Below are 72089 nucleotides of genomic sequence, written 5' to 3'. Positions count from 1 at the left end.
ATCAGATTAAACCATTTTTTGTGTTGTCCCTTTCCCCTGACACATACAGTAAGAACACTAAAGATGGGTTTGATAAAAACAAAAACACACAAAACATTGTGATGAAAACAAAGTACTAGGCTATAGCAGATTGCAAGAGCACAGATTTCAGTTAGCATAAAGCCACAAAAACAAAAGAGGATGATAGAGCTAGTTGGTTATATCCCCCAACACCTGTAGCGGCATTAGGAGGATAGTAACTCCGCTGCAGTTCCACAGCCGGTGAGACTGCCTGCTGCCCTTTGTCCAGCACTTGAAGCCCAAGCCAGTTCTGTCATCAGGGGAAAGGTTCTGTTGCCTCTGGGAGAGTAATGGGAAAATATCTGTACTGTACATCATATCAAAATGCACAAGAAGACACACAATGTTTTAGGGTAATCACATGGTGAAAATAGTATCTATTGTTCTTACCCAAGTCCTTGACAAGACTAGGTTCATTAGTTTGGAGAGCTGTGTAGAAGGCTGATTTAATTGGTAGCCCTCCTGAGCGTACAACCTGAAACAGCTTCCTCATTTTTTTCTCATTGGTCTTGGCTGCATAGATATTGGAATACGTTTCATCTTGGATCATTTTCTTTCCCAGTAGGTCATCTGCTATAGCCATCACCATTGTGACTCTCTTGATTAGTGCACTCATGTGCTTATCCACAAACTCAGCATCTGGGATTTCAGTTGAAAGAGACACTTAGTACATTGTACAGAAGAAAGCATCAACTCGTATAGTAATGGTTGCAGAAAATATTTAATTAGAACAAACACAGCCTATAGCAAGGATGGCTTTTACCTGCAAGAACATCCTTCACACTTCTCTTTTTTTTCTTTATCTTCTCATCATTCCTGTTGTTTCGAAGAGGAACCTGTTGGTGGGAATCACACAGCCTTCCATCAACAAATTGAGACCTGTGTAGTTCTGTTAGTGGATTCTACAACCATTTAAGAGGTGAAACAGAAACAAGATATATCACAAACATCATTTTATATACACTCTGGAGAAAATGCCAAAGAATTGTGAAAAGTGCAAAAATAACCATCAACCTCATTTTAATCTCACAGTGTCATTTGATTTGAAACTTTTCTTCAATTAATGTACAGGTAACTGTCAAAATAATGGAAACACAAAGTATATTAAAAGCAGGAGCATCCACACAGGCGTGGTTCCTGAGTTTATGAAGCAATGAACATCCCATCATGCCTAGGGTCATGTATAAAATGCTGGGCAGGCCATTATTTTTGGCTACCATAGCTATGTGTAAGGACAGACGCCGGGGACAAGAAGCAGGTACAGGGAGTGAACATTTAATGAATAACGGACATGAAACAGAACAGGAACAGAATACGGAGGGCATCTGGACAGGGGAAACTACAACAATGCTGATAAAGGGAACACACCAGGAAGCAGACAGAAATAGGGAAGTCAATCAACAAATGAAAGGAGTCTAGGTGAGTCCAATGATGCGCTGCTGCGCGTGATGGTGACTGGTGATGAAGCGCAGGTGCGCGTAACGATGGTGACAGGTGTGCGTAATGAAGGCAGTCTGGCACCCTCGAACGCCAGAGAGGGAGAGTGGGAGCAGGCGTGACAGCTAGGATGACGATGCACCCATACATAGCGCACTAGTGGTCACTGAATGGTTTGATGAGCATGAAAACAATGTAAACCTAATGCCACGGCCGTTTCAGTCACCAGATCTCAACACAATTGAACACTTATGGGAAATTCTGGAGCAGCGCCTGAGTCACCGTTTTCTACCACCATCAACAACATGGAATTACTTGTGTGAAAATGGTGTCGGATTCCACCAATAGAGTTCCAGACACTTGTAGAATCTATGCCAAGCTGTTCTGGCTCGTGGTCGGCCAACGTCCTATTAAGACACTTTATGTTGGTGTTAACTTTATTTTGGCAGTTACCTGCTCAGATGTCGTTTCCTTCCCCGAGCTGTGTTCTGGAACACTACAATGATAAAAATAAAAATAAAGTTATATAAGTCATTTCACTCAGAATAAATACAAAATATAAGACCAGCACAAACAAAAGCATTTGTTGATATGTGTCTGGAAGCTAATTGTAAAGGCAAATCATTCAGACTCTTTATAGAGGACATAGAGGACAACACAGACAAACAAAAAAAGACATAATCAGAATGGTATAAATGCCACTGTCTAGTCACTTCACATCATCACTGAAAAACCAAAATATTATAGTTTACTTGGACCTTTGACAGCTTATGTCAAAATGCAGTCTGTATTTCGGAAGATCCGTGTTATAGCGCGATTTAAAAGTAAAGACAATTTCACAAAACTAGCTTTAAAACTGCAACATTTTCTCTCATCCTCATGGCAAACTTTGTAGAATAGCAGGGAATTAGTTCAGGGATTCTTCAAAGTCGGGACAATACGTTTTGGTGGGGCCTCCCGAGTGGCGTCACTACAGACTCGGGTTCAATCCCGGGCTGTATCACAACCGTCCGTGATCGGGAGTCCAATAGGGCAGCGCACAATTGGCCCATCGTAGTCCGGGTTTGGCTGGGGGACTTTACTTGGCTCATCTCACTCTTGTGGTGGACCGGGCGCCTGCAGGCTGACCTCAGTCGTCAGTTGAACAGTGTTTCCTCCGACACATTGGTGTGGCTGGCTTCCAGGTAAAGCGGACGGGTGTTAAGAAGCACGGTTTCGCGGGTCATGTTTTAGAGGACGCATGACTCGACCTTCGCCTTCTGAGCATTTGGGGAGTTGCATCGATGAGACAAGATCAAAATTGGGGGTTACAAATTACAATTAAAAAATCATTTTAATAAATCTCGTTTTGGGCCATTTTATAAAGACAATATTTGTTTTTTGAATTTTTTTAATACTTTAAATATGATTCATTTCTGTATCATCTCAATGCCCTCAAATTCCCTTTACCAGAGCAAAGTATTCCAATTTCAAATTTTTTTAAATTTTTTTTTTAACTGTCAATAATGGATATTAGCTCAAAATGATTGTCATTTTGTGCAATAGCACTCTGTGACTAAATAATATTTATCTCAAAACTTTGAATCCTAAATGATATGTCCGTCAAATTGGTCTAAAATCCTAAATTAATCTGGAATGAGCTATACTATACAATGTAAACTATACAATAAGGACCCCTTATTCATGTCCTCATTACATGTACCACAACAAGACCATTCATGGTCTGTAAATTTCTCTACTTTTGATAGATTTAAACAAACAATATTGGAATCACCACGGTCACAACCATAAACTGTCAACTCCATATTCCTGATAAATTCATATTCTATTTTAATCTTGGTTTTAAAATTGTACATTTACTTAGATTTTACAGTCATAAAGCAACATAGGAAAAACAACGTGTAAATTGTTGCTATGTTTACCACATGAATGAAAAAGAAAAACATATATTTTTTCTAAATCCGTGAAACATCAACTCCATCAGATTTTTGTCTAACGTTAACTCCGTCAGAGTGCTGAAAGATCTGATAGAATGGTGAATTTCAAATGAATCCTTTTCCATATTTCACAATTGTTTGTATTGAATTTGTATTTTTAGAGGAAAAAATATGTTTTGGGTACATGTTGTGAACTCCGTCAGTGATGGCTAACCCCCTTCAGATCAGACTTTTTATAGATTTTGAAAACATATTGTAGTCACTGTTCTGCAACATGTATTTGCTGTTCTAAACCTAAGGGTTAATGTTTGCTTTATAAAGGCTGTTTTATGTTCTCAATCTAGAAAAACTAATTAGCCCTGGAGCTACAAAACCAAACAAAAATAATTTTGGAGATTTGTATTACATATGATTAATGATCTGACTGCTGACAAAAGCAGCAGGATGAATTCTGAAGGGTTTAGGTCTATATTATCTGCTCAGAATTAGTCAAATGTTTAAACTCATTGGAGGGTGCTTCACAATGCAGATGGACAATGACCTGAAGCATACTGCGAAAGCAACCCAATACTTTTTAAGGCAAAGAAATGCAGTGTTCTGCAATGGCCAAGTCAATCACCTGACCGGAATCCAATTGAGCATACATTTCACTTGCTGAAGGCAAAACGCCCCAAGAACAAGCAGGAACTGAAGACAGCTGCAGTAAAGGCCTAGCAGAGCATCACCAGGGAAGAAACCCAGCATCTGGTGATGTCTATGGGTTCCAGACTTCAGGCAGTCATTGAATACGCTGATTCGGTGTGCGAGTTCATTAGAACGTGCGTTGAAGATGTCGTTCCCATAGCAACGATTAAAACATTCCCCAACCAGAAACCGTGGATTGATGGCAGCATTCGTGTGGAACTGAAGGCGCGAACCACTGCTTTTAATCAGGGCAAGGTGTCTGGTAACATGACTGAATACAAACAGTGCAGCTATTCCCTCCGCAAGGCTATCAAACAAGCTAAGCGCCAGTACAGAGACAAAGTAGAATCTCAATTCAACGGCTCAGACACAAGAGGCATGTGGCAGGGTCTACAGTCAATCACGGACTACAGGAAGAAACCCAGCCCAGTCACGGACCAGGATGTCTTGCTCCCAGGCAGACTAAACAACTTTTTTGCCCGCTTTGAGGACAATACAGTGCCACTGACACGGCCTGCAACGAAAACATGCGGTCTCTCCTTCACTGCAGCCGAAGTGAGTAAGATATTTAAACGTGTTAACCCTCGCAAGGCTGCAGGCCCAGACGGCATCCCCAGCCGCGCCCTCAGAGCATGCGCAGACCAGCTGGCCGGTGTGTTTACGGACATATTCAACCAATCCCTATACCAGTCTGCTGTTCCCACATGCTTCAAGAGGGCCACCATTGTTCCTGTTCCCAAGAAAGCTAAGGTAACTGAGCTAAACGACTACCGCCCCGTAGCACTCACATCCGTCATCATGAAGTGCTTTGAGAGACTAGTCAAGGACCATATCACCTCCACCCTACCTGACACCCTTGACCCACTCCAATTTGCTTACCGCCCAAATAGGTCCACAGACGATGCAATCTCAACCACACTGCACACTGCCCTAACCCATCTGGACAAGAGGAATACCTATGTGAGAATGCTGTTCATCGACTACAGCTCGGCATTCAACACCATAGTACCCTCCAAGCTCGTCATCAAGCTCGAGACCCTGGGTCTCGACCCCGCCCTGTGCAACTGGGTACTGGACTTCCTGACGGGCCGCCCCCAGGTGGTGAGGGTAGGCAACAACATCTCCTCCCCGCTGATCCTCAACACTGGGGCCCCACAAGGGTGCGTTCTGAGCCCTCTCCTGTACTCCCTGTTCACCCACGACTGCGTGGCCACGCACGCCTCCAACTCAATCATCAAGTTTGCGGACGACACAACAGTGGTAGGCTTGATTACCAACAACGACGAGACGGCCTACAGGGAGGAGGTGAGGGCCCTCGGAGTGTGGTGTCAGGAAAATAACCTCACACTCAACGTCAACAAAACTAAGGAGATGATTGTGGACTTCAGGAAACAGCAGAGGGAACACCCCCCCATCCACATCGATGGAACAGTAGTGGAGAGGGTAGCAAGTTTTAAGTTCCTCGGCATACACATCACAGACAAACTGAATTGGTCCACTCACACAGACAGCATCGTGAAGAAGGCGCAGCAGCGCCTCTTCAACCTCAGGAGGCTGAAGAAATTCGGCTTGTCACCAAAAGCACTCACAAACTTCTACAGATGCACAATCGAGAGCATCCTGGCGGGCTGTATCACCGCCTGGTATGGCAACTGCACCGCCCTCAACCGTAAGGCTCTCCAGAGGGTAGTGAGGTCTGCACAACGCATCACCGGGGGCAAACTACCTGCCCTCCAGGACACCTACACCACCCGATGCTACAGGAAGGCCATAAAGATCATCAAGGACATCAACCACCCGAGCCACTGCCTGTTCACCCCGCTGTCATCCAGAAGGCGAGGTCAGTACAGGTGCATCAAAGCTGGGACCGAGAGACTGAAAAACAGCTTCTATCTCAAGGCCATCAGACTGTTAAACAGCCACCACTAACATTGAGTAGCTACTGCCAACACACTGTCAATGCCACTGACTCTACTCCAGCCACTTTAATCATGGGAATTGATGGGAAATGATGTAAATATATCACTAGCCACTTTAAACAATGCTACCTTATATAATGTTACTTACCCTACATTATTCATCTCATATGCATACGTAGATACTGTACTCTATATCATCGACTGCATCCTTATGTAATACATGTATCACTAGCCACTTTAACTATGCCACTTGGTTTACATACTCATCTCATATGTATATACTGTACTCGATATCATCTACTGTATCTTGCCTATGCTGCTCTGTACCATCACTCATTCATATATCCTTATGTACATATTCTTTATCCCCTTACACTGTGTATAAGACAGTCGTTTTTTTTGGAATTGTTAGTTAGATTACTTGTTCGTTATTACTGCATTGTCGGAACTAGAAGCACAAGCATTTCGCTACACTCGCATTAACATCTGCTAACCATGTGTATGTGACAAATAAATTTGATTTGATTTGATTTGATTTGACTGCAAAGGATTTGCAACCAAGTATTAATACTCACAATTGAATTTATGATTATGTTAGTTTGTCCAATTACTTTTGAGCTCCTAAAATTGGGGTGACCACATATAAAAAGTGCTGTAATTCCTACACCGTTCACCCGATTTGGATGTAAATACCCTCAAAGCTGAAAGTCTGCACTTTCAGCTCATCTTGATTGTTTCTTTTCAAATTCATTGTGGTGGCAAACATTTTTTCTTTTTATCTTTCTTATCTCTCAGATATAGGACAGACACTTCAAAACAAACTATCTGAATGATTTGATGCCATTCCTTTCTCTCCGTTTCAGCCATCATCATGAGCCGTCCTCCCAGCAGCCTCCACTGGTATGAATATGTTATTAAATGTAAGTCTAAATTCAAGTTTTCATACTTACAGTGATCCTAACATTCCAAATCAATTAGCTAAATTATCCTTGGTATGACCTTCTTAAAACTATTCCATATGTTAGCTTAGTAAAAACCCAGCCCCGGACCCTTAGTTCTTAGGGGTTTTTAACTTCTTTGGGATAGGGGGTGGTATTAATCGTGCCCGATTAAGTTCCTAGGGCTTCCACTAGATGTCAACAGTCTTTAGATAGAGTTTCAGGCTGGTTTTTGGAAAAATGAGGGAGAAGAAGTTGTTTTTCTAAGGGTTCCCATTTTGGCTGTAGTGTTTCCATGCGCATGGCCGAGATAAACAAAAAGAACGCGCTATCTCCAGTAAAGACAATAACGATTCTCCGTCTTAAATGTAATTGTTTATTTGGGTATTAGGGTACCTAAGGATTGATTATAAACGTTGATTGACTTGTTTGGATAAGTTTATTGGTAACGTTTGGGATTCATGTTGTATACATTTTGACCGATGGAAACCGAGTGGATTACCAACAACTTTTTTTTTAATGGAAATAAAAAATACATTTACAGAAGGACCATTTGTAATGTAACTGAGACCATTTGGAGTGCCAACAGAAGAAGCTCTTCAAAGGTAAGGCATGAATTATATCTTTATTTCGGACTTTTGTGTCGCCACCTGCCTGATTGATTGCTATGAATTTGTGTGCTGGGCGCTGTCCTCAGATAATCGGATGGTTTCCTTTCGCCGTAAAGCCTTTTTGAAATCCGACACCGCGGCTGGATTAACAAGAAGTTAAGCTTTATTTTGACATATTGCATGTGTATTTTCAAGATTGTTAAATATTTACAATTCTGTAGTTTGAATTTGGCTCCCTGCACTTTCACTGGATGTTGGTCAGGTGGGACGCTACCGTCGCACCCATCCTAGAGAAGTTTTAAAGCGCGGCTCATCAGTGCTACGGATTGAACCTACTTTGTTTAAAACTTTCAAATGTATGGTTTTATGTGGAGCAGTGAGTCTTTACCTTTTCTCATCTTCAACATCTGTGATAGGTTTACCCGTCATTTTTTCATGGGCGCTCTTCACTATCTCATAGTGCTCAGACATATCTGCAACAAAGAAAATACATTACTTTTGGGGGATTTGTGTTGTTTTAGTTTTTCTAATCTTACCCTAACACTTACTTTAACCACTCAGTAACATGACTTCCCTTCCTTTACTACTACTGGTATGGCATTGACATTTGGCATTGTAATTTCCATTTGCAGCTGGAAATTGTACATGTATAACCTGGAATGTTACATTATATATGTATTTGAACCATACAGACAGCATCCAATCCAAAATGTGATGGAAACAAGTGTATTTGATTTACCTGGGAGAGGAAGCTCATTGTGGAGTGACTGCTTCATAGCTTCCTTTAGTTTAGACCTTATTTCCTGCACAATGTGTTCCTACAGGAAGTAAAAAGGAGATGTAATGAACATTTTGTAATGTATGTAATTTAACCGCTGATCACATACACCTACACACTTGCTAAACCAAACCATGTAACAAATTCCATTAGTAGTGTGTTTTCATTCAAATAATTGTGCTTTCTCTGAGACAATCCCTATTTTGGCATGTTCTACGTCATGTTTGTCTGACATCTAGGAAGTTTTTAAGGGAGGGTTCACCCAAATGACAAAATTACATATTGGTATCCTTACCTTGTAAGCAGTCAAGGTATGACAGCAATCCATGCATTTGTTTAAATTACCACTCGCCACTGTTTCAATGCTAAAGTATTTTGCATTCGTGGCACGATGTTAGTCAATGGTACCAATATTAGCGTTTTCGGTCTTCCTGTCCAAATCATCCTAAAGTATCTAAAAATTGATTGTGTAACTTAATGAAGTTACTTATAGATGATTCAGACTTCAAGTGTGCAAATTTACATTTGTCCCTCAGTTTTAAAGGGAAACTGGATGCAAAAACTATAGAAAACGGCCTATGTGAAACATTTATTACAGTGCCAAAATTTATTAAAAAGTGTACGTAGGATATAAAGTCAGTACATTCCAATACAGAGTTTTGTGAGATTTGTGTAACTGAGGTCATCACAATTTTCACGACTTCTGCCGATGTCGGCTCCTCTCCTTGTTCGGGTGGCGATCGACGTCACCGGCTTTCTAGCCATTGCCGCTCCATTTTTCATATGTCCATTTGTCTTGTCTTGTTCCCTACACACCTGGTTTTCATTTCCCCAATCAATCTACTTAAAATAAAAGTGTGCCTGTTTACATTACTCTGCTCTCATGCACCTGACTTCGCCTCTAGTACACCCCTTGACAGAATTACACAACTCTATGGAGTCAGCAGGAGCATGTACCCCGGTTAGAGGAGTCGAGGAGCGCGTCCAGGAACATTCGGCCATGTTACAACATCTTGGTGCCATGATGGATCGCGTTGTCCAGACCATGGACCGCTGGGAGTGACAGGAAGTTTCTCGACCAGCACAACCGGTGTTGTCTCCACCCGTCCCATCCGTAGAGAATTCCAGTGGGAGAATACAACTAGACCACTACCTCTTCACTGCACCCAGCTCCCTCGGGAAGGGAGAGAGTGGCCGACCTCGTCTCCTGTCTCACAGGAATAGCGCTGGAGTGGGCAAACGCCGTGTGGAGAGAAGGAGACACGGCGTCAGACCACTTCGAGGAGTTTACCCGTCACTTCCGGGCCGTCTTCGACCATCCACCCGAGGGCAGAGCGGTGGGGGAAAGGCTCTTCCATTTGAGGCAGGGGACGAGGAGCGACAGGGCTTCGCCCTGGAATTCCGGACCTTGGCCGCTGGAGCAGGCTGGAATGACAGGGCCCTCATCGACCACTATAGATGCAGACTACGAGAGGACGTCCGACTTGAGCTGGCCTGCAGGGATGCCACCATTTCCTTTGACCAACTGGTGGATTTGTCCATCCGGTTGGATAACCTGCTGGTCACCTGTGGATGTCCAGAGGGGGCTCTGTCGGTTCCATCTTCCAGCACCCCCGCTCCGGTGCCCATGGTGTTAGGAGGGGCTGCTCATAGGGAGACGAAGTTCCCACAAGAAAAATGTTCTATGTGCTATATGTCCAGCTACAGTAATTCTATCTCTCTGTTACTGTCTACATTTGGCTAATATTCTGTTTCATCTTGTGTTTCAGAGTGGGCAGTTAGACTATGACTACAGCCCAAACTTCCACCCCACATTTCAGGTGTTTTTGGACTGCATGTCGGGTGCGGAGAACATCAGACTGAGTCTTTTAGACAGAGGAAGTAACGACCAAAGAGTGTGGGAGTGTCTAATTCCAACAGGTTAGATCAAGTGCCAGTTTGTTATGAATTTGTACACCCCTCACCCCTACTTGTTTAAACTGTATTCAACACACTGTACACCCCTCACCCCAACTTATTTAAACTGTATTCAACACACTGTACACCCCTCACCCCAACTTATTAAACGGTATTCAACACACTGTACACCCCTCACCCCAACTTATTTAAACTGTATTCAACACACTGTACACCCCTCACCCCCTACTTATTTAAACTGTATACAACACACTGTACACCCCTCACCCCCTACTTATTTAAACTGTATACAACACACTGTACACCCCTCACCCCAACTTACTTAAACTGTATTCAACACACTGTACACCCCTCACCCCCTACTTATTTAAACTGTATACAACACACTGTACACCCCTCACCCCCTACTTATTTAAACTGTATACAACACACTGTACACCCCTCACCACCTACACATTTCAACTGTATATAACACACTGTACACCCCTCACCCCCTACTTATTTAAACTGTAATCAACACACGGTACACCCCTCACCCCCTACTTATTTAAACTGTATACAACACACTGTACACCCCTCACCCCCTACTTATTTAAACTGTATACAACACACTGTACACCCCTCACCACCTACACATTTCAACTGTATTCAACACACAGGATAAAATAAATGTGATTTGATTTTCTTCTACACGACTTCAGATTTTGAACCACCTCAAGTCAATCCGATCAACCCTAATCATGGTAGGGTTTTGTTTTCTTTCTCTTTGTCTATGACTATATGCTGATGTGGAATGTGTTTGAGTCTTGTCTTGCACAAAATGATGTACATCATCAAGTGATCAGTCTTGTTAAGAGAGACACATTCAGGTCATTGAATATGTTTTGTTGTATTTAGTGGCTTGTTTTGTAGAACACATTTGTTCTTATGGGTTTTAGTTAATTATGGCTCTAATAATATAACCATTTTCTGACATGAATCTCAGGTGCTGAGCCTGAACTGAACCAGCTCTCGGGGGAAGCGTTTGTGGATAAGCATATGGCTGATCTCATTCAGAGGGTCAAGATGGTGCTGCATGTAGCAGATGACCTGCTTGTGGAGGAGATGATCCCAGATTAATTGCATTCAAGACTCCTTATGGCTGGGACCAGTCAGGAACAAATGAGACTAATGTCAGATGCTTTACAAGCAGGAGGAACAAGAGTGAAATCTGCTTTCTACAAAGCTCTCCTTAACCATGAACCTCGTCTTGTCCAGGACCTGGGTAAGATCAAACTCCTCTGATCCCCTGTAGCTCAGTTGGTAGAACATGGTGATTGAAATGCCAGGATAATGGGTTCACTTCCCATGACCACCCATATGTAGAAATATATGCAGAAATATATATAGTCCCTTTGGATAAAAGCATCTGATGAATGTCATATAATTTATTATTATTGCTCTCCCAATATGAGTAGCTGAACCATGGAGGGACATTAGAACGGCCCCTGTAACTTGCAAAGTTTCCCAGAACCTTCATATTTCAAATAGACGGCCCTCACTTAGGGCTTGGACAGACCTGAACTATTCCTCTGTCCATCAGATATTCAACTCATTTCATCGTGTTGTCGATATTGCAGCATTGTGTGCATTGCATTCCCCCCATTATTTTGTTTTGCATTAATAATCACTGCCCTCTTACAGACATCATACAGTATATTTAAAGATCAGTTTCCAGATAATTCCTGCTATAATATTGGAAGGTATTTTTGCAGAGTCCAGTGCAGTTTTGTGGACAGAGCGTGTATTCAGTGTGTATTCTCAGTGTGTATTCAGTGTGTATTCTCAGTGTGTATTCTCATAGTGTGTATTCTCATAGTGTGTATTCTCATAGTGTGTATTCTCATAGTGTGTATTCTCATAGTGTGTATTCTCAGTGTGTATTCTCATAGTGTGTATTCTCATAGTGTGTATTCTCATAGTGTGTATTCTCATAGTGTGTATTCTCATAGTGTGTATTCTCAGTGTGTATTCAGTGTGTATTCAGTGTGTATTCTCATAGTGTGTATTCTCATAGTGTGTATTCTCATAGTGTGTATTCTCAGTGTGTATTCAGTGTGTATTCTCATAGTGTGTATTCTCATAGTGTGTATTCTCATAGTGTGTATTCTCATAGTGTGTATTCTCATAGTGTGTATTCTCATAGTGTGTATTCTCAGTGTGTATTCAGTGTGTATTCTCATAGTGTGTATTCTCATAGTGTGTATTCTCATAGTGTGTATTCTCATAGTGTGTATTCTCATAGTGTGTATTCTCAGTGTGTATTCAGTGTGTATTCTCATAGTGTGTATTCTCATAGTGTGTATTCTCATAGTGTGTATTCTCATAGTGTGTATTCTCATAGTGTGTATTCTCATAGTGTGTATTCTCATAGTGTGTATTCTCAGTGTGTATTCAGTGTGTATTCTCATAGTGTGTATTCTCATAGTGTGTATTCTCATAGTGTGTATTCTCATAGTGTGTATTCTCATAGTGTGTATTCTCAGTGTGTATTCAGTGTGTATTCAGTGTGTATTCTCATAGTGTGTATTCTTATGTATTTTGATGGGAAGTATGTACATTATTTTTCATTAATTCAAAGGATTGATGAGGTTTTGTTTATGCTTATTGATTAATCCATTTATACATGCTTTTATGCAGAAATAATAGCTGGATGTGTTTCTTTCCAATTGACCATTTAACTCAAATGTGTCAATGTGATGTTGTTATAACCTAATAGTTACATTTAGTCATTTTGTAATTGGTTGATTATTGTTATGTCCATTGTGGGGGAAAGAGGATGTTTGAAAATCATGTCCTGTTATGGGTTCATTTCTCAATAAATAATGACTATAAATAGTTATGGTGTGGCGATTCCCTTCACATGAAACAACATGGTGTGGTGTTTAGGGTGAGGGGCGTTAATAATTGTACTCACAAAATAACTACTATATGATCAATACCAATGTTCAACATGATTAGAATTCATCTTCAAATTCCAAATATCATGGGTCTTATTACAATAAATACATCATGCTAAATGTATATTATCAGGGTGTAACACGGCCATACTACACCACCCCAGGTTTAAACAGGAGCATAAGGAGCTCTGCCTACCATTATACACAGGCTCTAACAATCCAGGTTGAGCTGACAAATGTGGAAATGAGCAACCCATCACCAGGTAACAGTACAGTATCTATTTTCTCTGTTCTTTAGAGTTAGAAAAAGACAAGGCCCACTCAACATGTAGATTAATGAACCAGATGGACAAACATCACCCAACGTTCATCATCAACAGGACAGTATATACTTACAACTAGAAAGTACAGGAGAAAGTCAGGGGGAAACTGGGCATCAAACTATAAATTATTCTTCAAAAACTGGGTCAAACTTAGATGTCAAATCAAAACCAGTAGCTCTATTTCCTCATCTGTTCCTTCCTCTGGGCGGCCACACCCAGGTCTCATCACACCTGATATTGATGAACCTCATCAGCCAATGAGCATGGAAAATAGTGCCAAGGGCTTTGTCAACCATTGTAACGGTTCTCTTGTGGTGAAGGAGAGTCGGACCAAAATGCAGCGTGTAGATTTCGATCCATGTTTAATAAACAAACGTAAAACATTATTTGGCCTGACCAAATAAATGAAGATAAACACAAAATACTTCGCCAGGGCGTGACAACCATGTTACAAATGCACAAAACAAAGCCTTTTTTGTATGTAATAACACTCACATTTCAAAGAGAAAGCAGCAACACCACACAACTACAAAATCAACCTACAGGAGGCCATATGTATAATGTTGCTGGAACCTACTGCTTTTAAAAACAGGTTTATATGAATTCAAGTCATGGTTTTCAGATGGTTGACCTTGTGGTTAGTGTTGGCTGAGCTGGTTCAGAAAAGGCTTGAGGTCCACACAGTGTACCTGAAGCTGATAGGTTACTTTGGTTTCCATTTCATGTTTTCTCACATCGACCAATAGATAATCTAGGTCTCGCTCATTCAAAAGAATGCTGCTAAAGTGGGGCCATGTATTTTGTTTCTGGTGTCCTTTGACAGCTCTTTGGTCTTGGCCATAGTGGAGTTTGGAGTGTGACTGTTTGAGGTTGTGGACAGGTGACTTTTACACTGATAACAAGTTCAAACAGTTAACATTAATACAGGAAACGAGTGGAGGACAGAGGATCCTCTTAAAGAAGAAGTTACAGGTCTGTGAGAGCCAGAAATCTTGCTTGTTTGTAGGTGACCAAATACTTATTTTCCACCATAATTTGCAAATAAATTCATTAAAAATCCTACAATGTGATTTTCTGGATTTTTTTTCTCATTTTGTCTGTCATAGTTAAAGTGTACCTATGATGAAAATTACAGGCCTCTCTCATCTTTTTAAGTGGGAGAACTTGCACAATTGGTGGCTGACTAAATACTTTTTTGCCCCACTGTATTTGGCTAAGGTGTAATGTTAACTACCGACTTCAACTGTATAAAGAAGCAAAAAATACGAGAGAAAACATAAAACAAGAATTATTTGTCCTGTCTGTCCCATCTCCCCTTCTCAGTAGATGTGACCCATTCCTATTCCTCCTCCCTCCCACACCACCTTTGTCTCCCCACCTCCCTCCCTCCCCCGCACGGGCTTGTGTTGTGGACATATATGTGTGTAAAACAAAACATCATGGATAACTCATCTTATGTTTGTAAAATTGTTTGTGGGACCAAGGCACACATGAATAGAATAGAATCATAGAATATTAAATCAGCCTGCATACATCAATATTCGATACAGATATTATAAAAAATACAATTGATACATTCAAACATGATTACATTACGTTACCTCATAAGCTTTTGACCTTTCGTCTGCTCTATTGAATGGATCTAATGTTGTTTCCATAAAATAATGTGTTACCTAAAACCTTTCTGTCCTAAATCAGAAACACATTGTGGAGGAGCTGGAGTGTGAACTACAAGAATCCATGAGCCAGTCACTCAAGACCCCTGACAGCTTGCTCGTCCCAGGTAAAGGGAAGAGACCATTGTGGTATATACAGCAAGGGGGGAAAGTATTTGATCCCTGCTGATTTTGTACGTTTGCCCACTGACAAAGAAATGATCCGTCTATAATTTTAATGGAGGTTTATTTGAACAGTGAGAGACACAATAACAACAACAACATCCAGAAAAACGCAGGTCAAAAAATTGATTTGCATTTTAATGAGGGAAATAAGTATTTGACCCCTCTCAATCAGAAAGATTTCTGGCTCCCAGGTGTCTTTTACACAGGTAACAAGCTGAGATTTGGAGTGCTCATAATCTCATTTTGTTACCTGTATAAAAGACACCTGTCCACAGAAGCAATCAATCAATCAGATTCCAAACTCTCCACCATGGCCAAGACCAGAGAGCTCTCCAAGGATGTCCGGGACAAGATTGTAGACCTACACAAGGCTGGAATGGGCTACAAGACCATCGCCAAGCAGCTTGGTGAGAAGGTGACAACAGTTGGTGCGATTAGGAAGAGTATCATTGGTAATATCATTGGTAATTTGGAAATAAATACATCAAGCACAGGCTGTAAACAGGACAAAATTACAAAATGTTTTGTATTCAATACACAAATTGCTAATTAAATTAATCAAAGCCAGTCAAAAACAACACCAGAAATCTGTCAATGCTACAAAAGGCCATGTATGGTGGTGTAGTGCTGCTTTAGCAGATACATAGTTACGCCAGTTATTAATATACAAATCCCCCTAGCAACTGACTCAGGGTCAGTATCCAACTCTTTCACATAATGACACCTTAGTGTATGCTGTATCCCACCCAGGATTGCCCTAGGTCAGATACATCAGCCCCTAGGTGGGGTGCATCAGCCCCTAGGTGGGGTACATCAGCCCCTAGGTGGGGTACATCAGCCCCTAGGTGGGATACATCAGCCCCTAGGTGGGGTACATCAGCTCCTAGGTGGGATACATCAGCCTCTAGGTGGGATACATCAGCCCCTAGGTGGGGTACATCAGCCCCTAGGTGGGATACATCAGCCTCTAGGTGGGATACATCAGCCCCTAGGTGGGATACATCAGCCCCTAGGTGGGATACATCAGCCCCTAGGTGGGATACATCAGCCTCTAGGTGGGGTACATCAGCCCCTAGGTGGGATACATCAGCCCCTAGGTGGGGTACATCAGCCCCTAGGTGTGATACATCAGCCCCTAGGTGGGGTACATCAGCCCCTAGGTGGGGTACATCAGCTCCTAGGAGGGGTACATCAGCCCCTAGGTGGGGTACATCAGCTCCTAGGAGGGGTGCATCAGCCCCTAGGTGGGGTACATCAGCCCCTAGGTGGGATACATCAGCCCCTAGGTGGGGTACATCAGCCCCTAGGTGGGGTACATCAGCCCCTAGGTCGGATACATCAGCCCCTAGGTGGGGTACATCAGCCCCTAGGTCAGATACATCCGCCCCTAGGTGGGATACATCAGCCCCTAGGTGGGGTACATCAGCCCCTAGGTGGGGTACATCAGCCCCTAGGTGTGATACATCAGCAGCCCCTAGGTAGGGTACATCAGCCCCTAGGTGGGATACATCAGCAGCCCCTAGGTGGGGTACATCAGCCCCTAGGTGGGGTACATCAGCCCCTAGGAGGGATACATCAGCCTCTAGGTGGGATACATCAGCAGCCCCTAGGTGGGGTACATCAGCCTCTAGGTGGGATACATCAGCCCCTAGGTGGGATACATCAGCCCCTAGGTGGGATACATCAGCCCCTAGGTGGGGTACATCAACCCCTAGGTGGGGTACATCAACCCCTTGGTCGGATACATCAGCCCCTAGGTGGGATACATCAGCCCCTAGGTGGGGAAAGAAGACTTCCCTGGCTAATGCTCTTGTAAGTACCACAAGCTCTCCTCTCACTTTGTACCACGTGGGACTGTGCATCAGCCAGGCTACAAGAAGACTGCTTTGAGAAAAGGATGTTATAGTTACTGCACACTGGTGAGTTACATTGGTCTTCATTTTCAATGTTTTCTCTGTAAATCCTCTCATAGACACTGTCAGATTTCAGATATTCCAGGTATCTCAGTCATGTTTGTTTGTGAAACGCAGCTCCATTTCTGTATGGGATATTCTAAATACTCTCCAGAGACATAGGTTTGTCTCTCAGCTACAGCTCAAACATGCCGGATAAACAAACCATCTAGAACCAAAGCATGTTTCTCTTGGTACAGTGTAAAATAAGACAATAGTACATTCAACTGTACATTTTCTTTCATTTGGCTGTGACGTTTTGCAGCAAAACACATTGATATTTTCAAATTGCACACATCACACACAAACCAATTTGAAATGTTCCAGACTTCACACAGAGCTGAGAGTTCAGCACCATGTATTATAGGGACAGGGCCCTTTAACAAAAACGATATATGAAATAAATACTCTCTGTTTAAAATACCTTTTTTTACATGGCAACTATCTGTGACTACCAGCAGAGGGAGATGGCTACTATAGCAAGGGTTAAAGCTAGGTAATCACACAATGATCTCTATTTCTGAGGTGTTTCTGTGTCTGGAAAGGCCGCCAGTGTGTTTAACAGTTCACAAACCTCTCATTGTCTTACGTCAGATAACGCCACGGCTATGTTGACGACTATGTTGAGGTTATTACAACCGGCCGTGATTGGGAGTCCCAAAGGGCGGCTCACAATTGCCCCAGCCTCGTCCGGGTTTGGCCGTGGTAGGCCGTCGTTGTAAATAAGGATTTGTTCTAACTTGGCCAGCGTCGTCCGGGTTTGGCCGGGGTAGGCCGTCGTTGTAAATAAGGATTTGTTCTAACTTGGCCAGCGTCGTCCGGGTTTGGCCGGGGTAGGCCGTCGTTGTAAATAAGGATTTGTTCTAACTTGGCCAGCTTCGTCCTGGTTTGGCCGGGGTAGGCCGTCGTTGTAAATAAGGATTTGTTCTAACTTGGCCAGCGTCGTCCGGGTTTGGCCGGGGTAGGCCGTCGTTGTAAATAAGGATTTGTTCTAACTTGCCTGGTTAAATAAAGATGACATTTTTTTTACATAAAAAAATGAGAGGAGGAATGCCGCCACCTGTCAGAAGACAATCCAGACCTCTAACTAATGGAATCTACTTCCTTTACTTTTGTAATGCTTCTTTATGAGTCCTTCTCCCTACTACATATCCACTACTGAAGGCCTCTAACTAATGGAATCTACTTCCTTTACTTTTGTAATGCTTCTTTATGAGTCCTTCTCCCTACTACATATCCACTACTGAAGGCCTCTAACTAATGGAATCTACTTCCTTTACTTTTGTAATGCTTCTTTATGAGTCCTTCTCCCTACTACATATCCACTACAGAAGGCCTCTAACTAATGGAATCTACTTCCTTTACTTTTGTAATACTTCTTTATGAGTCCTTCTCCCTACTACATATCCACTACAGAAGGCCTCTAACTAATGGAATCTACTTCCTTTACTTTTGTAATGCTTCTTTATGAGTCCTTCTCCCTACTACATATCCACTACTGAAGGCCTCTAACTAATGCTTCTTTATGAGTCCTTCTCCCTACTACATATCCACTACTGAAGGCCTCTAACTAATGCTTCTTTATGAGTCCTTCTCCCTACTACATATCCACTACTGAAGGCCTCTAACTAATGCTTCTTTATGAGTCCTTCTCCCTACTACATATCCACTACTGAAGGCCTCTAACTAATGCTTCTTTATGAGTCCTTCTCCCTACTACATATCCACTACTGAAGGCCTCTAGCTACAAAGTCTTTGCAAGTTAAGCAGCAAATATACCTATCTAGCAGCATTAATGCATGAATTATCTTGGCACAAGAGTGCACAGCAGCATTCACACCTAAGGGATACATGAACTGTTTATAAGTTTGTAATAGTAGAAAATCTATGTAACTATAGTAACAATACATTTGGTAGGGTGTTCGCTGGGCAGAGAGCACTGGACTGAACCTTCAGAGGGAGGTTAGAGGGAGGGCAGAGGGAGGTTAGAGGGAGGTCAGAGGGAGGTTAGAGAGACTAGTAGCATTGGTGGTGGTCGAACCATAGTGGAACATGGGGCCGATAGAAGGCTCAGAGGTCAAGGGTCAGGGAGTGAGGGGTCATAGAGGGACTGAGGGAGGAATCAGTTAGCCCAGGGAGTTATGCTTCTTCAGGCTGTCTGAGCGCCTCACTCTGTCCTCCGGGGTATTTCTGTACCAGCTCCTGACAGACAGACTTAGATTGACAGACAGAGAGAGGGGAGAGATGGGGTGATTTTTATTCATTATAAATTATAGTTGTATTTTTTTATTTTGTATGCATTAAGGAATTAAAGAAGAAGGGCAGAGAAATAAAGGGAGGGGGAGAAGTAGAGAAATGTTGGAGACTGTACTCACCCCTGTCGGTTTAGCTGACCTGGGACAGAGGCATTCTGACCCTGACTTGTCTTCAGGATCCTGAGAGTGATGAGGTGAGAAATACAGAAAGGGCAGATAGATAGTGTACCACTGACCTGTACTGACACCGAAAACACTTTCCCCTATCTGGAGGATAACTGTTTCATATGTAGTTTTTTTTTTATATAGAAAGAAAGTAAGAGATGTGAAGTATAGGAGACAGTAAGAGATGTGAAGTATAGGAGACAGTAAGAGATGTGAAGTATAGGAGACAGTAAGAGATGTGAAGTATAGGAGACAGTAAGAGATGTGAAGTATAGGAGACAGTAAGAGATGTGAAGTATAGGAGACAGTAAGAGATGTGAAGTATAGGAGACAGTAAGAGATGTGAATTATAGGAGACAGTAAGAGATGTGAAGTATAGGAGACAGTAAGAGATGTGAAGTATAGGAGACAGTAAGAGATGTGAATTATAGGAGACAGTAAGAGATGTGAAGTATAGGAGACAGTAAGAGATGTGAAGTATAGGAGACAGTAAGAGATGTGAAGTATAGGAGACAGTAAGAGATGTGAAGTATAGGAGACAGTAAGAGATGTGAAGTATAGGAGACAGTAAGAGATGTGAAGTATAGGAGACAGTAAGAGATGTGAAGTATAGGAGACAGTAAGACAGAGTGCCTTGCGAAAGTATTCGGCCCCCTTTGCGACCTTTTGCCACATTTCAGGCTTCAAACATAAAGATATAAAACGGTATTTTTTTGTGAAGAATCAACAACAAGTGGGACACAATCATGAAGTGGAACGACATTTATTGGATATTTCTAACTTTTTTAACAAATCAAAAACTGAAAAATTGGGCGTGCAAAATTATTCAGCCCCCTTAAGTTAATACTTTGTAGCGCCACCTTTTGCTGCGATTACACCTGTAAGTCGCTTGGGGTATGTCTCTATCAGTTTTGCACATCGAGAGACTGAATTTTTTCCCCATTCCTCCTTGCAAAACAGCTCGAGCTCAGTGAGGTTGGATGGAGAGCATTTGTGAACAGCAGTTTTCAGTTCTTTCCATAGATTCTCGATTGGATTCAGGTCTGGACTTTGACTTGGCCATTCTAACACCTGGATATGTTTATTTTTGAACCATTCCATTGTAGATTTTGCTTTATGTTTTGGATCATTGTCTTGTTGGAAGACAAATCTCCATCCCAGTCTCAGGTCTTTTGCAGACTCCATCAGGTTTTCTACCAGAATGGTCCTGTATTTGGCTCTATCCATCTTCCCATCAATTTGAACCATCTTCCCTGTCCCTGCTGAAGAAAAGCAGGCCCAAACCATGATGCTGCCACCACCATGTTTGACAGTGGGGATGGTGGGTTCAGGGTGATGAGCTGTGTTGCTTTTACGCCAAACATAACGTTTTGCATTGTTGCCAAAAAGTTCAATTTTGGTTTCATCTGACCAGAGCACCTTCTTCCACATGTTTGGTGTGTCTCCCAGGTGGCTTGTGGCAAACTTTAAACAACACTTTTTATGGATATCTTTAAGAAATGGCTTTCTTCTTGCCACTCTTCCATAAAGGCCAGATTTGTGCAATATACGACTGATTGTTGTCCTATGGACAGAGTCTCCCACCTCAGCTGTAGATCTCTGCAGTTCATCCAGAGTGATCATGGGCCTCTTGGCTGCATCTCTGATCAGTCTTCTCCTTGTATGAGCTGAAAGTTTAGAGGGACGGCCAGGTCTTGGTAGATTTGCAGTGGTCTGATACTCCTTCCATTTCAATATTATCGCTTGCACAGTGCTCCTTGGGATGTTTAAAGCTTGGGAAATCTTTTTGTATCCAAATCCGGCTTTAAACTTCTTCACAACAGTATCTCGGACCTGCCTGGTGTGTTCCTTGTTCTTCATGATGCTCTCTGCGCTTTTAACGGACCTCTGAGACTATCACAGTGCAGGTGCATTTATACGGAGACTTGATTACACACATGTGGATTGTATTTATCATCATTAGTCATTTAGGTCAACATTGGATCATTCAGAGATCCTCACTGAACTTCTGGAGAGAGTTTGCTGCACTGAAAGTAAAGGGGCTGAATAATTTTGCACGCCCAATTTTTCAGTTTTTGATTTGTTAAAAAAGTTTGAAATATCCAATAAATGTCGTTCCACTTCATGATTGTGTCCCACTTGTTGTTGATTCTACACAAAAAAATACAGTTTTATATCTTTATGTTTGAAGCCTGAAATGTGGCAAAAGGTCGCAAAGTTCAAGGGGGCCAAATACTTTCGCAAGGCACTGTATGTGAAGTATAGGTGACAGTAAGAGATGTGAAATATAAGAGACAGTAAGAGTTGTGAAGTATAGGAGACAGTAAAGAGATGTGAAGTATAGGAGACAGTAAGAGATGTGACATATAGGAGACAGTAAGATATGTGAAGTATAGGAGACAGTAAGAGATGTGACGTATAGGAGACAGTAAGATATGTGATGTATAGGAGACAGTAAGAGTTGTGAAGTATAGGAGACAGTCAGAGATATGAAGTATAGGAGACAATAAGAGACGTGAAGTATAGGAGACAGTAAGTATGTGCAGTCAGTAGGGGGCAGCACTGTTCTGTACCTGTTAGTGGGAGGGCTCTTTGGCTTCTTCTGTACTTTCCTGGCTTGTCCTGGAGACTCACCCACCCTGAGAGAACAGAACCATACACATCAGAATAATTATGCTTTTATCTCAATAATGTCAGCCAAATAAATATATTTGTGATATGTTATCATAGTCTGATCTCCTGGTACAAATCTGAATAAGGCATCTGGTTTGATTACAGATCCATCATCTAACCAGTCCCACAGGACTCAACCCCCTCACCTCTTCTTCCTGTCCAGTGACCTCTGTGTGGCAGCAGACAGCACTCTGTCATTAGGACTCCTGGCTTTCTCCTATCGACCACACACAACAGACACACACACACACAGCCAGCAGATTGTCAGATACAGTTACACATCAGAATCATCAACAGTATGTTTTAGGCCAGGGTCTGTATGTTTTAGGTCAGGGTCAGTAAGTTTTAGGCCAGGGTCAGTATGTTTTAGGCCAGGGTCAGTAAGTTTTAGGCCAGGGTCAGTATGTTTTAGGCCAGGGTCAGTAAGTTTTTAGCCAGGGTTAGTATGTTTTAGGCCAGGGTCAGTATGTTTTAGGCCAGGGTCAGTATGTATTAGGCCAGGGTCAGTAAGTATTAGGCCAGGGTCAGTAAGTTTTAGGCCAGGGTAATAACATGTTTTTAGCCAGGGTTAGTATGTTTTTAGCCAGGGTTAGTATGTTTTAGGCCAGGGTTAGTATGTTTTAGGCCAGGGTTAGTATGTGTTTAGCCAGGGTCAGTATGTTTTAGGCCAGGGTCAGTATGTTTTAGGCCAGGGTCAGTATGTTTTAGGCCAGGGTCAGTATGTTTTAGGCCAGAGTAAACATGTTTTTAGCCAGGGTCAATATGTTTTAGGCCAGGGTCAGTACGTATTAGGCCAGGGTCAGTAAGTATTAGGCCAGGGTAAGTAAGTATTAGGCCAGGGTAAGTAAGTATTAGGCCAGGGTCAGTTTGTTTTAGGCTAGGGTCGGTATGTATTAGGCCAGGGTCAGTAAGTATTAGGCCAGGGTCAGTAAGTATTAGGCCATGGTCAGTAAGTATTAGGCCAGGGTCAGTAAGTATTAGGCCAGGGTCAGTATGTATTAGACCAGGGTCAGTAAGTATTAGGCCAGGGTCAGTAAGTATTAGGCCAGGGTCAGTAAGTATTAGGCCAGGGTCAGTATGTATTAGGCCAGGGTCAGTATGTATTAGGCCAGGGTCAGTATGTATTAGGCCAGGGTCAGTAAGTATTAGGCCAGGGACAGTAAGTATTAGGCCAGGGTCAGACAGAGATTGTGTTACAGATGAATCAAGGTTTTTCCATGCAGCTCATATGTTGACGGACAACAGAGAGGAAGGAGCGTCTTTTGCGTATGTTTTTATCCATCAAAAGTTTAACTAATCTCTACTTTTGATGAAATTAATGATGAAATCATTCAAATGAACGATTGATAAAATCGGACGTTTTCATTTTAAGATTTTGAGAAATGTTTATTGTTTAAAGAAATTATGAAAGAGATTGGTGTGTTTCTTCGCTATCTAATCATGGCATTTAATGACAGACGTGTTATTTGTTTGAAATCTCACTGGATGGTTTCATTTCAGAGACAAATAATAATGTGGGTTTTTTTCAAAACACTATTTGGGGTGGCAGGTAGCCTAGTGGTTAGAGACAGGTAGCCTAGTGGTTAGAGACAGGTAGCCTAGTGGTTAGAGACAGGTAGCCTAGTTGTTAGAGACAGGTAGCCTAGTGGTTAGAGACAGGTAGCCTATTGGTTAGAGACAGGTAGCCTAGTGGTTAGAGGCAGGTAGCCTAGTGGTTAGAGACAGGTAGCCTAGTGGTTAGAGACAGGTAGCCTATTGGTTAGAGGCAGGTAGCCTAGTGGTTAGAGACAGGTAGCCTAGTGGTTAGAGGCAGGTAGCCTAGTGGTTAGAGGCAGGTAGCCTAGTGGTTAGAGACAGGTAGCCTAGTGGTTAGAGACAGGTAGCCTAGTGGTTAGAGACAGGTAGCCTAGTGGTTAGAGACAGGTAGCCTAGTGGTTAGAGACAGGTAGCCTAGTGGTTAGAGACAGGTAGCCTAGTGGTTAGAGACAGGTAGCCTAGTGGTTAGAGACAGGTAGCCTAGTGGTTAGAGACAGGTAGCCTATTGGTTAGAGACAGGTAGCCTAGTGGTTAGAGACAGGTAGCCTAGTGGTTAGAGATAGGTAGCCTAGTGGTTAGAGACAGGTAGCCTAGTGGTTAGAGACAGGTAGTCTATTGGTTAGAGACAGGTAGCCTAGTGGTTAGAGACAGGTAGCCTAGTGGTTAGAGACAGGTAGTCTAGTGGTTAGAGACAGGTAGCCTAGTGGTTAGAGACAGGTAGCCTAGTGGTTAGAGACAGGTAGCCTAGTGGTTAGAGACAGGTAGCCTAGTGGTTAGAGACAGGTAGCCTAGTGGTTAGAGACAGGTAGCCTAGTGGTTAGAGACAGGTAGCCTAGTGGTTAGAAACAGGTAGCCTAGTGGTTAGAGACAGGTAGCCTAGTGGTTAGAGACAGGTAGCCTAGTGGTTAGAGACATGTAGCCTAGTGGTTAGAGACATGTAGCCTAGTGGTTAGAGACAGGTAGCCTAGTGGTTAGAGACAGGTAGCCTATTGGTTAGAGACAGGTAGCCTAGTGTTAGAGACAGGTAGCCTAGTGGTTAGAGATAGGTAGCCTAGTGGTTAGAGACAGGTAGCCTAGTGGTTAGAGACATGTAGCCTAGTGGTTAGAGACATGTAGCCTAGTGGTTAGAGACAGGTAGCCTAGTGGTTAGAGACAGGTAGCCTATTGGTTAGAGACAGGTAGCCTAGTGTTAGAGACAGGTAGCCTAGTGGTTAGAGATAGGTAGCCTAGTGGTTAGAGACAGGTAGCCTAGTGGTTAGAGACAGGTAGTCTATTGGTTAGAGACAGGTAGCCTAGTGGTTAGAGACAGGTAGCCTAGTGGTTAGAGACAGGTAGCCTAGTGGTTAGAGACAGGTAGCCTAGTGGTTAGAGACAGGTATCCTATTGGTTAGAGACAGGTAGCCTAGTGGATAGAGACAGGTAGCCTAGTGGTTAGAGACAGGTAGCCTAGTGGTTTGAGACAGGTAGCCTAGTGGTTAGAGACAGGTAGCCTAGTGGTTAGAGACAGGTAGCCTAGTGGTTAGAGACAGGTAGCCTAGTGGTTAGAGACAGGTAGCCTAGTGGTTAGAGACAGGTAGCCTAGTGGTTAGAGACAGGTAGCCTAGTGGTTAGAGACAGGTAGCCTAGTGGTTAGAGACAGGTAACCTAGTGGTTAGAGACATGTAGCCTAGTGGTTAGAGACAGGTAGTCTAGTGGTTAGAGACATGTAGCCTAGTGGTTAGAGACATGTAGCCTAGTGGTTAGAGACATGTAGCCTAGTGGTTAGAGGCAGGTAGCCTAGTGGTTATAAAGGCACGTAGCCTAGTGGTTAGAGGCAGGTAGCCTAGTGGTTAGAGCGTTGGACTAGTAACCGAAAGGTTGCTAGATCGAATCCCTGAGCTGACAAGGTAAAATCTGTCATTCTGCCCCTGAACAAGGCAGTTAACCCGCTGTTCCTAGGCCGTCATTGTAAATAAGAATTTGTTCTTAAATTACTTGCCTGGTTAAATAAAAGAATATCTGCCTTACTCTCAGATAATGAATACTGCTAGATTATACACAACCAAATGTAACAAATATTATTTTTTTTATAAAGAACTGTACCAGTGATACATTTGTGACATCCAAATTTAAAAACATTTATGAGATCTGTATGTAAAGCATTTACATTTGACATTTTCGTCATTTAGCAGATGCTCTTATCCAGAGTGACTTACAGTTAGTGCCTTCATCTTAAGATAGCTAGTCACAGTCAAATATACAGTATACGAACATTGCATTCCAGTTAAACAATTAAACATGGATATATAGTGTATAGTATTAGCACACTTAAAATATATGAATTAAAAATTGTGAAGGTAACTAAAAGTTATCATTTGTGGTGAAAAAACACAAATGTGAAAAATTGTGGATATAGCGTTTTGGAAATAAACTTAATTTGTCTCCAAGCTGCGGCCTTAGGGTCAAGCTAGGCTCTGCTTTAAAAAGTTAAATCATGTTTTATCTAAGGTCACTTTTCTAAGGGACTTTACACTTGTTTTTGTGATTTATTACTGTGAGAGTGACAAAGTTAAGTCCTTCTGTTATGATTGGCCTATTTGTGTGACTGACAGTTAAAAGTCCCGCTCAGTGTGTTGTGGTTGGTCCAAGTCTGTGATTGAAAGGTGAAATGTCCAGTCAGGTTACCATTTCTCGTAGCTTCTTCTCTGTGCGGACCTCTCTGTCCAGCTGCAGCAGAGCCAGCCTCTCCTCCAGGGGCATCTCAAAGAAGATGTCATGGATGTCATATCGAGCCGCACGCAACTGAAGGAGGGGACACACATACAATATAATCAATACTCGTAGTCATCCGGTTCCACTTTCTGTGTGTGTGTGTGTGTGTGTGTGTGTGTGTGTTTGTCTCTCTCTCTCTCTGAGTGTTACCTGTGCCCTGACTCTCTCCTGCAGAGACAGGTCCTGTGCTGAGATGGATCCTCTCTTCTGTGGAGCTTCAGTCTGGAACGAGCAGATGAACTCTTGTGTGTCCTAAAACCATACCATTGAAATGATTAATTAATAAAGGTGATCGTCTTTAAATCAGTCAAAGTCCAATATGACTGTGTTTCAGTTCCATTATGATTCAGTTTCTATTCCCCTACATACCTACACTGTATAGTAGTATATACATCTACACTGTGTATACGTGTGTGTTTCTGTGTGCAGATATAAGAGTGCTCTCACCTGAATGGTCTGTCGCAGCTGTTTCACCTTCTCTGTCTGGAGCAGTCTGCGGGTGAGGAACCCACAACTGATGGCTCCCAGACGACACAGCGCCCTCTGCTGTTCAACTGTCACAACCTGAGTGAGGACCAGTAGCATAGTACAGGACTAGACACATGGAAATCAACTTACACTCAGTCAAGAGAAGATTGTTTTATCATACAATATATTTAATATAATACAATGAAACACACATATACATCGAACATGATTCTGGAAATGGAGACACAAGAGGTAGCACCAACAGTTGGAAACCACACACATATACTGTATGTAGAAGCACACGCATGCACACAAACACACAAGCACCTGACTGAGCCTTCCTCGGGGCTTGCTGGCCCCCCAGGTGGGCCCCCACAGGTAGACAGGAGGCTGCATGGAGGGAGAGGGAGCACTAGAGCTCAGTGGAGAGGAGAAACCTGGAGAGAGGGAGGGGAAAGAAACCTTTTACACATTACATTCACACAGAAACTGGTAAATAGGCAATAAACAACTCACGTTACCAAGATGGCTTTACATTTCTAAGACCTACAGGGGAACCATTGTTGTAGTATATACATTTATTGTGTCAACAGTTAGGTCTGTATTTTATCGATGAATTTGCACATAAAAAATCAAATACATTATGAAGATGAGAATTAAAAGACAAAAGAAATGTACAAGTTGAGGAGAGGTAAAAAACAAACACCCTAAGGGTTTTGTAAAGCACCTCCCTATTTCAAATAGTAATAGAAAAAATAGTTATATTTCCCCATGCTTCAACCCAATGACATCTACCTAGGTAATGGTTTGTGTGTGTGAGTTATTCTTCCATGCCACTGTCCACCTACCCATGCTGTGTACACTGTGTCTAGGTGACCTATCAGTAGCACTCAGGGTGGGGCTAAGGCCAGGACAGGAAGGGCTGAGTCCACCATCCCCATTCAGGAGCCGGCCACACCCCTGCTCTCTCAGCCTCTTCCCCTTCTCATCCAGCTCCTAATAAAGACACAGAGAAACACACACACACACACACACACACACACACACACACACACACACACACACACACACACACACACACACACACACACACACACACACACACACACACACACACACACACACACACACACACACACACACACACACACACACACACACACACACACAGGAGCGTTGTCCCGTGACGGATGTGTAGTAGTGAGGATTGAACAGTCACTTCTCTACAGCAGCCAAACAAAACACTTTGAGATATTCAAACTTATGGACCTTAAAGCCACATTCTGGGATTCAAAAACACTTGTTTTGGTATACAGCTGAGGGGTGGGGCTAGGGACATGTAACCCCTCTCAAATTCATACTACACAGAGCTCTAGATGCAAGGACTGACAGACCATGACATCCATGAAACAGCTTCCCAAATCCCAGACTGTAGCTTTAAAGTTAAATTATCTGTGTGACATTCTGTCTGCAAACACTATACTGTATATAATATCACAAACTAGAAAGGAATGCTGATAGTTGTGGAAGAATAGTGACAAATGTGGCTTTTGATACATTGAGCAGGGTCAACATGCTATGGTTCCATGTCCTGACCTGACAAAGGCGCTGTTGTTCTCTCTTCTGTTCAGCCATGAGAAGAGACATCTGCAGGGCATGCTCCTCCTCCAGACGCCTCTGCATCTCCTCCAGAGCACTCACACGTCGCTGGGTCTCCTCTGAAACACACACACAACAAAAAAAGAAAAGACACATAAACGCACGGCCGGTCGTACACATACAAGTGCACATACCACACACAGACACACATGCATGAACGCACACACACACACAATTATTTTCAATGATTGCACGAAAAGTAGTGGACTTTACATTCAAGAGAAATTAATCACAGAGTACTCAGTACAGACTGAGTTTTCTTCATAACACTCTCTTATATCATACACACTACGTTACAACGATCTCTCTCTCTCACCTGTCTTACTGTCCTGCTCCTCTAAGGAAGAGCTGGGTGTGATCCGTCCATCATGGGGCCCCTGAGGCCCCTCAGGATCCAGCCTCATCTGGCAAGGAGAGAGGTCAGGGGTCAAGGGTCTCACGTGGGGCCTTAGCAGCATTGCCGAGGGGTTCTCCACCTCATAGGACTGATTCAGGGGGACCGCGGGGCTCCTACGGCTTGGGGCCAAACGAGGCACTCCCCCCATGAAGCGCGGGAGCCTCTCCTGGCTGTGGTCCATGCCAGGTCCTGAGGCAGAATGGGAGGAGTGGAGCTGGCTGTCTAGGGTGTGGCAGCGCCGGCGAAACCCGGAGCTGATGATGTCATGATGCCCATGTGAACCAGTTCCGGAGGTACTGACTGGGCTGCAGCTCTTCTCCTGGACCGGGCTGGTGCCACACTGGCTGCCACGACAACTACTACCGTCACTGACGCCTGACCCCCGTTCCGGTGACCTCATCACCCCTGTCGCCATGACAACAGTGCTCTCCTGGTGCCTCCCCACTAGCCCTCTGGGGATGAGGTCGGCCGAGCCAATGGGGAAGGAGATCAGGATGTTACCAGTGGACACTGGACGTGGTCGGCGGTGGTGGGGGCGGGGACTCATGCTGGGTTCAGGGCTGGGCAGGAGGGTGTAAGGGTCGGGGAGGCCAGATGAGAGGCAGCTAACCCGAGAGTCATACGGGTCACACACAGCCTGGTACTGGGCTTGCGCTTGGGCAGGATACTGACTCTGGTGCTGGATGTGGGCCTGGGTCTGAGGTGGATTTAGCGGACTGTGGCGCAGGCTGTACCCCTGTTCAGGTTTCATCTCTCCCAGAGGACTGCGGCTCTCGTTCTCCTTGTCAGAGAGGCTCTCCGCAGACGGGGTGGTGGAAGTGACCCTGCCGATGACCTTTGACCCCCTCTGGGCCTGCTCTCTCTCCACATACTCCCTCGACCTCCTCAGAAGGCTCTGGAAACTCACATCCTGACCGCCCCCTATCTCCTCCTCTCCCCTCCTCATCTCCTCCTCTACCTCCCACCTCTCCTCCTCTACCTGCTTCTCTCTCTCCTCTTCCCTGTACCCATTCAGGACTATGGGGGACTCAGGTGGAGGGGTGGTGGGCCGATCCGTAATGTGTAGCCCAACCACACCACCGCCCCTGGGTAGCCCAGGGGAGTCTGTCACCAGGGTGTAGCCAATCACTGTCTCAGGTTTTGGGGAAAGGCAATATGGCAGAGTTGGTAGATCCATTTTACCCTCCATCTCTGGTACTTTGTCCACCTGTAGTAAGAGAGGCAGAGAGAAGAGGGGAATTAACACAAATAATCAGATATGGGCTGCGTCCAAAAAAGCACCCTTTTCCCTTTATAAAAAGCACCCTTTTCCCTTTATAACAAGCACCCTTTTCCCTTTATAACAAGCACCCTTTCCCTTTATAACAAGCACCCTTTTCCCTTTATAACAAGCACCCTTTTCCCTTTATAACAAGCACCCTTTTCCCTTTATAACAAGCACCCTTTTCCCTTTATAACAAGCACCCTTTTCTCTTTACAACAAGCACCCTTTTCCCTTTATAACAAGCACCCTTTTCCCTTTATAACAAGCACCCTTCCCTTTATAACAAGCACCCTTTTCCCTTTATAACAAGCACCCTTCCCTTTATAACAAGCACCCTTTTCCCTTTATAACAAGCACCCTTCCCTTTATAACAAGCACCCTTTTCCCTTTATAACAAGCACCCTTTTCCCTTTATAACAAGCACCCTTCCCTTTATAACAAGCACCCTTTTCCCTTTATAACAAGCACCCTTTATAACAAGCACCCTTTATAACAAGCACCCTTCTCCCTTTATAACAAGCACCCTTTTCCCTTTATAACAAGCACCCTTTTCTCTTTACAACAAGCACCCTTTTCTCTTTACAACAAGCACCCTTTATAACAAGCACCCTTCTCCCTTTATAACAAGCACCCTTTATAACAAGCACCCTTTATAACAAGCACCCTTCTCCCTTTATAAAAAGCACCCTTCTCCCTTTATAACAAGCACCCTTTATAACAAGCACCCTTTTCCCTTTATAACAAGCACCCTTCTCCCTTTATAAAAAGCACCCTTCTCCCTTTATAACTACCCAAGAAGACTCAAGGCTGTAATCGCTGCCAAAGGTGCTTCAACAAAGTACTGAGTAAAGGGTCTGAATACTTATGTAAATGTGATTTGCAAACATTACCCCAAAACTATTTCTGCTTTGTCATTATGGGGTATTATGTGTAGATTGATGTCGGGAAAATCAATTTAATCCATTTTAGAATAAAGCTGTAACGGAACAAAATGTGGAAAAAGTCAAGAGGTCTGAATACTTTCCGAATGTACTGTATGTGTATATTATGTGTGTGTGAGCAAATCAGTGAGTGTTTGTATGTGTGTTGGAGTATCAGTGAGTGTTTGTATGTGTGTTGGAGTATCAGTGAGTGTTTGTATGTGTGTTGGAGTATCAGTGAGTGTTTGTATGTGTGTTGGAGTATCAGTGAGTGTTTGTATGTGTGTTGGAGTATCAGTGAGTGTTTGTATGTGTGTTGGAGTATCAGTGAGTGTTTGTATGTGTGTTGGAGTATCAGTGAGTGTTTGTATGTGTGTTGGAGTATCAGTGAGTGTTTGTATGTGTGTTGGAGTATCAGTGTGTGTAGTGTGTAGGGCCCTGTGAGTGTGTAGGGCCCTGTGAGTGTGTAGGGCCCTGTGAGTGTGTAGGGCCCTGTGAGTGTGTAGGGCCCTGTGAGTATGTAGGGCCCTGTGAGTGTGTAGGGCCCTGTGAGAGTGTAGGGCCCTGTGAGAGTGTAGGGCCCTGTGAGTGTATAGGGCCCTGTGAGTGTGTAGGGCCCTGTGAGTGTGTAGGGCCCTGTGAGTGTGTAGGGCCCTGTGAGAGTGTAGGGCCCTGTGAGAGTGTAGGGCCCTGTGAGAGTGTAGGGCCCTGTGAGTGTGTAGGGCCCTGTGAGTGTGTAGGGCCCTGTGAGTGTGTAGGGCCCTGTGAGTGTGTAGGGCCCTGTGAGTGTGTAGGGCCCTGTGAGAGTGTAGGGCCCTGTGAGTGTGTAGGGCCCTGTGAGTGTGTAGGGCCCTGTGAGTGTGTAGGGCCCTGTGAGTGTGTAGGGCCCTGTGAGAGTGTAGGGCCCTGTGAGAGTGTAGGGCCCTGTGAGAGTGTAGGGCCCTGTGAGAGTGTAGGGCCCTGTGAGTGTGTAGGGCCCTGTGAGTGTGTAGGGCCCTGTGAGTGTGTAGGGCCCTGTGAGTGTGTAGGGCCCTGTGAGTGTGTAGGGCCCTGTGAGAGTGTAGGGCCCTGTGAGTGTGTAGGGCCCTGTGAGTGTGTAGGGCCCTGTGAGTGTGTAGGGCCCTGTGAGTGTGTAGGGCCCTGTGAGTGTGCATAGTCAGTGCAAAAATAAGAATAAAATACAAAGGTCAACTCAGATAGTCCGTGTAGCCATTTTGTTAGATAGTGTATTTTGTTGTTCAGAAACCTGTTGGTGTCAGACTTGATGCACCAGTACCGCTTGCCATGCGGAAGCAGAGAGAACAGTCTATTGCAGGGTTCCCCTAGCTGGTGGTTTACTTGGCCCCCAAAATTTCTGAGCAAAAAAAATTGTTTGTTGAATTTTCATTGTTGGAGATTTTTTTTTAACTGTAAAAACACAAGGAAATCAGCTCCAAGTGATTTTAATATGGGAAATCTGTTCCCACAACCATCCAGCTAATCTAGTTGATGATCCTTGGTCTACGGCTTGGGTGGTTGGAGTCTTTGGGAAATGGTTGTCTGAGACTGACCTGAGCACTGTCCAGGATGTCCTGAACCCTGGCCAGCAGGCTGCTGCTGCGTAGTGCCTGTCTGTCCACCTCCAGCTGGGCAGCCCTCTGTCTGTACTGGGACATCTCGCTGCGCTGCTCCACACTCAGCTGAGGATGGATCACAATAAACACACACAGTCAGAGAGACACACACACAAACAAGAATACATACATAGTCAGATAAAGACAAACACAGATAGGCGCGCATGTACCAACACACATTCTCGCCTGGGTCTCTCGGAATCCATGTGACAATGTTTATATTACACTTAGCACATTTTTTTCTATCTAGAACCTTAAAGGGTTCTTCGACTGTCCCTATATGTTACATCTGCTCCTGCCACGCCCTATACTTCTCAGCCTGTGTCTCCCTAACCTGCCACCTCTTCCTCTCTGTGTGTGTGTGTGATTGTGTGGTCGGAGACAGGTGTGCTGGAGGCAGACCAGAACCCCACCAGCTGCAACCCATTCCATATTCAAGACCTCTACAAATATTCATGCCTGCCACTTTCACTTACCTGCCACCGTTTTCCTCTCCGCTACAGTTCTGCACGCTCTGACTCTGGCCCCTGTCTCCAGTCCCGCGTCTTGTCAATCCTGCTACTCTGTCCTGGACCCCCCCCCCCCCCCACTCCACTGCATCCTTGGATTCCTCTCCGGAACCGCTTACCCAGTCCCAACTCCCCTCGCTCCAGCCTCAGCCGCCGCACCTGGCTTCCTGCAACCCACCCGAGCTTCCCCTGGCCTGCACCCCATGTTCCCCGTTTGTTCAAATAAATACCTTGGTTACCTCATCCCAGTCTCCTCGTCTGAGTCTGCTCTTGGGTTCACCCGTTCCACTCCGCGTGACACTATAGGATAACCATTTGAAGAACATTTTGGGTTCCATGTAGAACCCCCAAAAGGATTCTACCTGGAACCAAAAAGGTCTCCTATGGGGACAGCTGAAGAACCCTTTTGCAACCCTTTTTTTCTAAGAGTGTAGGATACTTCTTCCTTAGAACACAACAGTCAAGTTCTGGAATGTGGCACAGAGCCAGAGTAGGCCTAATGACCTTCCCTCTAATCAGCTCTCAAATCTCTCTCTCTCTCTCTCCAATTCAATGGGCTTTATTGGCATGGGAAACGTATGTTTACATTGCCAAATTAAGTTAAATAAACAATAAAAATGAACAGTCAACATTACACTCAACAAAAGCTCCAAAGGAATAGAGACATTTCAAATGTTATATTATGTCTATATACAGTGTTATAACGATGTTCAAATAGTTAAAGTACATAAGTGAAAATAAATAAACATAAATATGAGTTGTATTTACAATGGTGTTTGTTCTTCACTGGTTGCCCATTTCTTGTGGCAACAGGTCACAAATCTTGCTGCGGTGATGTATTTTACCTAATAGATATGGGAGTTTATCCAAATTTGATTTATTTTCAAATTCTTTGTGGGTCTGTGTAATCTGAGGGAAGTATGTGTCTCTATGGTCATACATTTGGCAGGAGGAATGCAGCTCAGTTTCCACCTCATCTCCTGCACACGTACGCACAGATGCACACACACAAACCCACAAGGCATGCACAAACACACACCCCTCTCTATCCCCACTCTCACAAACAGCTCCTCCCAGTAAACTTAATCAGGCAGCAGTAAGACAACATGGATCAGACAACACCCCCACCCCGGTGGGGACAAGTAACATTTCTTAGGGGACATAATGATGCTCTCCTCTCCCTGCCAAAGAGGGATACTTTTTCCAATAAAACTAAGTTCATGAAGTGGTCATACATTGATTCAGACTGATGCTAATATTGAGTTTTATTGGTAAGATGTGTGTGTCATATCCAGTGATGACTAAAAGGGCAATCTGTAGTTGCATCAATTTTTGGACTTAAATTAATTTTTATGTACCTATTGTTTCTTGAAGAATATAACTTATGAGTTTAGTTCAACTATAGCACCCCATCAGAACCCCACAAATAAGCTTGTAAACAAAGTAAATGTAAACAAACACTATATAGCCTCAAAACATGGTTAAAACTACACTTTTTATATCATGGATGGTCAGCCTTGTCTGTCTATGAATTTGAGAGTGGGTACATTTCTCAAGCCCCATCCCCATATTTGGACCAAAACAGGGACAGGGAATATGGTTTGAACCATTGATTGCCCTTCAATACTCTGGGATTTAACTAAATAAACAATGACGTGTTTTTTATGGTGACTCTTTCTCTAAGACATGTGAATTACAAAATGTTTAAGCCAGATATTTGTTGTGTGTGTGTGGGCATAATGGTGTGTGTCCACTCAATGCCCATTGCTCACAATGCTACATTATAAACCAAAGGATCATTGCATTTGGTTACCATGCAACTTGATAGTTACAAAACCGCAGACAGGAGAATACCCACACATACACAAACTCTCCTGGGGAACCATGTTGTTGTCATGGGAGAAAGCAAAGTCAACCCCATCACAACAAACTACGCTCACTGGGCTGAATCCTAATTGGATATAAGTATGCTTAACTTAACTCAAACATTTGTGCACCTTTTATGCGGAAGGTTGGAATTACATGCATGGATAATATCTATGATTAGGATTTAGCCCACAATATATACAATGTACTTAAGGGATAATCAACAAGGGGCATGAGTCCTATGGAAAACAACGAACGACGTGGAAGGTGTGTTCCACGACACACTAGTGGAGTGGGACTAACCTTCCAAGGAGTGACATTATTGTTCTTAGAACGCATAGCACCTTGATAATGATCCCTTTTATCCCAAGGCTATAAAATAACACATTTGCCGCTTGAAATGTATTCATTTGCTGGTACAAATGGGTTCAACATTCACTGAAGTAGATAGCAAGTTTACTAGACAGCTACCGTAGTTGCTTTGGTAACCAAGCAAACAGCCTTGCTAGTTTAGCTAACCAAACCATCAGTCCTAGCTTGATGTTATGAACATCGAAATCAACAATGCCAATAATGATTGAAATTTCAAAGAGCTTGTAAGAACTGAAGGCATTGAATTCTACCGTGCTGATATACTGTTCTTTATAGGGAGATAATGCACGCTCTAGAATGCCTTTCAAGGAGTTTTCAACAATGCCATGGTATACATCTACAGTACATCCAATGCTGGGGAGGAATTGGAAAGAAGACACTGTAATATCCTGGAATTCACAAACAGAAAAACACATTTGAACATGTTAAAACTTTGATACAACTTTGATTTCACTTTGATACAACTCCATTCCCACCCCTGACCTTATGTTATATCTATATCTATACAGCTCTCCGCACCTCCTGCCCTTTCCCCCAGACTATGTCCTTACCAAGGGGGAGAGCACAGCCCTTCCATGGAAGTGGATGAAGGAGAGAGCTTCCACAGGACCAGTTGGCTCACAACCTGTCTGTTGGCCTTGGCTCTTCCCCTGGCTCTCCGTCTGCAGTCTGGCCAGGCTCCGCAGACAGAAGTCCTCGTAACTCTCCATGTCCTTGTTTGGGCTCCAGCCTCTCAAAACTGCTGCTTACAACAGAGACAGTCAGAAGAACAGTCATGGAGCGGTACAGTAGCCAACGAGAGAGACACAGTCAGAAGAACAGTCATGGAGCGGTACAGTAGCCAACGAGAGAGACACAGTCAGAAGAACAGTCATGGAGCGGTACAGTAGCCAATGAGAGAGACACAGTCAGAAGAACAGTCATGGAGCGGTACAGTAGCCAACGAGAGAGACACAGTCAGAAGAACAGTCATGGAGCGGTACAGTAGCCAACGAGAGAGACACAGTCAGAAGAACAGTCATGGAGCGGTACAGTAGCCAATGAGAGAGACACAGTCAGAAGAACAGTCATGGAGCGGTACAGTAGCCAACGAGAGAGACACAGTCAGAAGAACAGTCATTGAGCGGTACAGTAGCCAACGAGAGAGACACAGTCAGAAGAACAGTCATAGAGCGGTACAGTATCAACGAGAGAGACACAGTCAGAAGAACAGTCATGGAGCGGTACAGTAGCAACGAGAGAGACACAGTCAGAAGAACAGTCATAGAGTGGTACAGTAGCAACGAGAGAGACACAGTCAGAAGAACAGTCATGGAGCGGTACAGTAGCAACGAGAGAGACACAGTCAGAAGAACAGTCATGAAGCTGTACAGTAGCCAACGAGAGAGACACAGTCAGAAGAACAGTCATGAAGCTGTACAGTAGCCAACGAGAGAGACACAGTCAGAAGAACAGTCATGAAGCAGTACAGTAGCCAATGAGAGAGACACAGTCAGAAGAACAGTCATTGAGCGGTACAGTAGCCAACGAGAGAGACACAGTCAGAAGAACAGTCATGAAGCTGTACAGTAGCCAACGAGAGAGACACAGTCAGAAGAACAGTCATTGAGCGGTACAGTAGCCAACGAGAGAGACACAGTCAGAAGAACAGTCATGGAGCGGTACAGTAGCCAACGAGAGAGACACAGTCAGAAGAACAGTCATAGAGCGGTACAGTAGCCAACGACGGAGGGTATTTGACAAGACACTGGAGCCAGGTGATCAAGCCTGTAGGCTAAATGTCTACACAACAAGAAGCTCTGCAGTGTGTGTGAACCATGAAGGCCTGAGGTTAGGCACTATCTGCTGTCAAGCTATGAACAACTGGAAGAGCCAGACAAACAAACACAAGGAGGGCTCTGTCTTTAGTCACTGTATATCTCACACAATCATCACATTCCACTCATGCTATTCTATTCTGAGAGGCATGATGAAGAATCATGTTTCTGATCAATGTGATTGCTTTTAAGGGAATGCTTGTCAGCAAAGACAATGAAGGTGCACAGGCACACAAGCACACACATACACAATATTTTATTTAAACCTGTAGTTAACCCACATTGATTGAGAATTAATGAGATCCCCGTTATCAAATAATTAAGCAGCCGGATTGAATGCCCCGCTGACCCAATATCTCGACCAGAATAAATATGGTCAGATAATTACCGCAACACCCGTTCCATTTTCCTGATAATGTGGTTATTTCATGGATGAATAGATTTAATGAAAAGTCACCTGGGTCAGTGTGTGAATATCCTGTCTTATTATTGGTTCCCCCAGAGTAGGTAAATAACAGCCACGGCTAGTGGAAGACACAGTAGCACTGTACGGTGTTATAGTCCACTCATTAACGTTACATGGCATGATACAAATTACAGTCAAGCGCATCTAGACTACACTTTGATACATTATAGCAGAATAGTCTGGCTGGCAAACAGTGCATCCTCAATACATTTTGCGGCATGGTAATAGTATTTGACTCGTGAAGCAAGCCATGCTTCTACAGCTGTGCCCAGCAGTGGCTGACTGACAGCGGGTTTTGTCCGTGCCCATCCCTCTCCTCTTACCCTGATTTTCTAGCGTGACATCCACAACCAATGGCTCCGTGTATCTCTTTTCTTCCCCTAAATACAAAGTTGAAGACAAATGAATATCTCCTGGCGTCGTTTGTCTTATGGTTTCTGTTGCTTATAGAATTTCAGAATCGTGAATTTCTCTTTTCTGTTTCAGGTTTGCCTCAAATGGTCCTCATCACATCGACCTCTTCCGGTCGCAACAGCGCCTCCTAGCAACATAATTTAGGCCCAGTTCCATTTCTAACCCCAGCACCTTCATTTGCCCTAGCCTCAGCCTCCAATGTTGAAAGGCGTAATGTGATTTTAATAAGAAGCAATATGATGATGGCGCCACCAGGCCTAAATTGAGCCCAAATAGGAAATCCTGTCATATCCTTTTTGCAATAGACACCAAAGGGGGAGATCATAAATAGGCATTTGGGACGGAAATGGAACATCATCATTTTATTTTTTACATTTTATTTAAAAATATATTTTAAATTAACAAATATCACCAAACAAAAGAGGAATAGTCACATGAAAACAAGCATACAAACAAACTATTTACGTTGCCAGGAATCCTAAACAAACAAATCATATTAATTAATAATACACGTTTTTAAATGCCTTTAAAAAAAATATATGTAAGTAGTGCCATATTGTTTAAACTCATTTATAAAGTGAAAAAAGTTCGGTTTTTGAATTAGACCATTTGCATTTGTGAATATGAAATGTACCTACTATTATTAGCAGTTGAATTAAATATACTACATCTTTATTTATGTCAGAATTTCTGAAATAAATCATTATTCAGTCATCATAATGATCTCTTGAATCTGTAAAAGTATTACATGACTCACATTCAAATTGAGTGATTTGACAATGTAATTTACAAATGAAAGCAAATTTGAAATAGTGTATAATGCATAATCAATAATATCCAATTCAAATTCATATATTTCAATCCAACTGTGTTATTTCTTAGCTTATTCAGATATGGATTTTGTATGAGACAGAGAGAAACGCAATATGGATGTTTCTGGAAAAGGGCAGATGGCTGAACACTTGATTCCATTAAGATAATAGTTGTCACATCCTTTATCACTATATTGCATTAGTGGGTGAACCTACAAATTATTGCATTGTCAGTTCAGTATGGCAGAAATTACAATAACATAAAACAACATGATATTGAGAAATATCTTTATTCTAAGAGAATTTTGGAGATTAAATTAACAGAGTTGGTACAGTTGAACATAGTTACATTAAAATGTGTTCAGTGGGGATTTTAGCATCTAAATCTTGGTACACAGCACCACTGACTAGCTTCTCAATAACATCCCGTCTGGACTCTGCTGTGTCTTTCTTCTGCTCTCAATTTCTGGAAGAAGAAAAAAAGAGCATGTATCAATGATTCTAATAACTCTATTTCTATATCTGAGGATCAAGCAAATGCCTTCTGTTGTCACACTGTGGTTAAATGTAGCAAGAGTGTAGCAACAGTGCCTGGTCTGATGCTGTTCAATGTAGCAAGAGAGCAACAGCAATGCCTTCCATGACTGTCTACTAGCCCTCTTGAACACACTTCATGTGAATGAAAACAGGCATATCAATCCTACCTTGGGCTGTAAGTCAAGCAACTCTCACAATAGGTATCTGCAGAAAGAGAGCACAGATACATAAGAGCCATATACAGTCCAGTACTAGATGTTAGTAGGTAATCATTTTTAAAAACAAATTCAGCAAATGGACTTGTCAGAAGACACATTTTTAACAAAGGTGTGTAGACTACTTACAGTGATCCACATCGTCAGGCTGTACAGCAAGCAACTCAAACAAACACAAAGTGCAACAAGTTCCTCATACTGTGTAGCAAATTGTCTATAATCCTGTCAAAAGTGATCCTATCTTATACAAGAGTGTGATAGTTGTACTCACACAACCTATGTTCTAGTCATGTGACCTCAGGTCGGTAACAAGAAACAATAGGATCAGCATCACCAACATTCCTCATATGACATGTGGGCTGCCCTACATATTTTATCTCATAGTAGGCTAGAAAGTTTCCTCCACAAATCTTTCCATTGTCATATAACACAAATGGATTCACAAAACACAATTATTTACTCCGTAGAACTGGTTATCTAGCCTACCTCTTCAAGGGATGATGTGATGATCGTTTTTTTTTTTGCTGTCATAGGATAGGATACAGTGCACTCTCTACTACTGGTCTAAATGATATCACAGTATGCCTATATTGGCCAGTTTAAAATGAGTACGATTTTATATTAAGGTACTCTTTATAAACAGTGTATAACGGATATGTAATTGGGTTATACGTTACAGGTAGTTAATTAGTGTATAGATAACAATCTATGTATAAAAAACGTATTGTTATTTACAACAACAAAAAAACTGTGTTGAAAGAGACGAAAAAGATATGCTTAAACCGTCCAGCAGGCAGCGCTACAGCTCTGACTGCACGCTGCTTCCTACATCTACTATATATGGGCATTTCTACCTAAAAAGGATTGTGATTTGAAACGCGGTTAATTATTGCTCTCCTCCATGTGATGTCAGTTTGAGCAGCGGAAAATATGACTGTGCCAGGCAAACCGAACGTTAGCTACTTTTTAGGCAGGCTTGCCATGCACTGACTTGGTAGCAACATTTTACTTCCTTGAACTGATTTTGGTGGATAACTGAACAGCCAGACAGACCGTCGTTCATCTTCACAACAACCTGTGGATTTGACAACCAGCGTCGAGTGTAAGTTACAGTAAACGTGAACTGTTTTAGAAATAGTCCCACATTCAGACTAGTGGTGTCTACTACCAGTAACTTGTTATATGGGACGCGCGAAATGTATGCATAAGTGTTGGATTATACGTGCAACTAGTGATGTACTTAGAAAACAGAAAAGTAACGTTAGAATACGAGAAGGTATGACGTAAGCTAGCTAGCTACTTAGCTAGCACATCAAGGCTGCACGACAAACCACCACCATGGTTGCATGCACTTGATTTCTTTCTCCTGATTTCGTAATTATTGACCAGTGCACCAATTATCTAAACTGGAACGGTGTGTGCATCATTGACGTTTATATTGACAGGGTAGCTAACTACAATATGTTTTTCTCATCTAAAGCTGAACTAGATTTACTTTGAATCCAAAATCTCGCGGTAGCCCTGCCTACTGCGTCACCTGTTTTCTTCTTTGTGTTTTTTGGGCGGATCGCAACCAACTAACAGATGCATATACTGCCAGCTACTGTACTGGAGTGTGAGGCCGGTCACTACCAGGCTATACCACGATGTTCTCTTATTAATAACTAACCCATAATTTTGAACAAAAACTACTCTTTCAGTCGGATTTAAATGTCTATTCAGAGCCCAGCTCAGGAACCTCTTAATTCAGTATTCCTTGTAACATTTCTGCTGTAAAGTCCTGGAGATCCAGAAATATATTTCCCCCCTTCACAATGATGTCTAACTTCTTAGATTTCTTTGTTGATTTTTAAAATTAGTTTGAGTAGTGCAATGTCACTTGTGCTATATACGCATCAAAGTCCACCTTCCATTAGTGTCTCGGGATCCTTCTCCTGCATGACATTCACTGCAGTCTGTGGGACATCCACTACCATCTCATATCTCTTCACTCCTTCAGCTATTTTCACTGCCTCCACATAGGAAATCTGCTGGATAGCCCTGATCCTGCTACTGCGACCTCCTTCATCCTTGCAGGGCACTCTGGGAACTCAGGAATGTGATTCCCATCACAATTACAGCAACATGCTTCATCTGACTCTTCAACATATGTATTCCTTCGACAAACACTTGCCACACGTCAACTTTTTACAATTGTAACACTGCAGCGGCTTCTGTACATGCAATCTCACCGCATATCTCACATACCCAAGTTTTACATGCGTTGGGAGAACCACTTCATCAAAAGACAGTAAAAATTATAGGCTTTGCTCCTTCTTTCCGTCCATCATTCGATTCAAGTGACGTGCGTCAACCACTCCTGTCATGTTATCCCTAAACCCCACTGCCTCTATGTCCAACGAGACACCAGAGAGGACACCCTTTGCTCCCCCTGTCAATCTTCCAAAGCCCTGTGATTGGTTCAAATGGATTGGGTGAGAGGGTACATCACCATGTAATACACTCTCACAGACAGTAGGTGGTGCAGTAGTCCTATGAAGTGGGAGGAGAATGATGCTGGACCACTTTTTTGGCATAGAGATGCAGACTTGGCTGCATGCAATGTGCCACTGCCCTGTTGCATATATCCTGTTTTATTGGTCCCATGAGACTATTTTCTAAATCTTGATCCAAAAGGTTCCATGGGGGCCAAATTAATTATTGATGAGGCTCAACTTCTCAGCTGATCCTGATTTGATATTTGGGTTGTAATCTGCTCTGTAAACAGGCCACCAGTGAAAAGCCCTTATTTGAAATATGATCTAAATTTAAAAGCAGTACTGTAACTGATTTTGCTGTATGTATGAATTCACTTGCATTGGTTAAGATTTGAGTTTAGCCCAACATTAATGTTTTTGACCAGAGAGAAAATACCACTCTGTCCTGTGGTCATCATTTACATGAATAGTGATCTCTCAGCTGTAGGAGTTCTGTCCTGGAGAGGTGATGGGGAAACAGCTGTTGATGGATCATGAATATGTATCTGAATGAGTAGATTGTGTTGTGTAAATGATACATTGAATGTGCAGTAGTAGTAGTTTCCCAGATTGCATTATACTGTCCAGTTATAGATTATTTCTAGTTTTGTATAAGAGCCCTAGACATATAGGTAATGAGCTCTTTAGTCCTGTGACAAAAACAGTGATTTATTTTTTGTTGTATTCTGTACCTCCAGTATTTGTACTCAGTGATTTTGATTGATTTGATACAAAATCATATTCAGTGTTACGCTATAGTTTATCAGTATATCTATTATACTTGGATCACTACTCCCAGTTCAACTCTCATCCGATGGGAGAAGTTACAGTAGTGGTGGGATGCAGCAATTTCATTTTACTCCAATAGATTCAGTGTGCGCCATAAACTGACAATAGCGGGTCTGGGAGTGGGAGGAACATCTCTGCTGCGATCCTTCTTGCTTTGTTACGTCTGGGAAGCCATTTTGGAATTCTGCTTGTAGTGCCTGATAATTACGTACACATACACACTGTCAACTTGCAAACTTTTGTGTATGTTCACGGATAAATATTATTTTGTTATCTGGGTTAGGATCATCGAACGCACCATACCTGGAATAGACGCCTCGACATGCGGTGTGAAGTTAACGCATCTTGCAAGACAGAAATGTGTGGATCTTTTTCAACTGGATTACGCTCATAAGAATAACAGATGGGCTCTTATCTGACGGGCAAGTAGAAGTTACACGCGATATTATTGGAATTATGTTTTACCTTCCGTTTTTTTAGTAGTCATAAAATGTCATTTAATATAAATTAACGCGCATTTATTTCCCAGTTTGTAGTGCTCTGGCTCCTTTCTCCGGAATTCTGTTTTGACAGCGAACAGAACCTCGGGCCTGTTTCATTATTTCACATGTTAACTGCGACCTTAGGCTCAAACGTTTGCTTTATATTACCCTCAGTATCCGCGCAATGAGAGCCCACGTTTGATATGTATGTTATAAACGCAACGTTAATGTCAGTGCATGGACGGGTGTCTGCGTTGTTTAAAAATTGCCTTCTAAAATTAGCATTAGGCAATACGAGACTCACGGAGTTTGAGTCACTTGGACATGCATTCATATTTGTAATTTGGGCATTTTCTGCTCCAATTGCACACATTGAAATGGAAGTACAAATTTTGACATATCCAAAACCCGACGTGCAGAATCAACAATTCGATATATTTTTTTTTACCTAGCTCGTCACCTACTGTTTTGTTGAAAAGAAGATCGTTTTACAGCATGTTGTGAAAGTGGCAATTTTAAAAATGTTTCTATAGAGCTCCACAGTGGAGGTGTCATAATACCGATAAAACCTAGTGGTTAAACAGGGAAATGGTGCCAATCGTTTTTCCACCATTCATTTTTCCATTGGGGATTATAGAATCACTTAAGGGCTGTAGCTGTGTTCGAATACCCATACTGTATACTTAATGAGTATATACTACGTACTATTAGTTAATTTTAGTATACTGTAAACAAACTATTGTTTCAGTTGAGTGCTCCTCTACTTGATGTTGCGATGCAACCTCTTGCTAGCTTGTTAGCATAACCAATGACTAGCTAAACATTTTACGATTTCGGGTGTGTCTGGAGTGCCAGAGTGTGATATGGGTGTTCGTAAATCCAGAGCATTGTCAGTTTGTAAATTCAGAGCGTTTCACTCTCGGAGCATTCAGATGTCACACAGGATGCTATGGCGGAGGAGAAGGGTTGATCCGAGCGTTCAACGGCAAGCTAACTGACTAACGTTGGCTAGCTACTTCCAGACTCAAATGATAGAACACCTCGCTGACCATTTTACTCTCCCTAGCAGAGCTGGTTAGGCTGTTTTCATGTTATCCCGAGCATTGGTGACTAACTGAGCTTCTGGCAACAATTTAATTACTCTTTTTTTTTGCCAATGTTTACGGACACCGGCCATATTCAACAGGAGAGTGCTCTGAAATCGGAGTAGATAGGCTAAATTAAAAATATCCATAGAAACGCACAGCAAATATACCACTTAGCTAAGAATGATGTGAATAATCAAGTCAATGTTGGGTAGTTAGTTAATATACTGCCTGGAAAGTTTGATGTATTAGTAGCCAACTAACATCCGGTAACTAGCTAACATACCGGTAAAGTACATGCTGCTGTAATGCTATGTGGTTCGTAAGGATAGCGTAGCTAACAAATTGTCAGCTAACATAACGTAACTTATGTGAAAAGTTATTACCTTATTACATTGCTTAACATTTTCTAAACATCTGTCATAATTAGTTCAAGCAATGAATTTGTATCCGCTCTCATCGGACTTTGGCTGCATGTTTTCCACCATTTTCTTCTAATCTTAAAAATGATCAAGCCACAGCCATTTCCTGAAGAATGGCATTATGGGCTGTAAAAACACGGAAACAGTGTCCACTGCGTGTATACTTTGTATTTTGGCGAATTATTTTACGGGAACTTTTGGCATGTTAACTATATCCATACTATGACCAATAAGCATACAATATACTCAATTTGCTTCACAAATAGTGAGGTTAGTATGAGTATTCAAACACAGCTTGTGTTTCATGTGGGCTTACCCTGGCATGACGTTTTGATAACCATGTAAATCTCTCCCGGACAAGGTGACTTTCTTAAATCTAAACTATTGGTACCATTTCCCTGTTTGACCGCTCGGTTTTATGGGTATTATGACTCATACTGTGGTTCTCTATAGCAGGGGTTCCCAAACTTGGTCCTGCCCCCCTCCGTGCACGTTTTGTTTTTTGCCCAAGCACTACACTGCTGATTCTAATAATCAAAGCTTGGTGATGAGTTGGTTATTTAAGTTTGGGGAACCCTGCTCTATTGTGTGTGTGTGTGTGTGTGCGGGTGGGTGGGTGGGTGGGTGGGCGGGCGGGCAGGCTAGTGAGTGTGCCTGTGCTGTTTGTGTTCAGCCTGTCTCTCTAGTATAAGTTCATAGGTCGTGCCCTTTGCAAGATTTTACAAGCTAAGCCTGGGAAGAGTTTTCATGAGAAAGGATACAGTTTTTTTCAAATTTGACATTTCGTAGCAGGTTAGGAGAATTTACGCAGCAGATTAGGATAGTTAATCTAGCAGGTTAGGATAATTAGGTTAAAGTTATAAAGAGTCAGGGTTAGCTAAAAATGAAAATAATAATAAACTTTTATGTGAATTTGACAAAAGCGGAATCCTTACTAGCCATGACCCCTGAGAAGATGGCTTGTGAAAGCAAAAATGGAGGATGACCATTTGCTCTTTTATGGTGGTTGTGATACATTGGATGGCAGTTGAAACATGGTTCTAAAGTTTTTTCCCATCTCAGCTCTGCAATCTCAAAATAATTCAGTTTTGAACACACAGGAGAGCTTATATTGTTATTTTCCTGAACTTGGAATGTCCAGTAACTTCTGCATCCTGAAGGATTGTCAAAAACAGGCCACCAATCCAACCGACTAATCCAGGCAGAATTAAAGACGCCACATGGGTTTTCATGATTATTAATCCCTGTTTTGGGCCTTTGGATTTACAAATAGATTTGACCTGTGGTTAAGATTACCAGGCAGTAGTCCCTCTGATTTGGCAGATTTGGGGGAATGCCATCTGTTCCCTCTATAGTGCTCGCTCTTATTTAGTACAACCTCTATAATAGTATATTATAGGTGGCAGGGGTGCTTCCTTAGCTACTGTAGTATCAGCACAGCTCAGGGTTTGTTGTAGGAAGATATGACGTGGGTAGTATTGCAGGGCCATCCTACTGTAAGTTATCAGCGGAAGTGGAGTCATTCAAACCAAACCCTCTGAATTATGTAACCATTGAATTCTGTGCATATTTGAGAGGCAACCGTTCCATTGCTGTTTGAGTTTACTTCAAGGCTAGATGTTGTAGATCCATAGTTAAAATCAATACATTAGTGTTTCAGCTCCATTTATTGATTTCCCTCTGTTTTGAATAGACTAAACAAATCACCACATCCAAATTCATCCCTGTCATGTTCCCTATATAGTACCTTTTAGGTTACTATATATTTGACTGAGGGTTTAAACAGGTTTCATGTTAGCCCTCTCCTGACCCTTCACGGGGTCATGTTCAATTGAGTAGCTTATAGATTACTGTGTCCCACGCTTGCCATCTTCCTGGTGTTGCTTCTGGGAGTGTGCAGGGCTCACAATGTTCTAGACAGAAATGTAGGCTAATGTATAGAACTAGCAAAATTCTCACAATTATGTCTACTCCTCTCCTACACAAACATTCTGTAATGTTATTTGCACCGCACCCTCCTGAACAGGCCCCAGGCATCTACCTGGCTAGGTGTGTCCCATCCATTATCAGGGTTGGGCCTATAGCTCCACCTTTGTATGTGCTACTCTCTGAAGGGAGAAAGCCTGTTTTCCCCAGTCGGTCTGGTATTGGGCTGGGTGCTGTGCCTGAGAGGGAGTCAGTCTGGTATTTTGGCTGGGTGCCTTGCCTGAGAGGGACTCCCATTGTCCCCTGTTCTGTCTCCACTGGTCCCCGTCAGCCCACAGCTGCTGAGCTACAGAAAGAGAAGAAGAGTTCCATTCATTACCTAACCCTGCTGCCTGCCTTCCGAAGCGCTTGTCGTCAACAGGCCGCAGACATAATGCAAGGGAAGGAGGTTGGCCAAGTCTATTCTACAAAACAGAACAGAGCAGGGCTGTAGTGTTGTGGGCTAATGTGTAACTGTTCTCATTACTCGCCTGTCTGCCTGCCTGCCTGTCTGCCTGCCTGCCTGGGCTCTGGGACTCTCCAGAGTAGCTACTGCTGCCTAGGTTTTCTTGGAGTGAAGCCAAGTAAATTGGGTCTAATGTGGGATTGGGCTGTGGAGGCACAGAGAGAGATTGACTCATATTCACCAGAGAGGTGTAGTATGTGTGTGGAACAGTTTGTTTGTATGTTAACTAGTGAGTGTTTGTAGGACTATGCTATTGCTCTGTGGGAAAGTACATCAACCTTTTACTGGATCTAAACAGTACTAGTACCGAGAGACAAGCTGAACGTGTGTGTGTGTGTGTGTGTGTGTGTAATGCATGCTTTTGCTGGTGTGTTAGAATGATAATCCCTCATCTATTGTGCTATGGCCTAAAGAGCCCTCTCCCTTCCACCCTGACTCTTGCAGTCTGATCGGAGAATGACCATGGATTTCTCTCGCCTACACACATACACTCCTCCACAGTGTGCTCCAGAGAACACAGGATATACCTACTCCCTCAGGTGAGAATGCTGGCTGCGCTACTGATCGTTACTGACTGGCATCTACTGACCATTTCATCAGGTTAATTTCATGTCCATTCTAGACAATTCAGAGTGTGTGTAATGAACAATTGCAGGAGTATTTACTTGAATTGAAATGGTATAGTACATATCCTGTTCCTCTGTAGAACAGGCTAGAGGTTTCATACTGTCTTATCCAAGGTTCAGGGACCTATCTGTTCCTCTGTAGAACAGGCTAGAGGTTTCATACTGTGTCTTATCCAAGGTTCAGGGACCTATCTGTTCCTCTGTAGAACAGGCTAGAGGTTTCATACTGTGTCTTATCCAAGGTTCAGGGACCTATCTGTTGCTCTTCCCATATTCAGATGGCCTCCAGATGTGTGGTGATGGTTATCATCAATCTGTCCTTCCTACACTAGTTATCTATTCCTCTGATTCCTCTGTGACATAAAAATAGTTTGTTATTGAATCCCGTCTCCCTAATGTGGTTATGTCCACTGACTACAGTCAGAGCCTCTGTCAGATCAGTCATTACCACAGCCGTGGAGAATGAAAGGGTTTTGCTGCTTCAATCCGGAGGTTGTTTCTCATTCACCTCCCGTTTTTCACTGTTTGACATCTCTTTCCAAGAGTAAAGCACCATTAGGAGTCCTGAATGAGTTTGTTGCATTCAGAAATCTTACTGACTTGATTGTCTTTGCTCTCACTTGAGTAAAAAGATCTTTTGAAGTACATTTGAGAATACATTTTACAACAGTTGGAGTGAGGAGAGAATGTTGAAATTGTAAAGATGTATTTTAATGGCTTCTATTACTAGCTAAATATTTTCAGTCTTGATACAAATATTCATCCTTGACAGTTGATACATTGAAGATCTTGGTGCATTCTTGCTGATGAGTTCCAGAGTTGCTCACACGAGCAACCGCTGTGGTTGTGGTTTCGATGATTCAGCCCGATGATTCTGTCAGTGTGTGCGCTTGTGGTTCAGCATTTCTGTGTGTAAGGCTGTGTGTTATGAGGGAACAACACAATGAAAATGGTAGCATAGCGCCTTTGTAGTTATCTTAGTTTGGACTGACTATCCCTTGGCTTGGTGTTTGCTTCCTGTGTTTCCTCTCATGGTAAGTCTCATGTCAGTCACACACTGTTCTCTCTCTCTCTCCCTCTGAATTTTCAAGGAAGAAACTTTTCATGTTGTGCAGTTTATTTTTTATGGATAAAAAAAGTGGCTTAGGTGGTGGGTGTGGCAAAGGTCGCAGCAAAGGTCGCAGTTAGACTTTGGCTCTGCTGAATTTTAGGGAACATTTGAAAGGCTCCTCATCTAAGTGGTGTAGCAATTTTTTGTGCATTTTCAAGCCAATTTCCTGCAATTCTTAAATTCTCCATGGAACTGAAATAGATTTAGCAAATTTCCTGCAATTGTTAGTTCTCAAAGATTCTATTATTAAAATAATATAATGGAAAACGCATTTTATTTCCATGATTCCAACAGTTCACCCAAGGGTTTTGATCTGAATCACAATGAAATGTATTTGCCCATATCATGCTGCCCTAGTTTACAGTACATGCTGCTGGATCATCATTGTTCTGATCTCTCTCTTTCTTCAGCCCATCATCTCTGGGGCCTGGGCATGAAACTGCTTGCAGGTGTGATTGTCACTGAATATGCAGGGGATTTGTGTGTGTGTGAAGTTGGAATGTTGTTTTTTTACACTGTCACTTTGACACCTCGTGTAAAGAAATGGGAGGGAAATGACAGTGCTGGAATTTGGGTCTTTAAGAGGAGAAATTCTGTAGTGCTTCTTGTTGAGAGAGAATAACAGTGTAACACGCTCCTGTATGTGAGCATGTTCTAACACAACCACTCCCATTAAATTGTATTGAATTAGTCCTCTCCTCTCCCTGAGTTGGACAAGGCCCAGACCACAGGCTGTCCTCCAAGGCCTGGCTGGCCTGACAACTAAGATGACATTTACATGCATCCCTTGTAATTGCCTTTAATATCTCACTGTTCTCACAGGCATGTAGAAGAGGTGGGACTGTCAGGGTGTGTGGGTTTGCCATGAGTAGCCTTGTGTGGAGGGGAACGGGGGTGTCTGTGTGTGCACGTGTGTTGCGGTAGAGAAATGGCTTCCTTACCGCAGTAGAATTTGCTGCAGGTGAGCTCTCTTCCACGAGACAGGATTTAGTCTACGATCCTTAAGGGCTTCTGCTGGTAATGTTTTTTTCAATGTCTGATAATTGCTCAGTTTAACCTCTTGATAACCTGTGGTGCCACCTCACTGTGAAGGTATAAGGCAATAAGATAATAACCAAGCAACACCTTCCCTGCATTGAAAGCTCTTCCACAGCTGTGTCCTACCCAATAGAATCACAATTCATAGTTCAAATTCTAACAGCCCTACTACTACTACTACTACTACTACATCTTCTGACCGTGGGAAAGCCTGTCTTGGCGCCAGACCGGTCCCAGGTCGTGTGTGGAGTGAGGTGGAGACCGATTAAAGTCTCTGGGTTCTCAGTCTCTCACTAGCATGGAAGACTGGAACAAGACCGTGTGCCTCCATGGTCCAGTGAGAGAGTTGATCAACCATATTAATGCCTGGTGGCACTGATCTGAGAATTAGGTAAAGAGTCTCTCTTTCTTGTACATGAAAGAGTAATGTAGGCTAATACTTCACTTATTGAATTAGTTGAACTAACAAAATGTTATTGGTTTTGCCTTGTTGGGCTGTTGTTTTTTAAATGGCAGAACAAACTGACAGAGAAGGCAGTTGACTCATGTACTGTAGCTAGGCATCAGAAATATAAAAATATCAGTTTGAGAGCTGTCACACTGTACTGTGTGTGTGTGTGTGTGGCTGGCTTGTGGAATGGGGAGAGGGTCACACTGAGAGGGACAGGGTCAGGTGACAGCAACCGTTGGGCCATCTGTTGTCAGAACTCAAAAGACTGGTAGACAAGTTGGAGAAAGGGAGGGAGGAATGAATGAAAGCCCAACCAATCACATCCAACAATCTGAGAGGCCTTTTAGAAGCCCCACAGTGAGGGGAACAAACCTAGCCCTAGTGGACAGGAGCAGGAGGCCAGGGTCCCATTCATTAGGCAACACTGTAGAAAAACATATAGCTACGGGCAAAGAAAAATCAGGCTTTTTATTGGACAAGTTAAAGTAGTCCCTCCCTGTTTCAGTTCATTGTCTTCCTTTTGGGGCCTAATCAATACGACCCAGCAGAGACCACCATGCTACAGCCCACCAACCAAGGGTTGATTACCAGTGTATTCCCATTGGTACAAACACCATAGTCATTAGCTGTAAGGAGAATGGCCTCACTGATTGATGTAAAGCCTGTACAATGTCTGCCCTTGTAAGGGGAGGTCTCCCTGCTCTCTCCCAGGCTCTCAGCTATTTCCTGGCTTTAGACTATTGATCTACTGCTGTCAGTGAAGTATTCTTGAGTATTACCCCTGTGAGAAAATAAGTTGTACAGCTATAGAGAGACATGTACTACACCGGGAAATGTTGTAACGGGATACCAATCAGTCAGAACTTTAATATTTGTTTAAATAAAAATGTTTTGTTATTATTGAACTCCATATATTAGAGAATCCATATACACCTCATGACAAAAAAGTATGTGGACACCTGTTTGCTGAACATCTCATTCCAAAATCATGTGCTGCTATAACAGCCTCCACTCTTCTGGGAAGGCTTTCCACTAGATGTTGGAACATTGCTGCTATAACAGCCTCCACTCTTCTGGGAAGGCTTTCCACTAGATGTTGGAACATTGCTGCTATAACAGCCTCCACTCTTCTGGGAAGGCTTTCCACTAGATGTTGGAACATTGCTGCTATAACAGCCTCCACTCTTCTGGGAAGGCTTTCCACTAGATGTTGGAACATTGCTGCTATAACAGCCTCCACTCTTCTGGGAAGGCTTTCCACTAGATGTTGGAACATTGCTGCTATAACAGCCTCCACTCTTCTGGGAAGGCTTTCCACTAGATGTTGGAACATTGCTGCTATAACAGCCTCCACTCTTCTGGGAAGGCTTTCCACTAGATGTTGGAACATTGCTGCTATAACAGCCTCCACTCTTCTGGGAAGGCTTTCCACTAGATGTTGGAACATTGCTGCTATAACAGCCTCCACTCTTCTGGGAAGGCTTTCCACTAGATGTTGGAACATTGCTGCTATAACAGCCTCCACTCTTCTGGGAAGGCTTTCCACTAGATGTTGGAACATTGCTGCTATAACAGCCTCCAGTCTTCTGGGAAGGCTTTCCACTAGAAGTTGGAACATTGCTGCTATAATAGCCTCCACTCTTCTGGGAAGGCTTTCCACTAGATGTTGGAACATTGCTGCTATAACAGCCTCCACTCTTCTGGGAAGGCTTTCCACTAGATGTTGGAACATTGCTGCTATAACAGCCTCCACTCTTCTGGGAAGGCTTTCCACTAGATGTTGGAACATTGCTGCTATAACAGCCTCCAGTCTTCTGGGAAGGCTTTCCACTAGATGTTGGAACATTGCTGCTATAACAGCCTCCACTCTTCTGGGAAGGCTTTCCACTAGATGTTGGAACATTGCTGCTATAACAGCCTCCAGTCTTCTGGGAAGGCTTTCCACTAGATGTTGGAACATTGCTGCTATAACAGCCTCCACTCTTCTGGGAAGGCTTTCCACTAGATGTTGGAACATTGCTGCTATAATAGCCTCCACTCTTCTGGGAAGGCTTTCCACTAGATGTTGGAACATTGCTGCTATAACAGCCTCCACTCTTCTGGGAAGGCTTTCCACTAGATGTTGGAACATTGCTGCTATAACAGCCTCCACTCTTCTGGGAAGGCTTTCCACTAGATGTTGGAACATTGCTGCTATAACAGCCTCCACTCTTCTGGGAAGGCTTTCCACTAGATGTTGGAACATTGCTACTATAACAGCCTCCACTCTTCTGGGAAGGCTTTCCACTAGATGTTGGAACATTGCTGCTATAATAGCCTCCACTCTTCTGGGAAGGCTTTCCACTAGATGTTGGAACATTGCTGCTATAACAGCCTCCACTCTTCTGGGAAGGCTTTCCACTAGATGTTGGAACATTGCTGCTATAACAGCCTCCACTCTTCTGGGAAGGCTTTCCACTAGATGTTGGAACATTGCTGCTATAACAGCCTCCACTCTTCTGGGAAGGCTTTCCACTAGATGTTGGAACATTGCTACTATAACAGCCTCCACTCTTCTGGGAAGGCTTTCCACTAGATGTTGGAACATTGCTGCTATAATAGCCTCCACTCTTCTGGGAAGGCTTTCCACTAGATGTTGGAACATTGCTGCTATAACAGCCTCCACTCTTCTGGGAAGGCTTTCCACTAGATGTTGGAACATTGCTGCTATAACAGCCTCCACTCTTCTGGGAAGGCTTTCCACTAGATGTTGGAACATTGCTGCTATAATAGCCTCCACTCTTCTGGGAAGGCTTTCCACTAGATGTTGGAACATTGCTGCTATAACAGCCTCCACTCTTCTGGGAAGGCTTTCCACTAGATGTTGGAACATTGCTGCTATAATAGCCTCCACTCTTCTGGGAAGGCTTTCCACTAGATGTTGGAACATTGCTGCTATAACAGCCTCTACTCTTCTGGGAAGGCTTTCCACTAGATGTTGGAACATTGCTGCTATAATAGCCTCCACTCTTCTGGGAAGGCTTTCCACTAGATGTTGGAACATTGCTGCTATAACAGCCTCCACTCTTCTGGGAAGGCTTTCCACTAGATGTTGGAACATTGCTGCTATAATAGCCTCCAGTCTTCTGGGAAGGCTTTCCACTAGCTGTTGGAACATTGCTGCTGGAACGTGTTTCCATTCAGCCATGAACATTAGTGAGGTCGTGCACAGTCAGCATTCCAATTCATCCCAAAGGTGTTCGATGGGGTTGAGGTTAGGGCTCTGTGCATGTCAGTCCTTCCATACCGATCTCGAGAAAACATTTCTGTATGGACCTCGCTTTGTACATGGGGGCATTGTCATGATGAAACGGGAAAAGGGCTTTCCCCAAACTGTTGCCACAAAGTTGGAAGCGCAGAATCGTCTAGAATATCATGTTATGCTGTAGCATTAAGATTTCCCTTCACTGGAACTAAGGGGCCCGAACCATGAAAAACAGCCCTTGACCATTATTCCTTCTCCACCAAACTTTACAGTTGTCACTATGCATTGGGGAAGGTAGTCTTCTCCTGGCATCCGCCAAACCCAGATTCGTCCGTCGGACTGCAAGATGGTGAAGCATTCTCTGGAGTGATGAATCACATTCTCTGGAGTGATGAATCACATTCTCTGGAGTGATGAATCACACGTTTCCACTGCTCCGGAGTCTAATGGTGGCAAGCTTTATACCACTCCAGCCGACACTTTGCACATGGTGATCTTAGGCTTGTGCGCGACTGCTCGGCCATGGAAACCCATTTTATGACGCTCCTGACGGCAGTTATTGTGCTGATGTTGCTTCCAGAAGCAGTTTGGAACTCAGTAGTGAGTGTTGCAACCGAGGATAGACGATTTTTCCGCACTACGTGCTTCAGCACTCGGCGATCCCATTCTGTGAGCTTATGTGGCCTACCACTTCGCGGCCGAGCTGCTGTTGCTCCTAGATGTTTCCACTTCACAATAACAGCACTTACAGTTGACCAGGGCACCACTAGCAAGGCAGAAATTTGACGAATTGAGTTGTTGGCAAGGTGGCATCCTGACAGTGCCACGTTGAAAGTCACTGAGCTCTTCAGTAAGGCCATTCTACTGCCAATGTTTGTCTATGGAGATTGCATGACTGTGTGGCTGAAATAGCCAATCCACTAATTTGAAGGGTTGTCCATATATTTGTGTATCAGCTCAATGATAGTGTTGTAAAAACACCCAAATGGAGAATACTTTGAGGTTAGGTTAGTTACTTCTCAGAGAAGGAGAAATTCTGCCATCATGGATATGTTTTGATTTGAATAGAAGAGAAACCTCATTTTCTGCCCAGTGCCTGATTTTTCTCTCCTATGCCATATGTCTAACATGTTAGTGTGAGGTGAATGTGTGTGTGCATGAGAGAGGTAGGGAGTGTGTTAGATGGAAAAAGAAAAAAGGAAAGAGTGAATTCAGCTCTTGGGTTAGACATTTCCACACACGAGTCAATCACAGCAGAGTACACACACCTACCTACCTGACACCCAGCAGTGTAGTATTCTGGCTGCCCCTTTCAAATAAACAGCACCTGATGGATGGGGTTCTAGACACACTGACCCTAGCCTGAGAGTGCAATAGTGTGTCTCTCAATGGGCCCCTTCATATTTTATGACCAATCTGTGTTACTGGGTAAGTAGGTCCCCTGGTTGGCGTTTAGTATTGTATCTCTCATAGTCACTCAAACTGATCGAGGGTATTATTAGGACCAGTGGTTATAGTGATATGATCAGCCTGGGGCTGGGTGGAAGGTGATCTAGGGTAATATTAGGATCAGTTGTTATAGTGATATGATCAGCCTGGGGCTGGGTGGAAGGTGATCTAGGGTAATATTAGGACCAGTGGTTATAGTGATATGATCAGCCTGGTGGTAAGGCTGGGTGGAAGGTGATCTAGGGTAATATTAGGACCAGTGGTTATAGTGATATGATCAGCCTGGTGGTAAGGCTGGGTGGAAGGTGATCTAGGGTAATATTAGGACCAGTGGTTATAGTGATATGATCAGCCTGGTGGTAAGGCTGGGTGGAAGGTGATCTAGGGTAATATTAGGACCAGTGGTTATAGTGATATGATCAGCCTGGTGGTAAGGCTGGGTGGAAGGTGATCTAGGGTAATATTAGGACCAGTGGTTATAGTGATATGATCAGCCTGGTGGTAAGGCTGGGTGGAAGGTGAACTAGGGTAATATTAGGATCAGTGGTTATAGTGATATGATCAGCCTGGTGGTAAGGCTGGGTGGAAGATGAGAAAGAAGGGATGAAGTGGAGGTAATAAAGACTGTGAATCAAGGAAGGTTAAAGGCATGTGTGGAGAAGGACTGCCAGTTTCTGTTGGTTGGCCGTGCTGCACTCAGTTGTTTAGGACATCTGGTGTGTGTTGTGGGCTTGTGTCCATGCCTGTTTGTGTGTGTGTGGCAGCATGGTGCCTCCCTCAGACAGTGCTTCACTGGTCAAGGGCATGGTTGAATGGCAGCAGCTGGATGATGGTGTGTCTGTGTCAGAGGTGGTGTTGTTGACACCATTCAGGCTGAACTTATAACATGTGAAGGGGAATTTCAACTACTGTTTTTTTCCCCCTCTTCTCTACTTGCTAGTGCTCCTCTGACAGGGTTTTCTCTGTAGAAGTGGGAGGGGCACAAACTCAGGCGGCCACAGATCACACACACCCTCTCAGGCCCCGGAGAGCTGTTTGGAGAAGTTTCCATAGCAACAAGGGCAATATGAAAGAGCGAGAGAGAGGAAGAGATGGCACACTGTTAGAAAGAGAAGGAAGAGAAGTGCTTCTGTTCTGTTCGAGGGAAAAGAGGAGGATGGGCGTTGGCCGTAATCTCAGTGCCAATTGAAACCCACCCAGAGTTAGACAGATGGAAATCTGAGATCCCCTCTACCCAGCCTGTCCCTGTCCTGCCTGTGGTAAATATAGGCCTGTGTTCTTCCTCAGGGGAATGGCAGCTCTCTACTCTATAATGGTTTAGGACCGTAGGGTGGGACGTGTGTGTGTTTCCCCCCATACCTGCACTGACCCTCCAGAGCCCAGCTTAAACAACTGTGTGGAAACATCTTCAGTAAAACCTCATTTTGTAAGCAGAATGTAGTGAGGCCCAGAAGGGTTTAAAGGAGGAGTTATGAACCCTGTTGGGAGTGATATCTCCCTCAGTAATACACTCCAGAAGACAACCTGCTGGTGGTTAGTCTCAACGCCACATTTGTTTTGAAACGGTTCTGCTAATGAAGTTTTCGGTGTGTTTAGTATTTGGCCTAACATCCCAGGCTTGTTAAGGGTGAGTTGATAGTGCATCAGTTTTTCAAGAACAAAAAAAGTGTGTGTGTTGAATTGTTCAACCTGTGGTTTCACCGTTTAGATTTCTAGAACATGTGGTTTGTAATGTGTCTGAGCTCCCTGACTGTGGTGTGTGTGACTGTATCACTGCTCCCTGACTGTGGTGTGTGTGACTGTATCACTGCTCCCTGACTGTGGTGTGTGTGACTGTATCACTGCTCCCTGACTGTGGTGTGTGTGACTGTATCACTGCTCCCTGACTGTGGTGTGTGTGACTGTATCACTGCTCCCTGACTGTGGTGTGTGTGACTGTATCACTGCTCCCTGACTGTGGTGTGTGTGACTGTATCACTGCTCCCTGACTGTGGTGTGTGTGACTGTATCACTGCTCCCTGACTGTGGTGTGTGTGACTGTATCACTGCTCCCTGACTGTGGTGTGTGTGACTGTATCACTGCTCCCTGACTGTGGTGTGTGTGACTGTATCACTGCTCCCTGACTGTGGTGTGTGTGACTGTATCACTGCTCCCTGACTGTGGTGTGTGTGACTGTATCACTGCTCCCTGACTGTGGTGTGTGTGACTGTATCACTGCTCCCTGACTGTGGTGTGTGTGACTGTATCACTGCTCCCTGACTGTGGTGTGTGTGTGTGTGTGTGTGTGTGTGACTGTATCACTGCTCCCTGACTGGTGTGTGTGTGTGACTGTATCACTGCTCCCTGACTGGTGTGTGTGACTGTATCACTGATCCCTGACTGTGGTGTGTGTGTGACTGTATCACTGCTCCCTGACTGTGGTGTGTGTGACTGTATCACTGCTCCCTGACTGTGGTGTGTGTGACTGTATCACTGCTCCCTGACTGTGGTGTGTGTGACTGTATCACTGCTCCCTGACTGTGGTGTGTGTGACTGTATCACTGCTCCCTGACGTGTGTGTGTGTGTGTGTGTGTGTGTGTGTGTGTGTGTGACTGTATCACTGCTCCCTGACTGGTGTGTGTGTGTGACTGTATCACTGCTCCCTGACTGGTGTGTGTGACTGTATCACTGATCCCTGACTGTGGTGTCAACTGTCTTTGATCTGTCAGGGGAGGTTAGATTAATATGATGAGGGGAATGAGGATGTGTCAGGGGAGGTTAGATTAATATGATGAGGGTAATGAGGATCTGTCAGGGGAGGTTAGATTAATATGATGAGTGTAATGAGGATCTGGCAGGGGAGGTTATATTAATATGAGGGTAATGAGGATCTGTCGGGGGAGGTTAGATTGATATGATGAGGGTCATGAGGATCTGTCAGGGGAGGTTAGATTAATATGATGAGGGTCACGAGGATCTGTCGGGGGAGGTTAGATTAATATGATGAGGGTAATGAGGATCTGTCAGGGGAGGTTAGATTAATATGATGAGGGTAATGAGGATCTGTCAGGGGAGGTTAGATTAATATGATGAGGGTAATGAGGATCTGGCAGGGGAGGTTATATTAATATGATGGTAATGAGGATCTGGCAGGGGAGGTTAGATTAATATGTGGGTAATGGGGATCTGGCAGGGGAGGTTAGATTAATATGAGGGTAATGAGGATCTGGCAGGGGAGGTTATATTAATATGATGGTAATGAGGATCTGGCAGGGGAGGTTAGATTAATATGTGGGTAATGGGGATCTGGCAGGGGAGGTTATATTAATATGAGGGTAATGAGGATCTGGCAGGGGAGGTTATATTAATATGAGGGTAATGAGGATCTGGCAGGGGAGGTTAGATTAATATGTGGGTAATGAGGATCTGGCAGGGGAGGTTAGATTAATATGAGGGTAATGAGGATCTGGCAGGGGAGGTTAGATTAATATGAGGGTAATGAGGATCTGGCAGGGGAGGTTATATTAATATGAGGGTAATGAGGATCTGGCAGGGGAGGTTATATTAATATGAGGGTAATGAGGATCTGGCAGGGGAGGTTAGATTAATATGTGGGTAATGGGGATCTGGCAGGGGAGGTTATATTAATATGAGGGTAATGAGGATCTGGCAGGGGAGGTTATATTAATATGAGGGTAATGAGGATCTGGCAGGGGAGGTTAGATTAATATGAGGGTAATGAGGATCTGGCAGGGGAGGTTATATTAATATGAGGGTAATGAGGATATGGCAGGGGAGGTTATATTAATATGAGGGTAATGAGGATCTGGCAGGGGAGGTTATATTAATATGAGGGTAATGAGGATCTGGCAGGGGAGGTTATATTAATATGTGGGTAATGGGGATCTGGCAGGGGAGGTTAGATTAATATGAGGGTAATGAGGATCTGGCAGGGGAGGTTATATTAATATGAGGGTAATGAGGATCTGGCAGGGGAGGTTAGATTAATATGTGGGTAATGAGGATCTGGCAGGGGAGGTTAGATTAATATGAGGGTAATGAGGATCTGGCAGGGGAGGTTAGATTAATATGAGGGTAATGGGGATCTGGCAGGGGAGGTTAGATTAATATGAGGGTAATGGGGATATGGCAGGGGAGGTTATATTAATATGAGGGTAATGAAGATCTGGCAGGGGAGGTTAGATTAATATGAGGGTAATGAGGATCTGGCAGGGGAGGTTAGATTAATATGAGGGTAATGGGGATCTGTCGGGGGAGGTTATATTAATATGAGGGTAATGAGGATCTGGCAGGGGAGGTTATATTAATATGAGGGTAATGGGGATCTGTCGGGGGAGGTTATATTAATATGAGGGTAATGAGGATCTGGCAGGGGAGGTTAGATTAATATGAGGGTAATGGGGATCTGGCAAGGGAGGTTAGATTAATATGAGGGTAATGAGGATCTGGCAGGGGAGGTTATATTAATATGAGGGTAATGAGGATCTGGCAGGGGAGGTTATATTAATATGAGGGTAATGAGGATCTGGCAGGGGAGGTTATATTAATATGAGGGTAATGGGGATCTGGCAGGGGAGGTTATATTAATATGAGGGTAATGAGGATCTGGCAGGGGAGTTTATATTAATATGAGGGTAATGAGGATCTGGCAGGGGAGGTTATATTAATATGAGGGTAATGAGGATCTGGCAGGGGAGGTTAGATTAATATGAGGGTAATGAGGATCTGGCAGGGGAGGTTAGATTAATATGAGGGTAATGAGGATCTGGCAGGGGAGGTTAGATTAATATGAGGGTAATGAGGATCTGGCAGGGGAGGTTAGATTAATATGAGGGTAATGAGGATCTGGCAGGGGAGGTTAGATTAATATGAGGGTAATGAGGATCTGGCAGGGGAGGTTAGATTAATATGAGGGTAATGGGGATCTGGCAGGGGAGGTTAGATTAATATGTGGGTAATGGGGATCTGGCAGGGGAGGTTATATTAATATGAGGGTAATGGGGATATGGCAGGGGAGGTTATATTAATATGAGGGTAATGGGGATCTGGCAGGGGAGGTTATATTAATATGAGGGTAATGGGGATCTGGCAGGGGAGGTTATATTAATATGAGGGTAATGGGGATCTGGCAGGGGAGGTTATATTAATATGAGGGTAATGAGGATCTGGCAGGGGAGGTTATATTAATATGAGGGTAATGGGGATCTGGCAGGGGAGGTTATATTAATATGAGGGTAATGGGGATCTGGCAGGGGAGGTTATATTAATATGAGGGTAATGAGGATCTGGCAGGGGAGGTTATATTAATATGAGGGTAATGGGGATATGGCAGGGGAGGTTATATTAATATGAGGGTAATGGGGATCTGGCAGGGGAGGTTAGATTAATATGAGGGTAATGGGGATCTGGCAGTTGCTCCCAGGAAATGATGTGATTATATTCAGCAAACATTTATTCAATTTGACCACAGGGATTTCAGTGAACTTTCCCTGCAGGTCAATGATTATTATAAAGTCCTCATCTATAATATAATAAATGAAAGGAAAGCTAGTAGGTTACCCCTGAGACACCTCAGTGGTTGTACAATGTAGACTAAATCTCTGGGTGATCTGATCTCTCTCTGGTTCGTTAGTACACCATCGGAGAACTGGCAGTACCCACTGAGTGTGGGAGGACTGGGCATCAAAGCTCCCGTTGTTGTGTAAGAGAACAGTGAAGGAGAAGTGTTTTCTCTCTCTGCTTTTGGTCAGTGTCCAGTCTACTTTGATATCTGGTGTGGGGGCAGTTTAGTCCAGGGAAACTCGTATGGATCAATACAGAGCCCTATAGCGAATTGACGTAGGGGTTTGCAAGCAAGACAACGTGATGTGCTGACGTCTTAATAAGCTCAATCAATAGTGGAGGTGTGTGTGAGATTTGTTAAACGAGTGTTTAGAGTGTTATTTGTGTGTGCATGCTTATTTCCACTAGTTGTGTGAGATTTGTCTGTGTGTGGATTTACAGAGTATCTATCTGTGTATCAATCCAGGTGTTTCACCACTGCAGGGTTTGTAAAAAGAGCCCTCTGCCAAGCCGGAGCCCAGGATGTGCTGCGCCAATATCCCTGGCCAGCGGCTATAGACGGGCTGTTCATTCTGTTTCCTCCCAGGCGATCACAGGGAGATCCATATCTGGCTCTGGAAGTCAACTGTACTGCTGGTTAATGGATTGATAATGTCATTGATTGGCTGTCCATTAACCTATTGTACCAGGTCTGAGTCTGTCCCTGGCCTAATTAGAAAGGAAAGATTCAAACAGAAATGCTGGAGACTGCAGACCATTAGGGTCGACACATATAAACACACACAATGAGGCCTGGTATAGGAAACTGCTCTGCTGTGTGTGATTTTTCTGGGGGGTAGTATAATGGAGAGGTCGACCGATTAATCGGAATTGCCGATTCAAGTTTTCATAATCGGTAATCTGCATTTTTGAACACTGATTGTGGCCGATTTATATAAAAAAAATTGTTTAACCTTGTATTTAACTAGGCAAGTCAGTTAAGAACACATTCAATGATGGCCTAGGAAAGGTGGGTTAACTGCCTTGTTCAGGGTGAGAACGACCGATTTTTACCTTGTCAGCTCGGGGATTCGATCTTGCACCCTTCTGGTTACTAGTCCAATGCTCTAACCACCTGCCTTACATTGCACGAGGACACTGCGTGGCAGGCTGACTACCTGTTATGTGAGTGCAGCAAGAAGCCAAGGTAAGTTGCTCGCTAGCATTAAACTTATCTTATAAAAAAACAATCAATCTTAACGTAATCACTAGCTAACTACACATGGTTGATGATATTACTAGTTTAACTAGCTTGTCCTGCGTTGCATATAATAAAACTTACCTCGGTGCCTGTTAATTTCTCATCGAATCACAGCCTACTTCGCCAAAAGGGTGTTGATTTATTAACAAGCGCATTTGCGAAAAAAGCACTGTCATTGCACCAATGTACCTAACCATAAACATCAATGCCTTTCTTTAAAATCAATACACGAGTAGATATTTTAAAACCTGCATATTTAGTTAATATTGCCTGCTAACATGAATTGCTTTTAACTAGGGAAATTGTGTCACTTCTCTTGCGTTCCGTGCAAGCAGTCAGGGTTTATGCAGCCGTTTGGGCTGCCTGGCTCGTTGCGAACTGTGTGAAGAACATTTATTCCTAACAAAGACCGTAATTAATTTGCCAGAATTGTACATCATTATGACAACATTGAAGGTTGTACAATGAAACAGCAATATTTAGACTTAGGGTAGTATAGTGGAGGGTCTGTGATTGGTCTGGAGGGTAGTATAGTGGAGGGTCTGGTGTGATTGGTCTGGAGGGTAGTATAGTGGAGGGTCTGGTGTGATTGGTCTGTAGGGTAGTATAGTGGAGGGTCTGTTATTGTTCTGGAGGGTAGTATAGTGCAGGGTCTGGAGGGTAGTATAGTTCAGGGTCTGGTGTGATTGGTCTGGAGGGTAGTATAGTGGAGGGTCTGGTGTGATTGGTCTGGAGGGTAGTATAGTGGAGGGTCTGGTGTGATTGTTCTGGAGGGTAGTATAGTGCAGGGTCTGGAGGGTAGTATAGTTCAGGGTCTGGTGTGATTACTCTGGAGGGTAGTATAGTGGAGGGTCTGGAGGGTAGTATAGTGGAGGGTCTGGAGGGAAGTATAGTTCAGTGTCTGGTGTGATTGTTCTGGAGGGTAGTATAGTTCAGGGTCTGGTGTGATTGTTCTGGAGGGTGGTATAGTGGAGGGTCTGGTGGGATTGTTCTGGAGGGTAGTATGGTGGAGGGTCTGGAGGGTAGTAATATGCAGGGTCTGGTGTGTTGTTCTGGAGGGTAGTATAGTAGAGGGTCTGGTGTGTTGTTCTGGAGGGTAGTATAGTAGAGGGTCTGGTGTGATTGGTCTGGAGGGTAGTACAGTAGAGGGTCTGGTGTGATTGTTCTGGAGGGTAGTATAGTGCAGGGTCTGGTGTGATTGTTCTGGAGGGTAGTATAGTAGAGGGTCTGGTGTGATTGTTCTGGAGGGTAGTATAGTGGAGGGTCTGGAGGGTAGTATAGTTCAGGGTCTGGAGGGTAGTATAGTGCAGGGCCTGGTGTGTTGTTCTGGAGGGTAGTATAGTGCAGGGTCTGGTGTGTTGTTCTGGAGGGTAGTATAGTTCAGGGTCTGGAGGATAGTATAGTGCAGGGTCTGGTGTGTTGTTCTGGAGGGTAATATAGTGCAGGGTCTGGAGGGTAGTATAGTGCAGGGCCTGGTGTGTTGTTCTGGAGGGTAGTATAGTGCAGGGCCTGGTGTGTTGTTCTGGAGGGTAGTATAGTGCAGGGCCTGGTGTGTTATGTTATCCTGGAGGGTAGTATAGTGCAGGGCCTGGTGTGTTGTTCTGGAGGGTAGTATAGTGCAGGGCCTGGTGTGATTGTTCTGGAGGGTAGTATAGTGGAGGTTCTGGTGTGATTGTTCTGGAGGGTACTATAGTGGAGGGTCTGGAGGGTAGTATAGTTCAGGGTCTGGAGGATAGTATAGTGCAGGGCCTGGTGTGTTGTTCTGGAGGGTAGTATAGTGCAGGGCCTGGTGTGTTCTGGAGGGTAGTATAGTGCAGGGCCTGGTGTGTTGTTCTGGAGGGTAGTATAGTGCAGGGCCTGGTGTGTTGTTCTGGAGGGTAGTATAGTGCAGGGCCTGGTGTGTTGTTCTGGAGGGTAGTATAGTGCAGGGCCTGGTGTGATTGTTCTGGAGGGTAGTATAGTGGAGGTTCTGGTGTGATTGTTCTGGAGGGTACTATAGTGGAGGGTCTGGAGGGTAGTATAGTTCAGGGTCTGGAGGATAGTATAGTGCAGGGCCTGGTGTGTTGTTCTGGAGGGTAGTATAGTGCAGGGCCTGGTGTGTTGTTCTGGAGGGTAGTATAGTGCAGGGCCTGGTGTGTTGTTCTGGAGGGTAGTATAGTGCAGGGCCTGGTGTGTTGTTCTGGAGGGTAGTATAGTGCAGGGCCTGGTGTGTTGTTCTGGAGGGTAGTATAGTGCAGGGCCTGGTGTGTTGTTCTGGAGGGTAGTATAGTGCAGGGCCTGGTGTGTTGTTCTGGAGGGTAGGGTAGTATAGTGCAGGGCCTGGTGTGGTGTTCTGGAGGGTAGTATAGTGCAGGGCCTGGTGTGGTGTTCTGGAGGGTAGTATAGTGCAGGGCCTGGTGTGTTGTTCTGGAGGGTAGTATAGTGCAGGGCCTGGTGTGGTGTTCTGGAGGGTAGTATAGTGCAGGGTCTGGTGTGTTGGTCTGGAGGGTAGTATAGTGCAGGGCCTGGTGTGGTGTTCTGGAGGGTAGTATAGTGCAGGGCCTGGTGTGGTGTTCTGGAGGGTAGTATAGTGCAGGGCCTGGTGTGGTGTTCTGGAGGGTAGTATAGTGCAGGGCCTGGTGTGGTGTTCTGGAGGGTAGTATAGTGCAGGGCCTGGTGTGGTGTTCTGGAGGGTAGTATAGTGCAGGGCCTGGTGTGGTGTTCTGGAGGGTAGTATAGTGCAGGGCCTGGTGTGGTGTTCTGGAGGGTAGTATAGTGCAGGGCCTGGTGTGTTGTTCTGGAGGGTAGTATAGTGCAGGGTCTGGTGAAAGCTGCCTTATTGACTCTGCACTAGCCTAACTTCTACTGCAGCAGCCTCCACATACACATGGAGGACAGTGTGAGAGAGAGAAGCATGTAGTGCTTAATATTGTGCACTACATGTTGATTGAATCAGCTCTTTGCAGGAAATGTCAAATTTGTTGTGTATTTGAGGTTTAAAATGCCATCTGAAGTTTGTATTTTCCACTTAGAAATGTCAGACTAGATTTTCCCTTTATCAACCCCTACAAAAATATAAATTTAATTATAATCCACATAATTATAATCTTCTTATTTTCCTGTTGTAGCAAACTGGCTCTAATTAAGATCCTACATCTGTAGACAGTGCTGTGTTATTCTCTGCTGAGCTCTGTGCCACGCAATCATGGGTTCTTCTAGGTACCTTCTGACGTTTACAGTCAGTGAAGATATAAGTATGGTTCCAGGTAGTAAATTCAGTCTGACTGCATTGATGATTGATCCCACCACAACACACTCAGCCCACTGTGAAGTATAGTACCTTTCCCTGCCCTGAGACCTGTGATATGCTGAACCTAAACATTCAGTTTGTACTCCCCAGTCCCCCCTGACTTCTCAGTGCTCTCTCTCACCCTAGCAGTGCCCTCCAGGGAGCATGTGTTCCCTACAGGAGGGCAGAGTGACCTTGGCACTGCAGATGGTCACAGTGTGCCCCTGTGTGGGTAAAGCTGCCCTCTACAGTCCTGACACAGACCCTAGCCTGGGTATTAGGATGTAGACAGGATACACCACCCCGAGCCTGGGTATTAGGATGTTGGGGGGTAGACAGGAGACACCGCCCCTAGCCTGGGTATTAGGATGTTGGGGGGTAGACAGGAGACACCGCCCCTAGCCTGGGTATTAGGATGTTGGGGGGGTAGACAGGAGACACCGCCCCTAGCCTGGGTATTAGGATGTTGGGGGGTAGACAGGAGACACCGCCCCTAGCCTGGGTATTAGGATGTTGGGGGGTAGACAGGAGACACCGCCCCTAGCCTGGGTATTAGGATGTTGGGGGGTAGACAGGAGACACCGCCCCTAGCCTGGGTATTAGGATGTTGGGGGGTAGACAGGAGACACCGCCCCTAGCCTGGGTATTAGGATGTTGGGGGGGTAGACAGGAGACACCGCCCCTAGCCTGGGTATTAGGATGTTGGGGGGTAGACAGGAGACACCGCCCCTAGCCTGGGTATTAGGATGTTGGGGGGTAGACAGGAGACACCGCCCCTAGCCTGGGTATTAGGATGTTGGGGGGTACACAGGAGACATAACACATCACATGGAGTGGGGAACAGGGACACACAGGGTATTAGGATGTTGGGGGTAGACAGGAGACAGTCCGCATCACATGGAGTGGGGAACAGGGACACACAGGGTATTAGGATGTTGGGGGGGTAGACAGGTACACCGCCCCTAGCCAGGGTATTAGGATGTTGGGGGTTAGACAGGAGACAGTCCACATCACATGGAGTGGGGAACAGGGACACACAGGGTATTAGGATGATGGGGGTAGACAGGAGACAGTCCACATCACATGGAGTGGGGAACAGGGGCACTAGGTATTAGGATGTTGGGGGTAGGGGGAACAGGGTATTCTTAAAGGTCCAATGCAGCCGTTTTCATCTCAATAATAAATCATTTCTGGGGAACAAATAAGTATCTTACTGTGATTGTTTTCAATTAGAATGGCCAGAAATAAACAAATATTGCTTCCTAGCAACTAGCTGTTATTGGCAGAGAGGTTTGGAACTCTTTTCTTATTGGTCTATTAACAAATGTACTGCCAGGTGATGTCATCAGGCATTCCAAAGCTCCATCCCACCAAAACAGGCTAAAATGTCTTGCAGTCTTTTCAGACAGCTCCTATACTAAAAGGGCATTATTATAATTTCACAGTATTATTCCAACCTCATATACAGTATATAAAACATAAGTAAATCTAATTTTTGACTGCACTAGGCCTTTAACATTGTGTGTGAGGTAACAACATAGACAACTCTGCTAATATCCCATCCAACCTGGTGTGGCCTCTAGCATGATCTGTAGTGGGCACACACACTCTGTGGAAGAGCACACACACTCTGTGGAAGAGCACACACACTCTGTGGAAGAGCACACACACTCTGTGGAAGAGCACACACACTCTGTGGAAGAGCACACACACTCTGTGGAAGAGCACACACACTCTGTGGAAGAGCACACACACTCCCTAGAAGAGCACACATATTCTATGGGGAAGGTGACACACACTCCCTAGAAGAGCACACACACTCCCTGTGGAAGAGCACACACACTCTCTGTGGAAGAGCACACACACTGTGGAAGAGCACACACACTCTGTGGAAGAGCACACAGTCACATTGAGAGGTGTTGGTGTGTGTAGGAGAGCCAGGTAGAGCAGCAGGCAGGAGGAGGAAAGCAAATCCCATAATTGGCTCTGGATGGGATGGTGTAATCCTGATGTCTTAGGTCCAGGAGGACACAACACACACAGGCCTGGGGATTGACTGATAGAGGAGGCCTCTACAGCCAGAGCCCCTGTTTATATGTTTGGGGCCTTTAGAGAAGGAGTGGCATCTGAGAACAGCCTGGCTGTGTGTGGGACCCACCCCCTGTTCTTCCTTCTGTGTTGCATTGTTTTAAATGGCTGCCACATGTTGTTGTTGTTCAGAATGTAGTGGTTTTAACATTGAATGAAACCATGTGTTTGTGCTTACATTTTGTTCCCGCCTCCCATCTCCATTACAGGAAGGGAAGATCTTGAACACAGTCAGTCAGCTAAGATGCTTTTCTCCTAAACTGCCCTGCTTGTCTGTCAGGGGGATTTAGATGACTGGCATACAAAGGAGAGGAGACCCAACCTACTGTAGGATAATAATACCCTACTGCTGTGTGTTTAACATCAAATCATGATTGTTAGTACCTTTGTGCGTGTGTGCACACAAGCAATAGACAAGACTCTGAAAGGATATGTTTCTTAGAGCCAATGTGGCAATAATGATTTAGATGTTCTATGATGGAATGTTGGCGCTGGTCTTGGTCTGCCTGCATCCTCAGCCAGGGGGTGTGGTCTGGTATGTGTGAGTCAGAGAGAGAGAGAGAGAGAGAGAGAGAGAGTTTCTAGCTTCCGCTGCAGAAGTGTCCAATTCTATATTCACAATATTTACATTCCGTCTCCACTCCACACCTTACTGGCTCAAACTGGTATATTTTTTTACATTTACAGTTGAAGTCGTAAGTTTACATACACCTTAGCTAAATATATTTAAACTCAGTTTTTCACAATTCCTTAATCCGAGTAAAAATTCCCTGTCTTAGGTCAGTCAGATAGGATCACCACTTTATTTTAAGAATGTGAAATGTCAGAATAATAGAAGAGTGATTTATTTCATTTTATTTATTTCATAACACTCAATTGCTTAACTTGGGTCAAACGTTTCAGGTAGCCTTCCACAAGCTTTCCACAACAAGTTGGGTGAATTTTGGCCCATTCCTCCTGACAGACCTGGTGTAACTGAGTCAGGTTTGTAGGCCTTCTTGCTCACACGCTTTTTCAGTTCTGCCCACAAATGCTCTATAGGATTGAGGTCAGGGCTTTGTGATGGCCACTCCAATACCTTGACTTTGTTGTCCTTAAGTCATGTTACCACAACTTTGGAAGTATGCTTGGGGTCATTGTCCATTTGGAAGACCCATTTGCGACAAAGCTTTAACTTCCTGACTGATGTCTTGAGATGTTGCTTCAATATATCAACATAATTTTCCAACCTCATGATGCCATCTATTTTGTGAAGTGCACCAGTCCCTCCTGCAGCAAAGCAACCCCACAACATTTAATTTTTTTTAATTTTACCTTTTATTTAACTATTCAATGACAGCCTAGGAACAGTGGGTTAACTGCCTTGTTCAGGGGCAGAACGACAGATTTGTACCTTGTCAGCTCGGGAATTCGATCTTGCAACCTTTCGGTTACTATACTCACATACATCATTCAAACACTTTCAAAAACTTCAGAGTGTTTTCTATCCAATACTAATAATAATATGCATATATTAGCAACTGGGACTGAGGAGCAGGCCGTTTTACTCTGGGCACCTTTCATCCAAGCTACTCAATACTGCCCCTGCAGCCATAAGAAGTTAACAAGACATTTGTGGAGTGGTTGAAAAACTACTTTTAATGACTCCAACCTAAGTGTATGTAAACTTCTGACTTCAACTGTACAGGATCTTATCCAAAATGTTAATAACCTGCTCAAAAAAATAAAGGGAACACTAAAATAACACATCCTAGATCTGAATGAATGAAATATTCTCATTAAATACTTTTTTCTTAGTTGAATGTGCTGACAACAAAATCACACAAAAATTATCAATGGAAATCAAATGTATCAACCCCGTCTGGATTTGGAGTCACATTCAAAATTAAAGTGGAAAACCACACTACAGGCTGATCCAACTTTGATGTAATGTCCTTAAAACAAGTCAAAATGAGGCTCAGTAGTGTGTGTGGCCTCCACGTGCCTGTATGACCTCCCTACAATGCCTGGGCATGCTCCAGATACAGGTCTGGGTAACGGGCGGGCCAGTCCATAGCATCAATGCCTTCCTCTTGCAGGAACTGCTGACACACTCCAGCCACATGAGGTCTAGCATTGTCTTGCATTAGGAGGAACCCAGGGCCAACTGCACCAGCATATGGTCTCACAAGGGGTCTGAGGATCTCATCCCGGTACCTAATGGCAGTCGGGCTACCTCTGGCGAGCACATGGAGGGCTGTGCGGCCCCTCAAAGAAATGCCACCCCACACCATGACTGACCCACCGCCAAACCGGTCATGCTGGAGGATGTTGCAGGCAGCAGAACGTTCTCCACGGCGTCTCCAGACACTGTCACGTCTGTCACATGTGCTCAGTGTGAACCTGCTTTCATCTGTGAAGAGCACAGGGCGCCAGTGGCAAATTCGCCAATCTTGGTGTTCTCTGGCAACTGCCAAACGTCCTGCACAGTGTTGGGCTGTAAGCACAACCCCCACCTGTGGACGTCGGGCCCTCATACCACCCTCATAGAGTCTGTTTCTGACCGTTTGAGCAGACACATGCACATTTGTGGCCTGCTGGAGGTCATTTTGCAGGGCTCTGGCAGTGCTCCGCCTTGCACAAAGGCGGAGGTAGCGGTCCTGCTGCTTGGTTGTTGCCCTCCTACCGTCTCCTGATGTACTGGCCTGTCTCCTGGTAGTGCCTCCATGCTCTGGACACTACGCTGACAGACACAGCAAGCCTTCTTGCCACATCTCACATTGATGTGCCATCCTGGATGAGCTGCACTACCTGAGCCACTTGTGTTGGTTTTTGACTCCGTCTCATGCTACCACTAGAGTGAAAGCACCATCAGCATTCAAAAGTGACCAAAACATCAGCCAGGAAGCATAGGAACTGAGAAGTGGTCTGTGGTCACCACCTGCAGAACCACTCCTTTATCGGGGGTGTCTTGCTAAATGCCTATAATTTCCACCTGTTGTCTATTCCATTTGCACAACAGCATGTGAAATTTATTGTCAATCAGTGTTGCTTCCTAAGTGGACAGTTTGATTTCACAGAAGTGTGATTGACTTGGAGTTACATTGTGTTGTTTAAGTGTTCCCTTTATTTTTTTGAGCAGTGTATATTTTCATACGGGTCCTCTGTGGGATATGAACCCACAACCCTGGTGTTGCAAGCACCATGCTCTACCAACTAAGCCACACAGGACTGGTATATGGTGTCCTTATTCATTGTATTATATACTGTATCTGTCTGGGCCTCTCTCCTCTTTAACACGCAGTCCTCGTTCTTCCTCCATTTGTATTCTTTCCTTGTGTTTATTGGGTGAGTCATTACCTGAGAGCCCAGTGTTCAGCTCCAGGAACAGTTCCTGTGGTAACATTCTCTCCCTACTGAGCTGTTACAGCTGTCCCAATGCTGTGTTGCTGTTTACAAAACAACGTGTCTCTCTCTAGTTTATATGTGTGACTAAGATTCAGACAATGGATGGGAGGGAGTTGGGAATGTCCGTATTAATCATGTAATGTTAACTAATCCCTGGGCCTGCATTAATAAAGCTCTTAGAGTAGGAGTGCTGATCTGGGATCAGTTTACCCTTTAGGTGATAATGAATAAGTTAACTGTTATGAATACTGACTGACTCAGTGGGAGAGGGTTGTTGATTTAATGTTGAGGTAAGCTGAAACCACAGAAGTGCTGGTCTGATTCAGACCAAGGCCTCTGATAGGCCTACAGCAAGTGACAGAAGCCCAGGCACTGTGACTGAGTCATACAGTACCTAAATTCACCACACTTCTCTCCTTTCCTCCTTTCCTCCCTCCCCCTCTGTTTCTGTCCATCCCTCTGTTTCTGTCCATCCCTCTGTTTCTGTCCATCCCTCTGTTTCTGTCCATCCCTCTGTTTCTGTCCATCCCTCTGTTTCTGTCCATCCCTCTGTTTCTGTCCATCCCTCTGTTTCTGTCCATCCCTCTGTTTCTGTCCATCCCTCTGTTTCTGTCCATCCCTCTGTTTCTGTCCATCCCTCTGTTTCTGTCCATCCCTTTGTTTCTGTCCATCTCTCTCTTTCTATCTGTCCATCTCTCTCTTTCTATCTGTCCATCTCTCTCTTTCTATCTATCCATCTCTCTCTTCTTCTATCTATCCATCTCATCTCTTTCTATCTATCCATCTCTCTCTTTCGTATCTATCCATCTCTCTCTTCTATCTATCCATCTCTCTCTTCTATCTATCCATCTCT

At 44.0% G+C, this 72089-nt stretch overlaps 1 protein-coding gene and 1 long non-coding RNA gene across 2 annotated transcripts; both read right to left on the bottom strand.

Moving 5' to 3' along the window:
• Positions 1-18420: 18420 nt before the first annotated feature.
• Positions 18421-38597, bottom strand: LOC109877045 (centriolar coiled-coil protein of 110 kDa). The gene is made up of 14 exons (XM_031817917.1): positions 38391-38597; positions 36336-36526; positions 32975-33103; positions 29160-30447; positions 28781-28902; positions 28033-28180; positions 27512-27621; positions 27164-27280; positions 26867-26968; positions 26630-26746; positions 22576-22646; positions 22330-22395; positions 19712-19771; positions 18421-19550 (listed from the first exon to the last, which is right to left on the bottom strand). The coding sequence occupies exons 2-14, from the start codon at positions 36492-36494 to the stop codon at positions 19463-19465; spliced, it is 2577 nt and encodes an 858-aa protein (XP_031673777.1). The 5' UTR covers positions 36495-36526; positions 38391-38597; the 3' UTR covers positions 18421-19462.
• Positions 38598-39567: 970 nt separating this feature from the next.
• LOC116365202 (uncharacterized) lies at positions 39568-42094 on the bottom strand. The gene is made up of 3 exons (XR_004208079.1): positions 40175-42094; positions 39998-40034; positions 39568-39759 (listed from the first exon to the last, which is right to left on the bottom strand). It is a non-coding gene; the product is annotated as an uncharacterized LOC116365202 (long non-coding RNA).
• Between the last annotated feature and the right edge of the window lie 29995 nt (positions 42095-72089).

The sequence above is a fragment of the Oncorhynchus kisutch genome, unplaced genomic scaffold (assembly GCF_002021735.2).
Source record: "Oncorhynchus kisutch isolate 150728-3 unplaced genomic scaffold, Okis_V2 scaffold1199, whole genome shotgun sequence".
NCBI lineage: Eukaryota > Metazoa > Chordata > Actinopteri > Salmoniformes > Salmonidae > Oncorhynchus > Oncorhynchus kisutch.
Note: the sequence above shows the minus strand (reverse complement) of the source record. Positions and strands in the feature narration are given on the sequence as shown.

What these genes read in the sequence shown, in the direction of transcription:
- LOC109877045 (XM_031817917.1), bottom strand. Translation starts at nt 36,494, where the DNA reads ATGGAGAGTTACGAGGACTTCTGTCTGCGGAGCCTGGCCAGACTGCAG. An exon ending in GGAGCAGGACAGTAAGACAG is followed by an intron (nt 28,903 to 29,159) that starts GTGAGAGAGAGA and finishes TGTGTGTTTCAG; the next exon opens with AGGAGACCCAGCGACGTGTG. An exon ending in TCACTGGACAGGAAGAAGAG is followed by an intron (nt 22,396 to 22,575) that starts GTGAGGGGGTTG and finishes CTGTTCTCTCAG; the next exon opens with GGTGGGTGAGTCTCCAGGAC.